Below are 72,089 nucleotides of genomic sequence, written 5' to 3'. Positions count from 1 at the left end.
ACTACTGTCCACCTGCGTCCCAAGGTCTCTTATCACACATTCGGTGTTAAGAAGACTGTTGCCTATGTGGTAGTTCATGGGTAAAGATTTTTTACCAAAGGGGATAACAATGCACTTTTTGGTATTGAGCTTGAGGCCATGGCTCTGACACCAGGCATATGTCTCAGTGAGGCCCCTCTATAGGATGTCCACATCATTTGGGGACTCGACTATAGCTCCTAGTTTGCAGTCATCTGTGAACTTCATTAGCCACAGGCCTTCTGTGTTAGCCTGTACTTCAGAGAAGTAGATACCAAACAGGAGAGGTCCCAGGACTGAACCTTGTGATACTTCACTTGTCGCTGGTTTGACATCAGATTTGTAGTCTGCAACTTTTACAGTGTGGGTTCTGTCAGTGAACCAGTTGGCAACCCATCTTGTGACGTAGGGATTTATACCTAGTTTAGTGAGTTTAGCTATAATTCTGGAATGGGGCTGGTGTCGAAAGCCTTGGTGAGGTCAAGATAGGTTGTGTGAACCACCTTATATGGGTACACATCATAGTGTGCTTACAGTGTTAGCCATGATGCATTATTGCTATTATTAATTCTGAGTGAATGTGTTCTCACACGCTGTATCCTGTTTCTGTTCTAGGCATCTGTGTGTCACCAGGATGTAGCCCTGCAGTAAGACCAAGGGGTATGGCAGTGTGGTAACATCAACCATGTCTTAGGTAGGGTACAGCTGTATCTTCATGGATTTCCCAGGTCTGTAACACAGTACTTGCATATGCCTCACAGATTATAGGGCTGAGGATTGTACATAGGTATATGTTGATTTACAACATCTGTTGTAGAATGGAGAATGTTACGTGTTGTGGTTTGGACACACCTCCTATTGCTAATAACAACAGCGACACGGGATATTCATCAACCAAACACACTGAGATTACTATTCACACACACACACACACACACACACACACACACACACACACACACACACACACACACACACACACACACACACACACACGCCAGTACTGAGATCCATAGGTTCATTGCTTCATAGGTGTGTAGTAGGTGAATGGGCCTGAAGGTTCTACAAGGCCAGCCCAAGGGAATACCCTGGCATCAGGCCACATGACAATAGTTCCCAGTGCGGCTCATCACATGCATGTGATTTATATTCCATAACATGGGCAGTGTCTGGGTTGTGAACCTGTCCCACAAGCATGTCCTTTGAAGTGTGGAAGTGTGCTTGAGGTCTCTGGGGCATGTTGTGTGGACAGATTGGTATCTTCAGATGTTGCATTTCTGACTTAATTTGGTGAGACATAGCTGTGTAACTGAGGTAGTGATTGCACCTACATAGACAGTATGATATGGGGATTCATTGGAGTTATTGGAGTCTGTCCATACAGGGCATGTGTATAACACATGGTATTCCCTTTGTGGGGTATGTTTGCAGACTCTACAGTTGTTGCAGGTGTACAATGGGGTACATGGTAAAAGGGCCACTATACACATTTATTGGACTACTGAGGGGAGGGTACAGGGTGAACATGTCCTTTTACTTGCTGGCTAACACACACTTAGGAGATACTGAGGGGAGGGTATAAGGTGACCATGTCCTTTTACTTGCTGGATAACACACAGGAGATGAAACACAAAGTATTTTCTGATGTCAGTGGCACTGTTGTGGTCAACAGACAGCTGACTATCAACCTTTTTTCCGCATTCTGTTATAACAATGTCACTGTTCAGTGGACTACCACCAATATATTACTTCATGTGAGCCATGGTGGTCCCAAAGGTAGTGGCGGCACATCTTTTGGCATTGAGGTAATGTCCAGGGTTCTGACAACAGTCACAGGTGTCAGAGTGGCCTTTGTGCATGATGTCAACATCCCATGGATTGGGAATGCTACCACCCTCCTTACTGCTGTATGCAAACATTTTCAGCCAGGGTGCCTTTGTGTTCTCCTGCACCTCAGAAGGGCAGATCCCAAACATGAGAGGACATGAGTCTATACCCTGTGTGATGCCAGTCATGTCTGGTCAATGGTTTGACATGGAGTCCACTGCAATAACACTGTGGGTACTATCTGTGAGGCAGTTTGCAAGAGAACTACTGATATAGTGGTTGATGCCTAGCCAAGTGTGTTTGTGTATGATTCTTGGGTGGAGACTGGTCTCTGAGTATTAGAAGGGTTGCCTATATTGTTAACTATTCCATACTGTCACATAGTCGTTGCTCATGGCACTACACATTTAGCGCTGTAGATTGTCTACACCGACCTCTACAGTGTTTGACAACTGTTGGCCTTGTAACGTGGACACTGGGACATATATTAGGCCATCAATATAATAATTCAACAAATCCTGCCCCTCCAATGGATCCTCTTATTATACAATCACACCAACCCCCACACAGAATACTGATGATAAACAGACACACACACACAAACACACACACACACACACACACACACACACACACACACACACACACACACACACACACACATACCAATACTGAGTTTTGAACCCCTACCTATCTACGTATAGCTACTATAGTGTTACGCATTTATCACGCATGTCACAGAGCTTATAGGATAGATATTGTCCCAAGGTACATCTAAGGTGAGGGACATCAGCAGCCCTTGTAAATAATGGCACTGGGTGATAAGATTTCATAAAATACTTTACCCTACACACACATTTGCCAGGAGTGTGTTTTGAACCTTTATCTAGCTACGAATTCAGACCTTTATGTTATGCATTTACCACATGCACCACTGAGGTTACATGGTTTAGGGTTGTCAACAGGTACTTTTAAGGTGAATGATATCTGCAGGACTGCTAAAGTAGGACACTGAGAAGTGTACTGGGTGTAAATGGGGCCAAAATCGTTAAGGTACAAACACACACACACACACACACACACACACACACACACACACACACACACACACACACACACACACACACACACACACACACACACACTTGCCAGGAATGAGATTCAAACCCCTATCTATGTAATTATTGCTATGACATTGTTATGCATTTATCACATGGACCACAGAGCTTATAGGTAGAACAGCATCCAAACATACCTCTGAGGTGAGTGACATCAGCAGCTCTTGTAAAGTATTTAAATGTACTGGCGGTGTATGGACAAAAAAATACTTCAACCTACAGGTATACACACACACACACACACACACACACACACACACACACACAAACAATTTATAGTTGCTGGAACTGTGCTTAGAACTCCTACTTAAGTAGTGCTTTGCACTACAGTATCACACAGTTACTGTGAACGCCACAGACCTTATATGGAGAAAAACTGCCAAAGGTATTTTTGAAGGTGAGTAACATCAGCAGCAGTGCTAATGGAGGGGTAAGGGAAGTGTAGTGAGTGTGAATAGCCTCAAAATCACATCTCTACACTCTCTCACACAAACACACATATTTTTACAGATGCCAAGACAAGGATTAGAACACCTACCTAACTAATTTGCTACACTACACTTTGACACAGCTATCATAAGCACCATGGATATTCTATGTCAAAGAGTTGTCCAAAGGTATCTTTGAAGGTGAGTGACTTCAGCAGCAGTGCTAAAGGACGGGTAAGGTAAGTGTAGTGAGTGTGAATGGCCTCAAAGACACCCACAATCTCACACAAACACACACATATTCACAGTTGCCAGGACCAGAATTATAACTCCTACCTAACTAGTTTGCTACACTATATTTCGCAGCTTATAGGGCTGTGAGCTGGCCAAAGAGTTATTTCAAGATGACTGACATCAGCAGGAGTGCTAAAGTAGGGCAATAGGAAGTGTAATGAGTGTGAATGGTCTGAAATTCATTCATCTAGAAACACACACACACACACACACACACACACACACACACACACACACACACACACACACACACACACACACCTTTACATTTGATAGGACTGAGATTACAAATGCTACATAAATACTTATTTGTACTATAGTGTTACACAGTTATCACAGGCACCACTGAGACAATAGGGCTAAGGGCTAACAAAAGGAATTTCTACAGTGAATGACATCAGCACATCATGTGGTATAGGCCAATGGGATGTGTACTCTGTGGGAAAGGCCTTGTAATGGGATTCTTTCTGTCACTGTCTTTCTCTTCCCCACGTCTCTGTGTGTGCATGTTTGATATATTATGTTGGCCTTAGATATGTGTGAGTATTCTTATCCAATGTGTGTGCACAGACATCTGCGAATAACAGATATCTATAGTCCACTGTGTTGTCAGACATAGGCTTCATTTCTCTAAGTGTAGGAGCATGCCAAGTATGACCTTCTATACTGAGTGTGTGAATGCATTCCAGGGAGGGTTGTACTCCAGTCTAGGGATTTGTGCACTACAGCTACACCTAGCAACCTGTTTCTGCAGGATATCTGTAGATAGGTTGCCAATATGGAGACACAATGGGTGCAACATGTGGGGGATACTGTAACTATTGCTGTCTGTGCTGCTTGTGTAACAAGGCTGGCTGCAGCATAGATTTTCTGACATATGTATTGTTTTACACTGTGATGTATCCATGTCATCAACTACTGGCAGATATCATTCTCTGCTCATAGTTATTTACTAGGAAAATACAAGATGAATGAAGCTGAGACCAATATTCTGAGGCATAGACTACACATTCTGGCACACTCCTGCCACTGTGGAGGGGTAGCTACAGACAATAGACTGCTGGTTCTGTTTAAATGGTCCAGGCACCTTGGTAGTATGCTGGCTGGGGATCCTCATCTTGTGCTTTTCTCAACTTAACAGAATGGCCATATCCTGCTGGGGCCATACCTTTCACCTGTACAGATACACCCAAGTTATCCAGAGCCAGGACTCGTATATCTGGTCAGTTTACATTCACATTGTGGTTTACAAGCAGTTTTTTGGCTAGTCATTCATGGGTTTGCAATCAGGGGGTAGTATGGCCAGACATTAGACTTTCAGACTTCAAGCACTCCATGACACCCATGCTGCTACACCACCCTCTGTTATTTTCTCCTCTTCCTAACATTATGAAAGCAATATTTCAGAGGTATCCCTATGGTTGGATATTTATCCCAGTAGTATTTATGGCCTGGTCCACAGTTCTTGCAGTAGGACATGAGGAGATATGCTACTGGCATTTGTCAGCATGGCCTCACATTTGTTTTCTGTTTACTGTGTTAGGTTGTTAGTTAGGACCCTCTGACATTCCGTATATTGGCACTATGTGATAGGCATGGGCCTTTGCCAGAGGACTGTAGGCCATTTGAGAGTACTGTAGGCCATCTGTAGCAGGCCAGTGCATTCTGTCACTCATACATTCCCAGGCTGCAAGCCAGTGGATTACCCTAGGGTGGCAGTGGTAAGTGGATGAGGTGCTCCTGTCAATCCTTCCTGTTCATACTGATCCACGAGTCTGAATGTGGGCAGGTTGCTGCTTACAGCTAGGGACACACCTCCATGGGACACCTATTCAGCATGCAGCATCATGTATGTATTCCCATAAGGAGATGGGGTTATGCTGTACTCATTCCCTACAGCAAGGATATAACCTGTGATAAACCTGTGGCTGATGGTGGGGTGAGCTGAGTGCATGTGCGATATGGGAGCTACTGGTACCTGACTCACAGATATACCTGGGACATTCCCCTTATGCTGCCTTGTGTGTGGACATAGGCAGCCTGTCATTACCTTATAACTGTGCATTTTGTGGTCTGCCAGTGATTGGCCAGAATACCAGTATTCCATACTAGAGGGACAACTAATGTGATGCTAACCTCTATGTGTAATTCCAAAGTTGTGTGCAGTTGACAGTTATTTTATATGCACTCCATGTAGGGTACTTCTCCCTGTGTACTGTTTCTATGTATGGGCCCCCATTCATGGCGTGCCCAACATTCCGCTGGTGACAGATATTGACATCTAGACAGTGAGTATGTACAACTGCTGACATGGGTGTAGCTGAGAAGCAGTGTGGTTGGCACTGCAGTTATTGGAACATGGTCCTGTCAACCACAGTACTGTATCTAGGCAACTGAGACACAACCATCCAGGCCTACATGCTGACTGCTTCCTGGCAATATTAAACACATAGCAAATTTACCACACTGACCCCTCTATATTATACACATGCAACAATCTATAATGTAGATTGGGACAGCTCTGGCAATCTGTGCTCCAGTGATATTACTCCAGAAACTTACATGTTACTGCATTTCCACATGGGATTGTGTGTGGGGGAGTGCACACCAGAAGACGTTAAACATTTCCAATGACTGTACTGGTATTTCAGTTACTCTGTTGGCTTCCATTTCATATTGTATTGTGAGCGATCATGCAGAAAGGGAGCATATCAATAAAGTACACATGTTAGATTTTAATGGCATAAATTTCAGTTTCAGACTTCTTACCCATCAGAACTAGAATGCAACTGCCAAACCTGTTGTAGTATGTCTGTGTAGGTCTGGATGGGGGATATTCACCATTGCCATCATTTGGAGGCCTTAACCCAGCCTTTTTTATGGTCAACTACACCTATCTTGCTGGGTGAGGCTGGTGGTGGGTATGTGAACCTCACTGACATCCATGTGTGTGACCCATGGACACCCACAGTTATATGGGCCACCACATGTACTGCAGTGGGAGTTGTCACCTTGTATAGTACTGCCTAGTATGTTGACACCAGTATTTGTTATGGATTTCCTGCTGTCCCATATAGCTGTCAGCTGTCTGCTGCTATCCCATTCAGCCACCAAATTCCATTGCATCCATACCATACTTACAACAATCAGAACATACTACTCCATTCATTAATTGACAGTGAGCTTGACTTACCTTGTGGCTGTGCCAGTTTTGAGGATGTTGCTGGAGGGCTGACTACGTCAGATGCACGTAGTACACTCCCTATACATGGTTAAGCACAGGTAGTGTCATGTTTGGCATCCATTTTACTGTATGTTCGAGTCGGAGAGCACTATCAGTCCCTGGGTCCCTACAGTGTCACTGTATGTGCTGTGCATTGCTTCTTTGCCAAGGACAAGGTATACTGGGCACACCTCCATTTGCCTACAGGGGCAGGCTCAGGAAGTTCCTCTGAGTCCCTCTGTGCCTGTGGTGGCCTTGGCAATGGTGGGGGACTGTGTGACCTCTCCCCATGCTGTTCCTGCTGCCACTGTTTCCACAGGATCACATTGTGTAGCATGACACATACTATGAACATTTGTCCACATGTAGCTGGGGAGTACTGCAAGGCTCCACCAGCTATGACAAGGCAATGGAACTGTGACTTGAGCATCTCAAACACTCACTCTACAATGATCCTGGTTTATGCATGTGCCTCATTGTGCTGTTCTTGCTCGTGTGTGTGTGCATTTCTGATGGGTGTCATCAGCCGTGGCTCCAGTGCATAGCCAACATCCCCCACTAGATGGCCATATGGGATGTCCCCCCCGGCAAACCCCTAATACAGCTGTGAGGATTACCAGATGTGGGAGTCATGATAGCTTCCAGGACTGCCAGCATACACTTGCATGATAATGCCCTGGGCATTGCGCACAACCTGGCAGTTGATGGAGGGGGAGTCCTTGCAGTTTATGTAGACCCAACCCTGCTCACCAGGTGGTGCTTTGATGCAGATGTGTGTGCAGTCTATAGAACCAACAACCTCAGGGTATTCTGCTATATGGTGGAAGAGATGCATACTTCTGGTCAAAGCCTCACGGGTGTTGGGAAAATATATGTGCTCATTGGCATGTGGTGTTATGGCATTCAGAAACTGGTGGAGTACTCTGGATGCTGACACCTGTGAAACCCCCATGATATCACCAGTTAACCTTTGGAAGGTATCTGTGGCTAGTATTCTTAAGCTTACACATATCTTGGTATCCACTGGGATAGGTTCCCCTCTGTTAGTTCTGTGTGTGAGGCATGGCCGGCACAGCTCGATGATTTGCTGTAGAATGTCCCTGCCCACCCTATAGCGCTCTAATATCTCCAGCTCATGTAGGCTCTGATAGGTTACCCTGGGTCTGTACACTCCTCTCCTCCTCCTCACTGTGGGTCGGTTTCTTCCTCACCACCCTCAGCCTCTGGCACATATTGATAGAGTAAAGCACCAGCAGCCTCTAACATTTTTATTTAGTTTTGCCAGTTAAAAATCCCCCATCTGTGTACACCGGTGGTGTAAAGTTTGTGAGAAAAACAGTCTGAAAGATGTTTGCATAGTTTATAATGCTGTTCTGGGCTGTTGCCTGTGTAATTAGCCGATTCTGATACCTTCCACCTGCCAGCTATGCTATTTCTCCTTGATTGCTTTCCTACTGTTATTTCCCCTTACCAGTTTCCTCCTAGTTTAAGGCCAGAGGTGCGCCGTGCTTTCCCAGTGCTCAAATGTAAACACTGCTGCTGTTTCCTATTTTTTTTTTTTTTTTAGTTTAAAACCTGGTGCGTGCTGCGCACACCTGTTTAAGTAATGTAAACAGTGCTAACACATCCCCTTCCTTAGCTGTGCTTAGCTAAGGGTAAACACAGGCCACTGAGCTTCAATGTGCTTACAGCAGGCATTGCACATACCCTTTTCCGGTTAGTTGCGCCTCCTGTCTACATGATCTTGTTCTAGTACCTACACGGTTAGGTGCAGTGTATAGACTTAGAATATTTTGTGATTCAGTAACATTCCCCTCATTTGCATACCCCAGCATGTAGTTCATTAGTTACTGCACTAAAACAAACCCTTTCCCCTTGACAACCAGTACTCCCTGGTATTGTTTACATTCTAAATGCCATAGACTATAGTGGCAAAATGCAGATTTACCTCTAAATTGAGTTTTCCCATTTTGTTTTTATTTCCAGCACGATCGTGTTTGCGCACTGCTGCCCTATGCTTAAACGGCCGAGATCAGCCAAAAAAAAGGTTTAATTTAAAAAAAAGAAACAGTTTTTCATGCCAATGGCTTTATATTTGGTCATTGGCTTGATTAATGAACATAATACATGCTTTTTCATGAGTTGTCATGCTTCTGTTTTGTCATTTGCAGAAATGTATTTGGTTATTAACCGAATACAGTTCTACACTGACACTCTTCTAACATGGAGTCCGGGCAACTTGGTGAATCACTAAATCACCTCATTTCCATGGTTTTCACCAGCAAATGAGGTGATTTGCATGCTGCACTAGAACAGTGTAGGGCCGCTCGTGCAAGTGAAAATGGCACTATCCTGAATCGCTCGGTGACCATTTTCCATGCAGGAGTGGCTACACTGCACAGAAATAAACAGATTCTTGAATCCCAGAGTCTTTTTTTCCTTTAATTGTTTCTTTAATTGTTTCCTGTATACAGCCCCTTCTGCTTCTCTTAATCCATCACTAATTTTTCTCTTTCTTTGTATATCTTTTTGTAATTTCTTTATATACGCTCATATTTCTTTGCTTCACTCTTTCTACAATCTTATATGTACACACACATATATATATATATATATATATATATATATATATATATATATATATATATATATATATATATATATATATATTAATTTTCCTTCTTATATTACTTCTCTAGTGTCCTTTATTCTATCCCAAACAGTTATGCGATCAGAAAATTCAGCCATTTCTACCACACCTATTTTTTCATATCCTTTGAATACACAACATAATCTATTGCAGTTTGAAAAGTCCCTCTTTTATATTTCCATTCTCTATTTTTTTTATTTTCAGTTCTTCGTCTCTCATAACTTATCTTATTACTTTAATATTTTGTGTTGTTTTCTCCTCTCCTTTCTCAGGTTGCATTTAGAATTTCACACCATGATAACAACACATTTCATAAGCCAACATTTTCAAGTTCCTCGAACATCTTTTTCCTATCATATTAGTGTATGAATAACTGACAGTTATCCTGACATAACTTTCTCTTTTCCTTATATCACATATCACTAGTCTTATTATATCAAAAAAGACAGAAATGGCAGAAGAGCACAGAAAAACAATTCAGGAAGCCACATGTCAAAATAGCGTATAAAAGTTTTAATATCCGCTTTCGTCACAACTTCATCAGAATACACCGAAAATAAAAACACACACAGTTTAAATACACCAATCAATTAACACTAATAACATTAAGATTAAATTAAATAATGTTAATTAACCACTAAATAAAGACATTAAATCTAATTCTTTAGAAATAATTAATTTACGGTGTTTTAAAAAACACTTCAAATTAATAGATTCATTCAATCCTGGAAAAATGTCTGATTTCAATCTAACTTGCCAAATAGTCTCTTGCTGTTCAATATAATTCTTAAAATCCCCAGCCCTCTTATCCGATTTACATATCTCCAAAACAGAAAATAAAAATTTTTTAAAAACTAAACACTTTGTAGAATGCCTGTATAAGGCATTATTAAGATCTTTAGTTTTAATAGCATACAAATGTTCTTTGATACGAGTGCCTAAGCTTCTCGTAGTCATCCCCACGTAAAAAGAGGGGCAGGTAGAACACATACTGACATATACAACACCGCAGGTATTACAATCAACAAATTCAGAAACTTCTATAATTCTATCTGAGGTTGTGATGTTAATACAAGGACCTTCAGAAAATGAAGCGACAAATGTTGCAGTGCTGACAACGAAACATACCCTTCTTTCTCCTAATAACTAAGGTATCATTTTTAACATGATGTTCTAAAATACTTTTTAACGTGTTATTTTTACGGAACACAAATTTTGGTCCAGTGCCTAAAACTTGAAAAATGTCACGGTTGTCTTGAATGACCTTCCAATTGTTTTCAATAATACCTTTAATTTTGTAAATATCACTACTTATATCAAGAGAACAAAAATTGTAGCCACTAATGTCATTTTTCATACAAACTTTGGGAATGTAGTGATTGTTACAAAACCCATTTATAATGGGAGGAAAATGAGTGAAACGCTTATTGTACACTTCATTACCAATGTTAAATAAATCATTTTCATCATATCCTCTGTTTAAAAATAGGGAAACAATAAAATGAAATTCATGTATTAAATCATCCTCCTTGGAAGTCATCCGACTGGCTCTAATGAATTGCCTTCTGGGGATGTTTTTTATAACATGTTTAGGATGACTACTACATTTGTGTAAATATCCGTTGGTAAAAGTCTCCTTTCTATGAATTTTACTTTGAAATTTTTGATCCACAGGATCCTACCAAATCTTGATGTCCAAGAAATTGGCAGATAGGCCAACATCACCTAAGGTAAACTTAAGATAGGGAGAAACAAGATTAGCATCACTAATAAAAGCCTGAACTGTATCAAAATTCCCTTCAATAATAAAAAACAAATCATCAATAAATCTACAAAAAAGAATAATGTTAAACCTTTTTTCTAAAATGGGAATGAATTCTAGTTCCCACCAAGCCATAACTAAATTGGCAAAGGCGGGAGTGGTTAATTAACATTATTTAATTTAATCTTAATGTTATTAGTGTTAATTGATTGGTGTATTTAAACTGTGTGTGTTTTTATTTTTGGTGTATTCTGATGAAGTCGTGACGAAAGCGGATATTAAAACTTTTATACGCTATTTTGACCTGTGGCTTCCTGAATTGTTTTTCTGTGCTCTTCTGCCATTTCTGTCTTTTTTGGTTTTTTGGTTCGTTTGGCGTCCTTATTTGGTTTTTAGTTCCTTTGCCTTGCCATGGCAGAAGTTGCTGATGATACATTGTTAAATTTGTCAATAAATCCTACTCCGACATCTGGAACAGACAAAATTAACGGCTTACTTATTTCAACGTTACTTGACATTCAGAATTCGTTGAAATTCCTAGTGACGAAAGCCAGTAGTTCGACCACCTCTGTTCAAGCATCCAGCCCAGTCGGGGCATGTGAAGAACTACCAACTGTGATTAACTTGGAAAGTCCAACCCAATCTAACACTCGACATGCTGCTAAGAAAGGTGTTTCTATGCATTTCCATGGTTCTGACAATGCCAGTTGCGTCCTTTTGCTTAACCGGCAGAACAATCCTTTCAACACGGCTCAACGGAGCACTTTGGATTACAATCTTGGCCGATTGAACGACCAACGTGAACTTCTGTTAAAGCTTCTTAAGAGGTACAAGTCTTTAGACCTAGAGAATTGCTACTTTATTAAGTGTATAGAACTTGGTGTTGTCCCTAAGGGCTTACACTTTTTTAAGGGCCCTAATGGTGTCAACTTGGGACATCCTATGTTCGATTCTTTAGTCACTTTTTTTAACGAAGCTGGGCTTCGTTTTTTACAGTTATTGATTGATAACAACACTGACAAAATGAATCTTATTATGGGTGACATTAAAGATATCGAAATTTCAATCAAACGGCAAATTTCAGGTGAGGCTTTAAATGCCTTATATTCTTTCTTAAGCAAAGAACTATTTCAACATTCAAAGGACGTTACGAGCAGGAAGCAGTCTAAACTTGACAGGGATATTCTTTCCTATCAAAACAAGTCTGCTTACAATCATTACGCTCCTAATCAACGTAATAATGTTCAATATGGGCAAGGCGCTGATTTTGTTAAAAAACGCAGTCACTTTGGTACTGCTTCCAATGCTCAGTTTGGTAATTCCACCACTCCGACTGTTATTAACATGTCCGAAAAAGATCACCCTGATTATGATGCGGCTTTTCCGCCTTTAGCACCTCCTTCTTCTTCATTTGTGGACATTTTACATGACCAACCTTTAGATAAACATCTTGCTATTAGTGAAGATGATGATGTTGGTGCTGATAATCCGATTGATTGCTTGGGCGTAAATAAAGGCAACAAAAGAAAACTTCCATCTACTTCCGTTGAGCCTTGTGTTAATAAAAGAAATCATCTTAGTAACAATATAAAGAGTTCAGTTTTGACTAGGAGTCGGACTTTTTTGGGCTCGAATTCGTCGGGGGACGAAGCCTAACTGGACATTTAGACAGTTTTGGTATTATTAATCTGTCTAAACATTTGTTTACTGATGCAGAATTAGCAGTTTTAAAATATGGTCTCAATTTTATCCCCAGCCGTAGGGCAAATTACACTAAAACTATCATTGATATTAAGAAATTTACCAGAAGATTAAATTTGTCCTATTTAATGCATGATTTATCTGAGGGCAGTAATGTTATTAATAAACCCTCCTGTTATGTTCCCAGTCTTCACCATACTATTAAAATCTATGAGGATTTATGTATTAAAGAAATTGATCATTTGTTTAAAACTAATGATTATGTTTGTGACAATTTGTCTTTCCAAGAAAGGAAGGCCCTAAGGAATTTAAAAGCCCTTACAGGGCAACTTAGATTTATGAAGAGCGATAAAGGCTCGAACATTGTTATTATGGATCAGCAACGGTACATTTTTGATATGCAAAAGATGTTAAACAACTTTAATGAATATGAACCTATTCATTTATTTGACATTTTGAAATGTTTTCGAGCAGTACATTCACATCTTTATGATGCGCTCATGTCTGGTGAAATTAGTCTTAGTTTATATAATTTCTGTCTTGTGGAACACCCTAAAATAGGTGTTATTTTCGGAATTCCGAAAACTCACAAAGACTTATCTAATCCACCCTTACGTCCTATAGTTTCTTCTCCACATTCTGTTACCGAAGGGATTTCTCTCATTATTGATGCCACCTTGGGACCTTTATTGAATGACAATTTGTCCTTTATTAGGGACTCCTGGCACTTTTTAGAAAAAATGAAAGTTTTTTCTGATAAACAACTATTTGATCCTAATAAACATATTATCTTCACCATGGATGTCATTTCATTGTACACATGTATCCCCCATGAAGAGGGTGTCGACTCAGTTCGTAATTATTTAGTTAAAAATAATTTATTTAATAATTCCATCATTTCTGTTCTTTGTAGATTTTTGGATATTGTGTTAGAAAATAATTTTTTCTTGTTTAACAATTCTTATTATAAGCAAAAACGTGGTGTTGCTATGGGGTCTCCAGCAGCTCCCGCCTATGCCAATTTAGTTATGGCTTGGTGGGAACTAGAATTCATTCCCATTTTAGAAAAAAGGTTTAACATTATTCTTTTTTGTAGATTTATTGATGATTTGTTTTTTATTATTGAAGGGAATTTTGATACAGTTCAGGCTTTTATTAGTGATGCTAATCTTGTTTCTCCCTATCTTAAGTTCACCTTAGGTGATGTTGGCCTATCTGCCAATTTTTTGGACATCAAGATTTGGTGGGATCCTGTAGATCAAAAATTTCAAAGCAAAATTCATAGAAAGGAGACTTTTACCAACGGATATTTACATAAATGTAGTAGTCATCCTAAACATGTTATAAAAAACATCCCCAGAGGGCAATTCATTAGAGCCAGCCGGATGACCTCTAAGGAGGATGATTTAATACATGAATTTCATTTTATTGTTTCCCTATTTTTAAACAGAGGATATGATGAAAATAGTTTATTTAACATTGATAATGAAGTGTGCAATAAGCATTTCACTCATTTTCCTCTCATTATAAATGGGTTTTGTAATAATCACTACATTCCCAAAGTTTGTATGAAAAATGACATTAGTGGCTACAATTTTTGTTCTCTTGATATAAGTAGTGATATTTATAAAATTAAAGGTATTATTGAAAACAATTGGAAGGTCATTCAAGGCAACCGTGACATTTTTCAAGTTTTAGGCACTGGACCAAAATTTGTGTTCCATAAAAATAACACGTTAAAAAGTATTTTAGAACATCATGTTAGAAATGATACCTTAGTTATTAGGAGAAAGAAGGGTATGTTTCGTTGTCAGCACTGCAACATTTGTCGCTTCATTTCTGAAGGTCCTTGTATTAACATCACAACCTCAGATAGAATTATAGAAGTTTCTGAATTTGTTGATTGTAATACCTGCGGTGTTGTATATGTCAGTATGTGTTCTACCTGCCCCTCTTTTTACGTGGGGATGACTACGAGAAGCTTAGGCACTCGTATCAAAGAACATTTGTATGCTATTAAAACTAAAGATCTTAATAATGCCTTATATAGGCATTCTACAAAGTGTTTAGTTTTTAAAAAAATTTTATTTTCTGTTTTGGAGATATGCAAATCGGATAAGAGGGCTGGGGATTTTAAGAATTATATTGAACAGCGAGAGACTATTTGGCAAGTTAGATTGAAATCAGACATTTTTCCAGGATTAAACAAATCTATTAATTTGAAGTGTTTTTTAAAACACCGTAAATTAATTATTTCTAAAGAATTAGATTTAATGTCTTTATTTAGTGGTTAATTAACATTATTTAATTTAATCTTAATGTTATTAGTGTTAATTGATTGGTGTATTTAAACTGTGTGTGTTTTTATTTTCGGTGTATTCTGATGAAGTTGTGACGAAAGCGGATATTAAAACTTTTATACGCTATTTTGACCTGTGGCTTCCTGAATTGTTTTTCTGTGCTCTTCTGCCATTTCTGTCTTTTTTGTTTTTTTTGGTTCGTTTGGCGTCCTTATTTAGTCTTATTATATCACATATCACTAGTCTTAAGGTACTACTACCGTCACATTTGTTATCTCTATCTCTTGATTTTTAAGAAGTATTCACTTTCCTGAACACACATCACTGCCCACTAACCAGACAACCTCTTTTACCCCATATTTCCTCAATTCCTTTCCTTTCTAATTCCTTCATGCATCTTGTATCTAGCAACTATATATAACTTCCATACTTATTTTATTACACCATTCAGTGACTACCACACTTTGTATTTAGTTGAATGCTATTTATATTTAATGCCATTTCTGAATCATACTTTTCCTTTTATGCATCTTTATTTGTATTTTTTTGTTTTCTTTTCCACACCCTCCTTCTAATTGTTTTATCAACTTCTCCTAATTCTCCTCTTATCACAAATTTTTCCTTTTACCTTCTTCACTTCCTAGTGCTGCATATCCGTTTTATTCTTGTACTGGAATGCTTTCTCTTTGTAAAATATTTCCTACCTCATTCCTGTTATTCATATCTTTATTAGCTAAATTTTCTTCTTCAGTTATCTCCCCCATAATATTTTCTCTACCAACATCTTTAGTTTCATTATCAGATTGTCTTTCTTCAGGATTAGTCTCTTTTACTTCTAAACAGTCAAACCAAAATGTCCAAATTCATTGCATTGTCTATATTTAGGCCCATAATTGTTTTTGTGGTATATCCCCGTTTCCCACAGTGATCACAACTTTTTATTACAGTCTTGCACTCTCATCCTCACAAGAAAACATGCTTTAGGTTAATCCCAATACCTGACTGTTTCCCATTTTCCTTTCACAATTATAATGTTTGAAATTTGCTGGCTTTTCTCTCATGCACATTTAGTGTCACTGATAGCTCTCCCCATCCAAGTATTTCTTTCGTCATACTTTTGTAACCTCTTACACCTTATTACAGACAGAAAAAATGTTTACCTCAAGCATCTCTATGTCTAATATTCTGAACTGCATATTTACTTTCTACCTTAACTGCAGTCCTATGTTCTGGAAAATATACTTATTCCATTGTGCCACTAATCTCTTTTTCTCTCCTTCATTCATGAAGTTCTCATTTAAAGTTTCCAAAGTAACCTTGCAAAACTATTTCCTCCTAAGTGTATTAATGTTCTTATATCCTGCACTTTAACAGCAAAGATAAAATAATACTGTCCATAACTTCATACATGTTCACAGTGTCACTGTTCTTAGCTCTGATTTTTACCACTGGTCTTCTTTCCTGGATTTTATTATTGCATAAGTTCTTGTCTTTTTTTATCTTCAATCTAAGTATCCTTCTTACTTTTGTTTACCATTTCTACATAGGGAAATGTTTTCTTACTGCTTACAGCACCACTTTGCAAGGGCTTGCATTTATAATTGGCTATTACACTGGTCAAGCATAACCTCAAGCTTTGTTAATCCAGCTCCTATAGCACACCAAGTTACTTCCTCATCAGCATTTGGTTCATCTCGATTCATCATCTCCATCAAAACCAAAGTTTCCAGACCTCCTTCCTCTAACTCTGTAACAACATTCTCTTCTTTTACAAAATCTGCTTATTATAATTCACTATTCTGCAAAACTCTCATTTCAGCCTGTTGTCTTTGTTCCACCTCTTCTTAGAAAATTTTGACGGTGAGGCGTGGCCAAGGATGAACACAGGATAGCAGCAGATTTCTTCAGCTCCACCAATTTCATTACACTGACAGGAATTAATTACTTAAAAAAATAATTTTTGAAGTAATTTTCTTTCTAAATACGTTTGTTTTATATAGTTCTTGAACTATATCTAAAAAAGAAAGGAAATCTTAACAATATTCCTGTCAGAAATCACTGTGGAAATTTTCCTGTCAGTTTATCAGTCTGAAATGAGTTCCAGTAAGACAAATTCTCAAGACTCCAGCTTCAAGAAAGAACTTCAGTCTCTGATAATTATAATCCAGCAACTTACTGATAAAATGGATAAAATGGATACTAAAATAGACACCTTCATAGAAAAAACTACAAAACAAATAGACCTGTTACATACAGACCTGCAACAACAGAAGAACCAGATGACAGGCATAGAAGAAGCTGTGAATGACATGGAAAATAGAATCCAAGAAGAGGAAATCAACATTGAGTTTCTGCTGAAACAAAATACACATTTACAAACAAAGCTGGATGACCTGGAAAATAGATCTAGGCAATAACATTAGGATTTCTGGACTGCCAGAAAATATTGAAGGTAACAATATTACTTCTTTTTAACAACTTGGCTCCTAAAACTTTAGACTTACCAGAAGCTTTCTCTTTTGCTATCGAATGAGCACTTAGTTCTTTACCTTATACTAACTCTAACAAAAATATCCTAGATCAGTTATAGTTAGATTTCTATCATCTTTGATAAAGAGATGGTTCTTAAAGCTGCATGGGCTAAAGCTCCTGTTAAGATTAATGAGACAACTGTGCGTTTTGACAATGACTATTCTTCCATGGTAATAGCTAAAAGAAAAGTTTTTCTGCCACTAATAAGGGAGCTTAAAAAAGCACAGTTTAAAACATACCTTCTGTTTCCTGCCAAGCTTAAAATCTTCCTTCCTGATGGTCCTAAGGTTTTCGATGATTTAGACTCTGCTTTACTGTTTGTCAAAGAAAAATGGATTTTGGATAAAATAGAAGAAATGGAATGGGCTAGTTCTTCATTAAAGAGATTGGCAACAGAAGCTTCGTGGAAGACTTCAGAGAAGAAGAAGAGACTAAAAAACAAACGATTTGTTATATGTTTTTTTTCTCTCTCATCATTTTAGTTCATTATTAATCTTTTTGAATATAGTTCCTGCATTTCCAGAAAGCCACAAATATTTTGGAAAAGATTTAATCAAAGTTATTCTCTATGTGCAAAGAAATGTTTTGTTTCATAACCAGTCAAAATACCTGAAGATTTAATGGCAAGCTGTGATTCAATTTGTTTCTCTTTCTGAAAAGAAGTAAGGTTAGTAATTTGATACATTTTTTTTATCTTTACCTTTTTCTTCTCCTTTTATTATTTTCTTTGTTTAAACAATGACATTCTATTTAGATTATGTAGTGGGTAAAGGGTGGGGAGGGCAGGGAGAGAACAGTAATGAAAATATCATTAATAGAATAATAACATATTTATTCCTTGTAAAAGTTTTATAAGTTCTTCAAATGCTATTTCTAATTATACTTTCTTGATTATACTGCTTATGCCTGTTTGTAAATAATCTGTTATGCTTTAACTAATAATAATCAGAACTAAATAAGAGTAAATAATATGTTTTATTTTAACTCTATTAATATAAACAGTAAGTAACATTCCATTGTATATACTTCTTACAGCTTTCTCTTACATTTTTATTTCTGCCTCACTCCCTTTTATTTTCTACTCTCTTTTCTTTTCTTTATTAATATATAGAAATGCTTTTGATTGTGTGGGCACAGTGAATAATAGGATTTGTATGAAAATTGAGTTGGGAGAAGAATGTTGAGTTTTATTGCTTGTTGGTAATTTTGGGCTTAATTTCACTTACATAGAGGCTGTAATGATCTGTGGAATACATTGTGAAGGTTTTGTCATGTTTAGATGCATTTACACTGCTAAATGAATGTTTGTCACTAGTTTTAATAAGTTTCCCACCAAAATGTTAAGAGAGACAATCTGAGATGTGGGCTGTCTCATGCACAGTGTTCATGAGTTACTTCAGAAGCTTCAGCTCACAGAATTCTCACAGAGAAACTGAAAGCAGTTAGTATAACCTTTGACATAGTTATCACACTGACACACCACAGATTCAGGAAAATACTCTATTCATAAAATATGTCAGTTATAATGTTTTGTTTCATAACCAGTCAAAATATCTGAAGATTTAATGGCAAGCTGTGATTCAATTTGTTTCTCTTTCTGAAAAGAAGTTAGAGGCTGTAATGGTCTGTGGAATACATTGTGAAGGTTTTGTCATGTTTACATGCATTTACACTACTAAATGAATGTTTGTCACTAGTCTTTAATAAGTTTCCGCCAAAATGTTAAGAGAGACAATCTGAGATGTGGGCTGTCTCATGCACAGTGTCCATGAACTACTTCAAAAGCTTCAACTCACAGAATTCTCACAGAGAAACTGAAAGCAGTTAGTATAACCTTTGACATAGTTATCACACTGACACACCACAGATTCAGGAAAAATACTCTATTCATAAAATATGCCAGTTATAATGAGTCTAAATGATGTAGTTTCTTGTAGTAAGTACATGTCTTATTTTAGAAGGCATAGAAAATGAAACATTTATTTAAATGTTTTTGAAAATCTACTTAACAGCAGCATAATAATCTGTGTTAAAAATTTGTGTTCCAAACATATACTTTACTATAACTCATTTAATTCATCTGATTGACAAGCATAAATAATCTTATAACTCTATTCTGGAAGAAATGTCATGTGATATATTTTAAAGCAGTAGGTTAGCATGATTGTAAAATCTGGTCACTAAAATGTGTTTGCTGTGCATTATTTTGTATAAAGCAGACAGATTTATTCTAGGGACAGCAAGTAGGATAGTGCTCAACAAAGACACAACTCAGTGAGATCATATATATATATATATGTGTGTGTGTGTGTGTGTGTGTGTGTGTGTGTGTGTGTGTGTGTGTGTGTGTGTGTGTATGTGTGTGTGTGTGTGTAAGTGTGATGGCTTTTTTAATATAATAATGCAAGTGTTTCTGAGAATCTGCATAACTATCCAATATGATTTATAATAATTTCTATGAACACAATATTTTACTCTATTGACAAAATGAATGTTTGCCACAAGTTTTAATAAGTTTCCGCCAAAATGTTCAAGGAGACAATCTGGGATGTGGGCTGTCTCATGCACAGTGTCCATGAACTACTTCAAAAGCTTCAACTCACAGAATTCTCACAGAGAAACTGAAAGCAGTTAGTATAACCTCTGACCTAGTTATCATACTGACACACCACAGATTCAGGAAAAATACTCTATTCATAAAATGTCAGTTATAATGAGTTTAAATGATGTAGTTTCTTGTAGTAAGTAAATGTCTTATTTTAGAAGGCATAGAAAATGAAACATTTATTTAAATGTTTTTGAAAATCTACTTAACAGCAGCATAATAATCTGTGTTAAAAACTTCTGTTCCAAACATATACTTTATTATAATTCATTTAATTCATCTGATTGACAAGCATAAACAATTTTATAATTCTATTCTGGAAGAAATGTCATGTGATATATTTTAAAGCAGTAGGTTAGCATGATTGTAAAATCTGGTCACTAAAATGTGTTTGCTGTGCATTATTTTGTATAAAGCAGACAGAACACAACTCAGTGAGATCAGATATATATATGTGTGTGTGTGTGTGTGTGTGTGTGTGTGTGTGTGTGTGTGTATGTGTATGTATGTGTATGTGTGTGTGTGTAAGTGTGATGGCTTTTTTTTTATATAATAATGCAAGTGTTTCTGAGAATCTGCATAACTATCCAATATGATTTATAATAATTTCTATGAATACAATATTTTACTCTATTGACAATAATGAGTTTAAGTAAATAAAGCAGACAGATTTATTCTAGGGACAGCAAGTAGGATAGTGCTCAACAAGGACACAACTCAGTGAGATCATATATATATATATATATATATATATATATATATGTGTGTGTGTGTGTGTGTGTGTGTGTGTATGTGTATGTGTATGTGTGTGTGTATGTATGTGTGTATGTGTGTGATGGCTTTTTTTTTTTTAATAATGCAAGTGTTTCTGAGAATTCGCATAACTATGCAATATGATTTATAATAATTTTTATGAATACAATATTTTACTCTATTGACAATAATGAGTTTAAGTAAATGCTCATATACAAACAATTCAAGATTTTTTTTTTTTGGAAGCTGTTAATAGTATTCACATGACAGAAAATAGATGCATCTTAATATATGTAATGTCTGAATCATATTAGCCAAAGTTTTGATTTAAATGAATGTTAGAACCTAATTTTCTCCTCTTGATTTCTAACATCAAGATTATTTGAATGCTATTTGAATACAAGTGTTATATATTACATAGATCTATATAGTAGTATGAACAGTTTAAAAAAAAAAGTTTATTTTAGTTTATATGATGCTGTTTTACCAAATGTGTAGTTTTGTCTTGATAGATAATTGAATTGAAAACTGTTAACCTCAGTTAAATATAACTAGTATTAAATTGATAAGGTGGTAGCTGGGGTACTGCTGCTTAGGGTAGGGGTTAACTTGAGTAGTAAATACTACTCTAAGTTGGAGTTTTCAACTCCAGGCTGGATGCAAGGTTTAATCCTTACATTATTTTCACTTGTTCATTGTTATATGTATATAGTTTTGACATCCACAATATATTTTGTACACTCATTGTCACTACAAACAAAATTGAATCCTATACAAAATCCCATAAGAGATTTAATAAATACAGCTATATTTAAAGGTACACCTAAAAGAGGAGATGTAACATTATTTATCTTGTTATTTGTTATTTCGATCATAAGATTCTTGAGTTTTAAAAATGCCAAATGACATCTTTAAAAGGAATTTCTTTAAACATTAATGGATTGAATAATCCGTGTAAAAGGGCAAGCCTAATAAGATACATTAATTTACACAAGGCCAATCTAGTCTTCCTGCAAGAAACCCATCTCTTGAAAAAGATATTGATAAACTAGCCACTAATAAGTATACAGTATTGGTTAGTTCAGAGCACACTCAGAAAAAAGAGGAGTGGCTATTTTATGGAATAAAAGTATGCCCATTCCTAAAACCATTAAGTCTTTTCAGGATGACAAAGGAATGTTTTGTATGGTTACAATACAAATTAATGGGAAGACTTACACTTTAATTAATGTATATTGGATACCTGGAATTGGTATTAATACAGTGAAACATCATATTGATAAGATCATATCATTCTCTATAGGGATATTATTTTAGCTGGTGATTTTAATTGTATACTACATGAAAGTGATACTACCACTATAAGGAAAAGAAGAATCACATCTAATGCAAAACATTTAAATGATTTTGCTAATTCTTATCATTTGAATGATATTAATAATCAGATAGATTCAAAATCATTACCATACACCTTTTTTCTAACAGATACAAAACTTATTCAAAAATAGATAGGGTCTTTATTTCTAACCAGATGGTAACAGATTTAATTAATTCCAAAATCATTTCATGTCCTATATCTGATCATAACTCAATTGTTTTGAATTCATGATAAAAATACTCATAATGTTCAGATCAAAAGGATACCAGCATACTTAACTCAGCTAAAAGACTATAAAGAATATATACTTTCAGAAGTACAACATTTTCTAGACATAAATAATACTCCTGAAGTCTCCATTGTCTATGTTTGGGATGCCTTCAAATCATATCTATATGGACAAAGTATCAGATGGTATAATAATAAAAGGAAATCTTGGGATAAGGAATTGTTAGACATTCAAAGTAAATTAGACTCTTATAAACATAATAATAAAGAAAATATTATGGACAAGAAAGTTATTGAAGAAATAAACAAACTAAATGAGAAATACAAAGAAATTTTAACTCATAAAGTTAAAATAACTTTAGAGAAATACAAGTTTTTGTCTTATTCAATAAGCCCCAAATACTTACATAGACTTAAAAATAAAACACAAAGATTGAATAAACAAAACCATATCAAAGAAATCTTTTCTCTAAGGAAAAAGAAGAATGTTTCTAGTATACTAGAAATACTGGATGAATTTAGAAATCACTTTCACAAGATTAACCATAACAACATTAACATGGAACCTAAAGATAAAATAAAGGAGTTTATAACCACAAACATGAATAAAAGCAATAAACAACAGATTAAACTATTGGACAAGAGTATTTCATATACAGAAGTTATTACACAAATAAATAAGCTTAAATCAAACAAAGCACCGGGTAATGATGGTATTATACCAGAGATATATAAAATCCTTTCTAAAGCTACATATTCATTAATACATAAGGTTTTTATTTTGGCCCAAACTGAGTTAATAACCCCCCCATCTTGGCAATATACATTTATTTCACCAATTTTAAAACCTAATAAAGATCCAACTAGATGTTCTTCATATCGACCCATCTCATTACTTAATGTTGATTATAAAATGTTTATGAGTATTTTTGCTGATAGATTGAAGACAATCATCCCGGCATTATAGATATAGATCAGGCGGGCTTCATTGTAAATAGAAATACTTTTGATAATATAAGAAGAACTTTAACATTAATTGATTTTGCAAATAGGAAAAAGAAAGATTTAACACTTATTAGTCTTGATATAGGTTCAGCATTTGATTCAGTCAGTTGGGACTATCTGTTTACCTTACTGAAATGCACAAACTTCTCCGATGCATTTGTAAATTTAATTGAGCATTTATACAAAGGAACGCTGGCTTATATTAAGGTAGGAACATATGTTTCACAAAACATACCCATTCTTAAAGGTACAAAGCAAGGATGTCCACTTTCTCCACTATTATTCGCTTTAGTAATGGAGCCTTGGGCTAATTTGATTAGAAACAGTACTGACATAGAGGGTTTTGAAATAGACGAAAATACAACATCAAAAATTCAACTTTTGCAGATGATGTTCTAATTACATCAGCAGGATCTAATTCTTCTATGCAGTCTTTATTTGATAAAATGATGAATTTTAAAAGTATTTCTGGTTTAATATTCAATGAAGAAAAAACTAAAATACTACCTATATATACACGAAAAAATATTCTCATTAGTGATTTTACTAAATATGTACCCAATTCAGGTCAGATAACTTATTTAGGTATAATACTATCTAAAGATATTAAATCTATTATATATAATAACTATAATACCTGTTTTCTTAATATACAAAATCTTTTTAATACCTTGAATAATATGTTTTTTACTATGGAGGAGAGACTTACAATTATTAAAATGATAATATTCCCCAAGATTTTATACTTAATACAATCAATAATACTTTCACCTACAAAAATAATTATCAAGAAACTGAATACACTAATGTTAAATTTCTTATGGGCACCTAATAGACCTAGGATTGCATTAAAGAAACCTACTAATAGCTGGTCTCAAGGGGGTATTTCTTTTCCAGACTTTAATTTATATATTATCTCTTCTATTATAAAAGTTATTACTTTATTAATAGATCAGTCATATATCATAAAATGGAAAGATTATTGGGAGCTAATTAGTATGCACTTCATGAAAATCTCCTTAACACATAAAAATATGATTGTAAATAACTCCATGTTGTGGTTGCTAAAGGAATTTTGTACTTCACCTATTACACCTAAACATATGGTTTGTTACCCATTAAATATTATTATTAGTTATCGTAACTTTATATTCATGCACCCTAAGTATAGGGAATGGAATTTTATTGTATTCCCTATAATGTATACTCAGGGTATGCTTATGTCATCTACTTCTGAAGGAGCTCATTTAGCTATAGATAATGATCTAAAGTACTGGTATCAGCTGGTATTTGATAATAAAGTTAAAAATCTAGATTTCTTAAAACAAGAATTTGATCTAAGAGAAACTTGCTGGTTAGAGGTTCAGATCTTTAGACAACATCTCATTGATAAAATAGATCTAATGTCTATAACAGTTAAAGAATCTATTCCAAAACTGATTGATTACTTGATATTAAATTTACAGCATAAAGTTTCTGATAAAGGTAAACTTTCATATATACATAAAATTATCAGACAAGAAACTTTTTACAGTGTAGATTCATACTGGAATTATTTCACCTCTATTAATGGGGACCCACCAACTCAACAAGATAAACAATATATATTGGAATCTGCTTATAGAACTACATCTTCCATTGTCTGGAGACTTTATACATGGAAATTTTTACATAGATCTTTTATACACCTTTGATGATGAATAAAATAAATAATAAAGATAATCTATGTAAGAGATGTAATGTAGAAATTAATGCTGACTGGGCTCATATGTTTTATGACTGTATGAAGTTGAAAGAATACTGGAAGTCAATTAATGAATTTTTGCAGGCTCTTTTACAGATAATTTCATTATTTCTAAGTCTCTTATATTATTCAACACACCTGTACCTCAATGTGTTAAAAGATTAAGCTTCCCTTGTTATGGTCTATCCTAGCAGTGGCCAGGAAAATAATAACTAGAAATTGGATTTCAGATACACCTCCTTCGTTCAATGAATTTAAAAATGTTATGAATATAATGTGCCATATGGAAATAAGCACAATTAGAATGAGAACAACTAGAAAAACATCATATTATATTGTATGGGATAATTTACAAAATTTGTTAAAAAAATTCTAATTTCAATAGCACGGTATTTTAGTTTAATTAATTGATCTGATTGTAGTGGATGTCTTTGTAAATACTTTAGTTGTTTTGTTGAATATTATAATAATACCTATTTTTAATTACTTGTATAAAATTGTTATGATATTTCTCTTATATGTTAAAACAATAAACCTGTTTTGAAAAAAAAAAGAAAATTTTGACTTTGTCAGCAGCTCTCCACTACCACCTAGTGGACAAAAAGAGTACGAGTTGCTCTAGTAATCCATTGTAATTCCAAACCCAGTTTTACATTGTTTACACTTTGATATTCACAACACTTACAGTTCTGCATTAGTATTTACACTTTCCATATTTTCAAATTCCCACCATCTTCACATTAACAAAATTCACTTATTGTTTACCTTTTATACTTCCCTCTATCCCCATACTTTCTTCTATACCATTTTATTTCAGCCAACACATCTTCATTTTCTCTTTTCTTATTCAATAATCCACATCTTTTTTCATTGTACCCATATTACAACAAAGATTATTTTGTTCAGTTTGTCAGTTTCTCATTTCCTTCCTTTCTCATACATTCCATACAGTATCATATTCATATTTTATATTTCCAAATCTTTCCCATTTATACTTATGTTAAAACTTTTTCCAAAACGTGCAATTCTTTTTAAATTACAAAAAAAAAATAATAAGATTCAGTTGTTTCTTATTCATTACAGTCATTGCATCTCTGTTGTTCTATTACTTTACATTTCATTTTACCTTTTATTGCTAATTTATCCCACAAAGTTATCCACAGAAACTCCTCTGCCACATAAAACATCTCAAAACATTTCCTTCTATTTTTACAGCATTCTTTACCCCTTCCTTTAATTTTTGCCACGGATATATCAAATAACATTTTTCCGTGATGATAGTACTGCATTCCTTTCAACTTCCATCAGTTTCATTACATGTTATCTCCCATAACATAACATTTTTTCATATCCTTTCCCTTCTACCGTTCCTTGATTACTATGCCTTTTCTTTCCTTTTTGTTTTTCCATATTGCTTCATATTTCACATATACATTTTTTTGCTATCATTTTTGCCTGTTGTTTTTTAACATTCTTTATTACCTAAAACAAATGCATGGCTGCTAAATACAAAATTTGTTTTTAATTCAAAGCTCATCCTTCTTTTTTATTATATATCCCCCCTCTTTTAACACTGAAACATAACTCTAAACAGTTCTTTCTCCATCTTAGCTGGACACAAGTACAACCACCACCACCAAAGTATGCTATTTTTCCCAATACATAGGTATTTAACATACATACCCTTTGTCTTAAGTAATAAATGCTACTTTTATGCCAAATAAATAACTTTTTAATTTCTTGCATTATTTTTCTCCATTTTCCTATTCCACTTTCATATTCTCCAGATTTCTTTCCCAATATACCTCTTTATTTTTTCTGGTATAAACTATGCCACACATTTTCTTAATTTCACCAAACCACTTACTCTTCAATATGTTTAACTGTAATCCATTTTTTTAAGTTTCAAGCATTACCACAATCTCACTCAGCCAAACCATTTCTTCTACATATGACAAACAGGTAATATACTTCCCTTTCCCAACTCCCAGCTTTCATCTGGCATACAGTAGTTTTTCCCGTTTATATTATTACTTTCATTACCAATACAAAAAGACATATGCACATGGGTGTCCTTGTCTGTCTCCTCTATTAATACATTTTCTTCCAATCCATCCATATGCCTCTAATATCAACTTACCCTGGTAAATGTCTTTGCTACAACATGTTAATAATCTTTCCTCCTTGTGTTCTTTCGTAAGTTCATATGTTCTTACTAGGCTAATGACCACTAGGGCATTCACAAGCCTAACCACTTACCCCAAACACATTTGGATCCAGAGTATCATGAGTGTCTATACAGGGGCCATGTTAGTAGGGAGGTAACCAAGGAACTTATGGGGGGTATTAGTATAATCCAGACTTGGGGTAAATTTATGATTTACCATCAAATTGATGAGATTTCATTTGATTAGGATCAGGGTCAACTCTGTTTTACATAGATGGGAAGCCAATTCCACAGCACTGAGATATTTTGGGGCACATATCTTTCTCTTCAGCATGTTCTGTTTATGACACAAGTAAAGTTCAGGTCTTTGGATCTAGTGTTTCTGGTGGTGATTGTTTTGCACATGTACAGCAGATACATCAGCGATGGGTCTTTGAAATACCTGTAAACCAGGCAAAGATCCTCACTCAGTGGCCTATAGGGGACTGAAAACAGAGACGGAGCCTTTAGGTGATCAGTGTTGTACAGAGTATTCATGCCCTGAATTCTCCTGGTGCGAAACCTTTGCGGGCATTCCAGCTATTACAAATGCCTAGTTAGATACATGGTTTATCTTCAAAATGTTGAATGCTAAATGGTTGAAAATGAATTGGTTGAATGCACTATATTGAATGATCAAAATGTTGAAATAAAATTAGTCTAAGCTCACAATGTCGAAATTATCGAATTTGCCCACGTCTGCACTGTAGTGCGATATCGGAGTGGGGGGTACAGCTCCCCCATGGGGGGGGGGTGCAGGGGGCGTAGCCCCCCAGCAAAATAGTAAAAGTGATCTCATTGCTTTTTCAATTAAACGATTTTAGACATTTTGATAATTCAATGTTTTGAGTTTAGATGTTATTTTTCAACCAAATGAACATTAGACATTATGGCATTCGACATTTTGAAGGTAAACCTAGGTAGATGCCAAAGGAGGCATTGTACTCAATGATAGGTCTGATAAGGGCCAAGTAGAATGGTACTATATCTTCCTAAGACCTGGATACCATATCATTACCTATAAATTGTGTAACAGAGAAGAGTTTTCTTTTTATCTTAGCTACATGTTGATCAAGACAAGATTGCTGTCAACATATGTTCCCAGACGTCTCACTACTGGGTCAGCTGTTTTGAGTATTTTATCAATAGAGTAATTAACACAGGTTGATAGTTTCCGGAACAGCATTATAATGCATTTTTTGGCATTGTGTTTTAGGCCATGGCTTTGGCACCAGCCATTTGTCTATGTTAAACCCTCTTGCAAGAAAGTGGTGTCTGGGGGGAATCTATAATAACTCCTTATTTACAGTCAGCTGTGAATTTGGTGAGCTTAAGGCTTTAAAGTTGACTTGACTTACAAGGCATAGATGTTGAATAGGATTAGGCCTAGCACAGTACCTAGGGGTACTCCACTGGTGATTAGTCTCTTGGTGGTGGTAGTGGTCTCATTGAGCCTGACTTCTTGAGTCTTCTCTGTGAGCCAGTTGGCAATGCAGTGAGTTATGTAGTTATGCTTAGCCCAGAGACCTTGTCAACAATGCCTCAGCAGGGTACTGCATTGAATGCCTTGGTCAGGTCAATATACACATTTTGCACTGTTTTAACCCTAATCCATTGCTTTGGTGAACCTCTCAAATAAGTACCAGTTTAAGTAGGCACAACCTTCTCTTGACAAAGCCAAATTGGAATTGGTCCAGTGTCATTGCCAATGTCCTTGTTTATCATTCCCATGATAATTCATTTCATGGTTTTACATATTAGGCATGTTAGACCGATGGGTCTATAGTTCCCTAGGTCAATGATGGTGTACTGTTGCAGAGAGGAATGACTATTGTGGTCATCCATCCACTTGGAATGTAGGCTGTTTCAAGACTGTAGTTGAAGTGTGCCTTGAGTGGTCCTGATAGGTCATGTTTTAGACTGGTCAGATGGCAACCAGGGATGTTGTGGGGACACAGAGGTGATGCTCTTTGCTTTAGTGAGTGCTGCCAGCAACTGATCCTTGATAAGAATTTAGGGCAGTATGTTGTAGGTAACTTCATCTGGAGGAGCTGGGGTGGGGGTGAAGTTTGAGCTGAATTTATCAGCCAGTTGATTTGTTATGTCTCCTTAATCAGTGAAGGTGATACAATTCACCAGCAGTTTAGCACACTACTGTGTGTTACCTTTAAGGTTCTGGACTTAGCTGAAGAAGGACTTGGATTATCCTTAGCCTGTGAGGATATCCTGATCTTGCAGTTGGCCTTGTTAGACCTAATTAGACTTCTTGTTTAGTTGTATAAGGGAGAACTTGTTTTTAAAGGAGTTGCTCACCCTGATTTTGGTTATGAGGTTTTCTTTTACTATACACCCTGTTTAGTGCAATTCCGACAGTTTTATGTTTAGTGTTTGTTTTGGGTTTACGTCTGGTAGGTATGGCAGTTTCTATGCAGCCATTCACATGTCTGTATGGGGACTCTGTGAATAATTCTGGTCTCAGAGCTCAGGGATCCTTAATTTGACAAACTGTCATTTAATAGGATGTAGTTTGCCTTAAAATAGTTCCTAACTGTTACTGGTTTAGCTGGGTTTTCTGAGTTGATAGTTGATTTTTTTTTTACTTCAAAGGAGATGCATTGTGATCTGACTTCACTAGTGAAGATGTGACATTGGGGGTGGGGGGGAGTGCAACATTCTCTCATTACCAGATCCAGTATGTTTGATCTTGTGGTTGGAGGATGCACCATCTGTTCTAGGATATTAGTGTTAATAAAGTCCAGAAAGCTTAGTACCTCTGAGTTTGAGGCAGTGTAAGTTTCCCAGTATTTAGAGGGTAGTTAAAGTCACCCATGAATAGGGTTTTTGGTTGGATGGTGAGTGCCTCTAGCAGGTTTAGTTAAGAGTTGGGAGACTCTAGGGGCATAGATGGTGACCTGTAGCAAGTCATAATATGGTGACCTTATCTATGGTATCTTGCACATGGATGAGCTCTATGGTATCACCCTGTGTAACCAAACTCCACCTTTAGCACCACTCTGTGCCATTACTGGTTTGAGTGTGTGGAAAGAACTGTAGCCTTGCACTGCTGGAGTACTTTATATGGCTTTAAACCAAGTCTTAGTCACAGCACAGATGTCTACATTCTCCTGAGTGAGGAAGACTAGAAGGGGTGGAGCATTTTTATTTAGGCTCCTAGCATTGAGCAGTAATACCTTAAGGTTGCCTGGAGACTTTTTCACTATGTTGTTGTCTTTTTGCCATTGTCTAATAAAGGCTCTGTGGGGGTGGATAAAGTTTTAGGTCAGTATCAGAAAGTCTGTGGGGGACAGGTGCAGCACATCTTTGGCAAAGCAATGTGATCTCTTCACCATGACCTCCCATGTTAACAGATATTGGATTCCTCTGAATTTACACTAGAAATTAAGCCAAATTATTGAAATCAATCATTTTATGGTCATCCTGTGGCATCATCCTTGGTGAACATAGAATGCCATTTGATGCAAGGCTCTTACCTGCCTATGACACATATTCTGAGAGATCCATTATGTCTCTTTTATATAGTCTAGTAAGGTACATCTCAGCGTAGTTACACCCACATGGACTATGCTAGAATCCTATTGTTACCTGGGGTGCAGTGATATGAGTATATGCGTGATATTGCAGAACCTGGCTCCAGGCAGACAATTGACCATTATCTTCTCCTTGTCTAATGGAGAGTGGGGCATCTGTAGGTCACAATGGAATCCCCAATGATAAGAATATTAGCTATATGCTTGCCTTATGGAGTTTGCTGTTGGGAGTCCATTGGATGTAGGCTTGTGTGAGATGTTTGGTGTTTCTTTTGCTGTGTGTTTTAGTGATTACTGAAGAGCAATGTTGGTCTTTGGCAGCTTTTCAGGTCTTTGAGATTTGGGAAGGATTCTTTTAAGTTCCTCAGTATAAGACAATCTGTTTGCGATGAATGTAGTGTGGGTACTTGACAACTTTTTGTATGTAATATTTTTGCTCTCAAGGATGTCGTGCATTCACATCTCGCACATACTGTGTTGTTTTCTTTAATGATTAGTCATCTGAGAACAGGAAACAATTGCTACATTGCCTTAGGATGCCTAAATCTACCAAGCTGGTCACAGAAACATTAGGAAATTGCAGATCCACATTGTCCAGTCCTGCAATAGGGTTTTAACAGGGGTCTCCAAAGATAGTTTTTGGGGTTAAGGGCAAAGTTTTACACAGTGATAGGATACGGTAGTGCTATTCTATCACAAACTAATTTCTGGGGTTAAAAGCAAGATATTGGATACTGATAGGATATGGTAGCACTATTGAATTTGCAAACTAGCGACTCTAAGCTTAATTCAATGCAATGCCGCACTGTATAACAGGTTTTAGACCTAAGCTTAACTTTATAGGGAAATGTTACTGTCTAGGCATTTCCTACTATACAGAATATTGCTAACTGCCACTGCATGGTCAGCAACTCACCTGATTCATATTTGCCACTTCTTTTACCATTAGTGACATTTCATCTGTCTTCCTTTTATACCAAAATACCAATACCCTATAATTTTTGTTCAACACTTTCTAAGTCCTTTTTTAATGACCTCTGATTTGTGTATATATCTTTTTTTTTCATCTTTTTTCAGTATAAACTTAACAACAACACTACACATCTCCTTATTTTATTCATTTCTCCAACCTCTCATTCAATATCTTAAAAACAGATACTCTTTTTCAATGCCCTCCATTCTTTTATAATATCCATAACTTAATCCATCCATCCCTGTGATTTGTCCCTTCTCTCCATTATGGTTTTTCCAGTTCTTCCACTTTATTCTTCTAAAGTTTCAAAAAAATTCTAGATATCCTTTTCATCTTCCATTTTCTCCTTCTTTTTTTCCAGAAATTCTACTTACAGATTTTTAACAACCTCTATAATTTCTTCCTGTTTATATTTTGTAGTACTTTCATTTAATATTGCACCCATCTTTCCATTTCTTGTTTTAATGTTTCCCTAAAATGGGCTAAACTTCTTTTTTCCTTTTAGAAAAGAATTTTGTATTCACATCATTGTCTTGACCTTTTCTGCTTTAGTTTCTCATATTCATTCTTACCACCTTTTTTCATTCTATTTTCAACCTTTAAAATTATTTTTATACTTTTCCTCATACATTACTCATTGATATGATTTTCATAATATACTCTCATTATATGTTCTTTCCATAATTTTCTATTATCTTCTTTCATTTTGTTCTTTTTCTAACCTTACTAGTTAAACTAAATATTTATTTTCATTCCTCCATCACTCTATCTAATATTGTAGCTCATTTTACTCAGTGATTTGAAAATGTAAGAATTTCTACCATATCACTTCCTTGATATCTTTTGAATGAGTTACATAATCTATTTGAGTTCTAAAAATTTCTCTTCCACATGTCAAATCCCTATTTTTCCATATTACGTCCATCAACATTTTAACTTTTTTATCCCCTTAATATATTTTATTTTCCCATTTCCTTCCTTATGTTACAAGTAACATCTCTGAAAAAATATTTTGATCTTACTTGCTTACTGCTTGCTGCTTCTTGCTGTGGGATGGATTTGCAGTGTTCTTAAGACACTCAGTCTTGCTGGCTGGATTCTGCTAAAATTCAAAGTCTAGTTATATTTGCATTCACAGTCTGTTGCATACAGAAACTTGCAGAATATACACTGATGAGAGAATATACTTTGCAGCACTTGTCTTTAAGAGCAGTAACCAATAACTTTTATAATAAATAAAACTGGACAAACGTTGCAGCTTAAAAGTACTGTTCCAACTTTACTTTTCATATAGTACAGATGATGTGAGAGATATAACATTTACCTTGGGACTTGTGTCCCTACCAAACCTCTAAAATAACTGGATTTATACAGCTCTTTATATACAGTTTTAGTCATGCATAAACATATTTTGGAGAATTGCTTATCCTGTAGAAACAATACTAAACTTCCTTGTTTAACAATGTCTTGTAAGAGACCAGCTTTTCTGACAGTGTGAATATCCTGTAACAGTGTCCTGATGTCCATGTAGAAAAACATATTTTTGAGGAAACACATTGTCCTGTATTCTATTTGAATCTGTGTATAGAAACATATGTTCTTATGTCAATGCTGATAAGCATATCCTGTTTTTTATGAAGAAAAACATATTTTTGAGAAAACACATGGTCAGAAATCAGCTTTTCTGACAGTGTGAACAACCTGTATTTTATTTGGATCTTTGCATAAAAAAAACATCTGTTCTTGTGTCATATCCTGTTTTTCCATGCAGAATAACATGTCATTGTTCTTTAAAAGCAGATTTTGCATTTTTGTTCTTGCATACATCCTGTTTGAGTCTGTAAGGGAAAAATGTCCATTCTTTAAAAGCAGATTTTGTATTTTTGCTCTTGCATACATCCTGTTTTGAGTCTGTAAGGGAAAAATGTCCATTCAGCAGATTCCTTTTCCAAGCCATGGTCATTTAGTATGACTGCTGATTAGATATTACTAGACTCTGTTTCTGCATTTAAGCAAGCCTTTTCTTTCAGTATATTTACAACATAATTAATTTCAGACTGATATTCATAAAATCTAACAATTCCCTCTGTTTTTAAACATACTCAAAACATTTTATATAGAAAACACAAGAAACAAACCTTTAGTTTGATACAACAAATCAAAATGCAATTTTACATAGTTAATACAATGATATTAAAGTATTACTACCAAAACTGAATGTATTTAACAACTTTTTCTTTTGCAGACCATTCTGTGAAAATATTTTATCAGTTATGAGCTGTGTCTGCTTTAGTTTAACTTGATCAATTTATTCTTTTGCATTCACAGAATTTAATTTATGACTTAGAATTGTTTCATTAACTCTTTGCAACTGTTGAATTAACTATAAGAGACAGTAACCATGTGCTACTGCAAGCATTTATACACTGCTGAAAACACACAATTTCAATGTCATTTTAACCATAACATTGTGGTCGTGTCTTTGAACTGCCCATTAACATCTTGATAAAGTACTGAACTGGGCTTAGATAATAAATATTTGAAAGCAATTATTTTACAACTTGACAAATTACTTTTGAACTTATTATGATGTATCCTGTACAGTATGTATTTACACAGACTGTTTGCTATTTATGCATTTCAATCTAGTAGGTACCCTGGACCCATTGTTTTCTTTAAATATGGTTTTTCACACATATTTATTACTAGACATTAATCTCATTTGTACTGAATTCTTCTGCATTTGTACATACAAAGACTATAAAGTACATTTAGTTTAATCTTACAAATTTAATAACATTAATATTAAGCAAAATCTTGGAAAATGTTTGTCTCTTTAGAAATATCTAGTGGAACTGATACCATATCCATATGTCCTGTTATTTTAAACTACATACTCAGCAATTAAAAATATTCATGCTTTTTTATACCAACATTGTTTTGCCAAAAACATATTGAAATAGTGACCATTCTTGCTATTAGAAACATTTATGCATTTTTGCATATCTTTATTCTCTCTTGTATAGCTTTAATAAAGCAATTTTAAATCATCTCTTGTTTAACCATTATGATAGCTATTAACAACTTGTAAAATATCTTATCCTGTCAGGTTTAATCCAGTTTACCAGTATTTCTAATACACTAATACCTGTTTTTCCCTCCCCATAAAAGAGTATTGTCAAGAAGGAATGAGATATTTTTTCCTCTAGCTTTATTTTAGACCCTTATTATTTATTTTATGTAGCTTTATTTCAGACCCTTGTTGTTTATTTTTTCTGCAGCTTTATTTCAGACCCTTGCTGTTTATTTTTTCTATAGCTTTATTTCAGACCCTTGTTGTTTATTTTTCCTGTAGCTTTATTTCAGACCCTTGTGCAGTGCTGCTTATACAGTCAGTGTAAAACTGAGAAAGTACTCCTCCCCCTGTAGTACTTCAGCACTGTTTTCCTGCCCTATGCTGTAAGAATAGAATGTATGTCAGCCTAACACTATGGTTATACATTTATTTTATTAAATTATGGACTTTTGTCTGATTTGATAATTTTTTATAAAGCTTTTGCTGTTTACTACCACTAGTAGGCATTTACACCCTCCTGCACAATTGATTTGAACTGTATATATACTATAGCCCATTTGCTGGCTGTACTTGATACAACTGAGTTTTTTTTGTCCTTTTAACATTTACTTGCAAACAGATTATCAGTGACATCTATGCACAATTGTGGCATTTTATGACAATTACTAAATAGTGTTGCCTGTAAACATTTTAACAATTATGTTTTAATAACAATGATGCTTTAGAAAAACTCAAGCTACTTGTCTGGCAATCAGTCTTGTTGTTTATCTTATCTTTCCAGCATTTCCTGTAACTATTCATCCAGTCTAGGAAGGTCTGAGCTCACATTTCATACTCTGTAAACTATACTTAATTCTTTTAGCATTTTTCCTTTAATGTGATTGTGATTTGCATAACTATGCATTTATACAACATAAATAGACATCATTTTACAATTACCTTACATGGATTTCAGTATTTTTTTTTTAATTTAGTTAACTATTTAACTGTCCTGCCATTAATTTTACAAAAACTGTTTGACTAATATCATCTGTGATTTTCTTTTTAAAATTCAGAACTTTAACTGTTTGGTGTTACTATATAATTATAAACAAATTGTAAAAAACAAAATAGATATTAGTTTAACCAACACATTTATATTTATATTATTTATATTTGCTGTTGTCTGACTGTTATTCTTGTGTATTGTAACAGATGTACTCTAAATGAAAAGAACACACATGCATGTCTGTCTTGTATATGTATATCTTTATACAAGTATGTCATGTCTTGTGACTTTAAATTTTTACTCTTATTAACTATTTTTATTTAATTTTATACACTAGAACAATTTTGTTTACCTTTTGACTATGCTAATAATGGCATTCATATGCTTTACTTTACTGTAGTACTGATAGATGTATTGCTTTAACTGAATGAAAGTAAAACATTTAAGAATGATTTGTCCAGACATCAGATCCTACCATCCTACCATGTATGTTTCACCATTTTCAAAACATAAACATATTATAAAATATATTTCTTTTGCACAGATTAACTGTGTATGCAGGAAGTTCCCAGTCTTTGTCAGTTCAGCTAATTTATTTCATTTATCCTGCAACTGCTGTTGAATTTCCAGTAATGTTACATGGTCTTTCTGACATTCTTTAGTAAGCTGTTCTGCTGAATTTGAAACTCCTATGCACTTTTGAAAAGATGTGTGTATAACTTGTCTAAGCTTCCTGAACTCATTGTGTCTGTCGTTTAGAAGTTTACTACATTCTTTTGTAACAAAATGTACTAGGGGTTCTATCAGTAACTGATTTGACTCACATGTGGTGACAGGACATAACTGTTGAACATCAGAATGTAATGGAAACACTTTACCCTTAGTTAATTCTTCAGATCTGTCTTTACAGTCTATTTTTTTCGCAATATGATGCAATATTATTTTATGACATAATACACAATATGCAGTTTTTGTTGAAGCACACAATAAACATTTGTCATATTTCACATGGTTTTCTTTGAGATACCAGCCAAACATTGTAATACATTTGCATAATGCCTTGCTATCAACCAGCCCTAATAAGGTTTTACATTTACTAATGTGCTGTGTATACCAACATAGCAATTTACTAAAGTTTGGTTTACTCCTGCATGAATTATAAATAATATCCATACTATCTAGTAATATACAACCTGTCTAGGAATACAGAAACTATATATGAATATACAAACTGTCTTAAGAATATAAAAACTCTCTTAAGAATATACAAACTGTTTTAACATCATCCACACTAAATATGTGACACAGAAAAAAGTCTTACCAGTTAGCAAGAAAACAGGTGATCAGGCTGCTATTGCAGATGGCTGGAAATTTTTCAAAGTCACTTGAGAAGCTGGGAAAGCACAACAGGCAGTGGACTGATGGGCTAGTGGATATCCCCCTTTTCTTTAGTGAATTTATGGCACTGCGAATTTCTTGAACTAGTCTCACTCCGGATTGTAGACGTCTAAAAAACTTTACTACTGAAAGCTGCATAAACTGGAATACTTCTGTTCAGAATTGACACATACGTACAAATGTTAGTTACTGCAATTTAACTGAAGTGACCCTCTGCAGGGCTTACCATCACTCCTCCTGTGGTTGAATGCAGATTGTAGTTTCAAATGCAGGCTAGCTTGCCATTGAAAAAATTATATGGAGCTAGTCACTCAGCTGCCTCGCCATTGAAAAAATATTTTGATCTTACTTGCTTACTGCTTGCTGCTTCTTGCTGTGGGATGGATTTGCAGTGTTCTTAAGACACTCAGTCTTGCTGGCTGGATTCTGCTAAAATTCAAAGTCTAGTTATATTTGCATTCACAGTCTGTTGCATACAGAAACTTGCAGAATATACACTGATGAGAGAATATACTTTGCAGCACTTGTCTTTAAGAGCAGTAACCAATAACTTTTATAATAAATAAAACTGGACAAACGTTGCAGCTTAAAAGTACTGTTCCAACTTTACTTCTCATATAGTACAGATGATGTGAGAGATATAACATTTACCTTGGGACTTGTGTCCCTACCAAACCTCTAAAATAACTGGATTTATACAGCTCTTTATATACAGTTTTTAGTCATGCATAAACATATTTTGGAGAATTGCTTATCCTGTAGAAACAATACTAAACTTCCTTGTTTAACAATGTCTTGTAAGAGACCAGCTTTTCTGACAGTGTGAATATCCTGTAACAGTGTCCTGATGTCCATGTAGAATATTCTATTTGAATCTTCTGTGTATAGAAACATATGTTCTTATGTCAATGCTGATAAGCATATCCTGTTTTTTATGAAGAAAAACATATTTTTGAGAAAACACATGGTCAGAAATCAGCTTTTCTGACAGTGTGAACAACCTGTATTTTATTTGGATCTTTGCATAAAAAAACATCTGTTCTTGTGTCATATCCTGTTTTTCCATGCAGAATAACATGTCATTGTTCTTTAAAAGCAGATTTTGCATTTTTGTTCTTGCATACATCCTGTTTGAGTCTGTAAGGGAAAAATGTCCATTCTTTAAAAGCAGATTTTGTATTTTTGCTCTTGCATACATCCTGTTTTGAGTCTGTAAGGGAAAAATGTCCATTCAGCAGATTCCTTTTCCAAGCCATGGTCATTTAGTATGACTGCTGATTAGATATTACTAGACTCTGTTTCTGCATTTAAGCAAGCCTTTTCTTTCAGCATATTTACAACATAATTAATTTCAGACTGATATTCATAAAATCTAACAATCTCCAACCACAGTTATTGATTATTTACCATTGCTTACTTATTTATATCTTCAGACGTCTTTTTCCTTTCAGACATATTTGTGTACGCATATCTCACTATTAATCGGACACATCTCACTATTAATCTGAAGTCATCCATCCCTGGTAACTATCATATTGGCAACACACCCCTTAGAGTTAACCCAGATGTCAAGGACTTAGGAAAACACATAGATAGCAATCTAGCCTTTGATCATCACATGTCTACAGTGGTGAGGAAATCATTCTGTGTTGCACAACTTATAAACATAGGTATGGCATCTAAGTCCAAGGAAGTAATTGTTCCACTGTATTCGGCATTCATCAGACCTATAATTAAGTACAATGGCCCCTTTGGTATTTACCTAACCAGGCATATTCAACAACTGGAAAGACCACAGAGGTTCCTCACTAAAAGAAAACAAGGCTGACTGGCTCAAGGCCCTATCCCTGCATTCTGTCTCCTACAGGCTTTTGAGGAGAGATCTATGCCTGGAATACAGGGCATTGACAGACCCCACTATGATGGACCTCCTGCATATCCACAAAACAAACAGTACCAGAAGTACCCATTCTAAAGACTTAAACCTTGCCTGTGATATAAATAGGAGCTGCTGGAGAAATAGGTATGTGTCCCAGAGACTATATTGTCTATGGAACAGGCTCCTCATCCATGTGAATCAGAGTTCCTGCCTAACCCAATTCAAGTGCAACTTGGACAATTGGATGGGAAACTGGAAATTCATCCTTGGTTTGGCACCCATGTCTCTAATGCAAATAGGTACCCTGTAAATGGTTTATCTCTCAGGCCCATGCTTACACTTATCAAGGGTGTCAGAACCTGTCAGAGATTCGGGATGCATGGCTAGACTTAAAAAGGCCCATGTGGTCGTTAGCTTCGTAGGTGTTTACTAGGCTAAGAACATCTTTGTCTTCTTCTCTAATCACATATTACCCCATTCCCAGGTATTATTACTAGAACATCTAATATTTTCATTTCCTCATTTATCAGAATCATTGTCCCTGAATAGGTCTCATTTCCCATCTACCTCTTTTCTTTCTTTAGTTTTAGTTTCATTTTCCTATTCTATTTCTATGCAATCAATTGCTAAATGTCCCATTCAAGCTCACACTTTTTTGCCCCATGTCCCAGTTTTCTACAAATATAGCATCTTCTTTTCACAATTATTCACAAAATGCCCCTCTTTTTCACATATAGAACATGTTTTAACTTGCCCTCAGTACACTACTAAACCTCAATTCCCTTCCAGATTTATAACACTTGGCATTTATATAACTTTATTATTTCCATTTTAAAAATAACATGACTGTTCCAACTCACAGTCCATAAACCAATATCATTATAAACTTTCACATTATCCAATACTTCTTTGCAAATGTATTTCATATGTCCTTTTAAAGATTCTTTTTCAATCTCTGTTTGAAACTGTATATGTAACTTTTTCTTTATTTCTCTGAATGCAGTCTTGATAATATAGTAATTCCATAAATTGTCATTTTTCTTTTTTCAAATGCACTAATAAAGTTCTCCATCCCTTGTACAGTCTCAAATATAATGTCACAAAGTCTCTCTATTTATAAGAATAAATCTTCTTACCTCTTGAATTGTATCACCCAAAGGCAAAACATCACTGTCTCACACTTTATACCTGTTTAATGGAGCTTCATGTTTACTTTGCAGTCTTAATGCCAGTTTTCCTTTATTTACATTTTCTGGCTCCCTTCTTTTCTTCTCCATCTGCTACCTCTTCTTCCCTTATTTTTTCCTTTATTTTTCCCCACAATGCTTCAACATTATTAGCTGATTCACTCTCAATAATAATTTCCTGTAATATATCATCCTGCAACCCTCCCAAATGGAGGATTGTAACCACACATCCACCAATTTCTCTTTTTTTAACTCAACAAAAAGGTTTTGTTGAAGCAGAACTTCTGAACCCACAATAACACCATCTCCGGAGCCTGCGTTCACGTTTTCTCCTTTACTTCCAACTTCCATGACATGAAGACATCCTCCCAGCCACCACTGCACTAGGACTAGGATGGGCACTTGTAATTGCTGGCAAAACTCATTGCAATTACTGTACTGAGCAGGCAAGTTCCCTGGTGTTCTGTCCAGATGCCCCCTAATAGTATAAATGCCATTTAGGGTCCCCCATGAAAAGAGCCTAGTGGAACTAACTAGGTCAACAAAGGACAAAATAGATAAATAAATAGTTGGTCATATATGATTTTTCTAACAATTTAGTAATCGTCAGAAATGTTGGTCAGAAACAGCCAGACATGTCTTACTGGTCTGTAGTCATTTGGGTAGGACTAGAAGTTAACCTATTGGGTGTTTGAAACTATGTGGTATTGTTCATTTTATTAGTGATTGGTTACAAGTGTAGGACAGGGGGATTGTGTATGGTGATACGGCTAGTAGTAGAAATTCATTTTTTCAATAAATTTCTTAATTGGAATATTTTGTATAATTACTTATGGAATGGGATGTCTGATGCTGGGGGCAGGAACTGCGTAGCAGTTTAGGGTAAAAGATAGAGAAGACAGGCATACCTCTCAACTGTCCAGATTTTTGCAGAATGTTTGGATTTGTGCCTAATAATTTTGGTCTATTTCTCATAAAATTATGGTTCTCTGGCAAACCACTGACAAATCATTGAGGACTAAAGTCAGAAAATAATAGCACACATTTGAGTTTCAAACTTTATAGCCTTCAGAAAATTCATGCTAATGCAAAACCTGTTACTCTATCAACTTTCTAAGTTTGTAAGAGCAAAATTTAAAAAGTGTTCCTATCTTTGTGCTTTTGTCGCCCATTATTTGTGCCTTTATCCATATTCTTGTTCTAAGAGTTTGAGAGCTATGAAAACAGGGTGAGGTTACCTTTAATTGTATTTGAAAAAGTGTTAAGTTTTGTGTCATTAATGGCTTTGGGAAAGATTTTGTTAATGCAAAAGCCCTTTACAGTTTTTCAAACTGTATTGGGTTGCCCTAATTGAATACTTTGTAAGGAAGAAGGCTTCTGCTGCATTGCTTGTTTTTTATTCTGTTATTGATATTTTGTACCTGAAAGTATCTTTATTAATCTGCATTGTTTGTATTATTTTTTCCATAAATTCCTGGCTTTATCTCTGGCCTTAGTTTTCATAATTCAGAGGTGATCCATGGTATTACTTACCTTGTCTTCTCAATTTTGTTAAGGGGAACAGTCTGTCTTGAATTGATGCAAACAAGAGTAGAGGTGGGATTGGGGTAGTTATGTAGTGTCTATTACAGCTTTTGCTTTAAAAATTTGTCAGATGATTCTGGAATGGCTCTTATTTGTTTTAAAAGTAGTTAGACGTTTACATGCTTTGAAAGAGCACAATGAGAATAGGAATGTATTTGCTGATGGAATTTGGCAGAATTTGTAGGGATCTTACTTTATTATGAATATTTGTTATTATTAAATCTAGTATAGACATTTTGCCTGAGGTAGAGGTCCACCTGGCTACTTCATTTTCTATCTATGTGAAATTATAATGATAAAAATTGAGTAATTGCCTCAAAGTGATATTTTTTTCAGTCTTGGTTGAAAGGCCTTAGGTATTATTATCTTATTATCTTTTGTTATTATTGGTTATTTTATTCTTTGTGAGCATTGATGAGGAGGTGAGTAGAAATATAACTATTAAAACTTTTGTATTGACACATAATTCACTCTGAATAAGCACCTAGCTTGGATAACAGTAATTGTTTGCAATGTCTTTCTTTATTGGTGGGGTATCTAAGTTAGAATATATTTTAACTATGGTGCTACATCATCCTCCTTTACATATCTTTGGCCTGTTGCATGTGTAAAAGTGGCAAGATTTTTAAACCAAGGTTTAGTTATTGATATTAGTTTAGGATCGCATTGCTCCATCTATGATTCAGGCGTGGACTGTTTGCTATTAATGCTTGTTATATTTGTATACTAGATGGAGGGTTTTTGTAGGATAGTACTGTTGGCTTTGGAAGATTGGTCCTTGGTTGGGCTCAACATCACTGGCTTATTATATGAGAAATCTTAATATAAGTATTGATCTGATGTTGTTAATCTTCTTCCCATTCATCACTGATGGGCTTGGAACCAAGTTGGCCTAATACCAAGCTTGCGTACACCAATACTCTTGAGCTAAGCTGCTACCCACAATGCCCTTCTCCCAGGTTACCTCGGATCTCGTTTGCCATGCAGTCATATAGCAGCGTTTCACTGAGCTCTCCAGCTAAGTGTCATACTTTTACAAATTTTGGTGTTTTTGAACCTTTTTCTGATTAAACTCATTTTCTCTACCCTATTTCTTTTACCATCGTTGGTAACGCCCTCTCCTACCCTTGTGGTATCGTTTGATATCATTGTTGGTATATTTCCTTTTTCTACTTCTTCCTATACTTCCTAGCAGTAATTTGTTTTTTTTTCTTTTTGTGTGTTGGATATGTTTGAGAAAAAAGGGACTTTGGGGTTCAAACATTGCACTTCCTGCAATGGCAAACTCCCCAACAGCGACTTACATGATGATTGTGTCTATTGTCTAGGGGTTTCCCACCTCTCTGTGAAACCTCCTTTCTAGATTTGTCTGAGTTTTAGTCAGCAGATGCTGAATGAGAGGAAAAACAAACTTTGGAAAGGCCTGTTATCTAGACCTTTCTCAGAGGCTCTTTCTGTGTCAGTGGCTCAACCCCTCCAGTGAAGGACAAAAAACATCCACATTTCAATCCCTCTTTGGCTGGTGATAAGGGCAAGTCCCACAAACACAAGGCCCACAAGTCTTCTACTGTACACAAAATTGCTTCCTCAGCTCTGAGTATTCCTGTTGCTTCTATTCCAAGCTTTGCTGCAGTTGCTTCTGTGGGCATTACCATAACTTCAACATCGGTGCCGCCTTCGGCACCGACATCTACAGCACCAGTCTTAACTACAGTAATGACTACGGCTCTGACCTTATTGTCTTCGATAGTCTCGGCACCAACTTTACCTCTCACCACACCAAATTTGGTTCCAATGATCCCCTTGGAGCCGAGAATAACTTCAACCCCAAGTGCATCTTTGGCACTGAGCCCTTTCTCAGCACGGTTAGTTCCTCTATTGCCTGTTTCCAAATTCGAGTCTTCAGTGCTGACAATTCAAACAGCATGGACCCAGTATTCCCCCTCATTAGACCCATTCTTAGGCCAGGCTTATAGCCCTTTTCTGGACTGGCCTGACTCTCCTTCCGGAGTTTCTTTAAGGTCCACCAAGGATCTGTCTGAATTTGATGTGGTACACCTGCTGGACCATCTCTTGATAGCCAGAGGGATAAACATTCCTAAGACTCATCCCACTTCAGGGTTTGGGTCTACTGCTCCCAGGACTCCCACTTATTCTCATCCCTCGGATCCATTGGCTCCAAGACCCAAAGCTCCAGCATCATTGGTGGGAACCCTTTCTTTGACACTGACAGTGACCCTCACTGAGGCTCTGAGGCCTTCCCTTTGGGTTTCAGGTTCCTTTGGAACCATCCCTTCCTCAGTCTCATGGTTGGGGGGTGGGACCCTTGGTTCTCAGCATGGTTCCATGTTTGTTATCGGTTCCATCTTCGGATCTGGGGGCAATGCCTGCCCCAATCTTGCTTGAGGTTCCATCCCCAGGAGCAGGCCTAACAGAGCGGGGTGTGACCCCAGTTCTGGATTGTCTTACTCGATTCTGGGCTCCCATTCCTCTTCATGTGGGCCTGCTTTCTGGGTGAGGGAGAGGATGCTTGCTTCTGGAAGCACTCCTCCTACATCATATCTTCCCCCTGCCCTTCTCCCTCTGAGCTACAGCTACCATGGGCCACATCTCCTGGACACAGAGCACAAGCCCCAGGAAACCTCAGTTCAGGGTAATTTCCCTTCCGAGTCTTCTTCAGACATTCCCACTGAAGAACCCCCTCAGAAGAAGGCATGTAAGAGGAAACACCTTGACTCACTGGAGGAGTCTCTCACAGAGGATATGGACTACGATGATGGGAAAGGGTCCCCATGGTCACCCCGATAATGGCTCTTTTGGAGACATCCTGGAAATATCGAAACAAATGGATGTCTGGAAGCCCTCCAATCCTTCCTCAGAAGAATCCATTTTCCTGCAGGCTTTCCGCTCTCGGCCTTCTACTAATTGGGTGACCCCACCTGCCGATGAGTTAGTCCAGCTCATCGTGCAGTGTGCGTGGAAGAACCCTGATTCTATTGAGGCCATTCCCTGGTGACCAGACAAGATTCTTTCTCCACCAGAGGAACATCCCCACTAGTCTAGGGGCTTGCCAGTAGATGCTATGGTGGTGGTGGTGGCCACGAAAATGGACCTTGCGGAGGAAAGTCCTATTGTTCACCAACCCAACAGAGAGTACTGGACTGTGGACAGACAAGGGAAGTGAGTTTTTGCTTCAGCGACCTTTGCAGTTAGGTCTCTGAGTTACTTGTCACATTTTATGAGGTTTCAAAGGGATCTGATCTCCGAACTTTCTGGAGCCCTTGCGGGTCAAGTTTCTGACAGGGCACATAACAAGGTTGCTTCTCAACTTGCTACCATTGAGTCTATCATCAGCTTGTCCATGAGGTTGCTCTCCCATGCAACCAAAGGGGCGGCTAGAGCTACGGGTGTAGGCATAAGTCATGAGATGTCATGCCTGGATGCGCATCTGTGATCACGCGGACTCCTTCAAGTCCTTCTTTTTGAATGCTCCTATTGAACCATCCACCTTGTTTGGTTCTAAAGTGAAGGACACACTGGCCAGGTGCGAACAGGATGGAAAGACCTTGTCTGCTGTTGGCCTATGTTTTTCCAAGCCTCAGTGTTCTTTTTCCAGGAACAAGAGATGTGGGAAAATATGGCACAAAAAATCTCAAGGTCCTTTTCACAACGCACGTGGTGAGGATTCCCCCAGAGGCAGAGGGGGTTCTAATGGTGGAAGACACCCCTTTAGGGGCAGAGGGGGTCCCCAAAATCAGGACCATAGGGATTCTTTGTCCGGGCGGTCTTATCAATGCTCCTGAAGTGTTCCCCAATTGCTTTCCTCTGAAAGCAGTCAGGGCTCGTTTTTCTCTGCACCAAACTGCCTAGCACTCTATTACAAACAATCGGTGGGTGCAGAGAATAATCTCCAGAGGCTATTACATCCCTCTAATATCTCACCCAAAACCTACAAAATACCTTCCCGATGTTCCACCCAATCAAAGGGAAGAAGCGGCTTTAGAGATAAGAAAGCTGTGTCAAAAAAAAAAAGAGTCATCCAACCAGTCCCCCAGACCATTAAGGATCCGTTTTTTCCTCAAAATTCTTTTTGGTGCCAAAAAAAGACCGGGGACTGGAGACCCATTTTGGATCTCAGCCATCTAAACAAATCAGTGGTTCAAACCAAATTCTGCATGGTCACTATACAATCCATTCTCCCTTTTTTACGGGAGGATGTTTGGATGTGCTCGATAGACCTCCAGGATGCATATTACCACATCAAAATGGACAAATGCACCAGAAGTCTACTTTGCTTCCAACTAGGAGCCAATTATTACCAGTTCAGAGCCCTGCCATTCAGTCTCTTGATGGCCCCCAGAGTGTTCATGAAATGCCTAGCAGTGGTAACAGATAAACAGTGGTAACAGCTCATCTGAGACTTCAGGGATCAGGGATTCCAGGTGTTTCCATATTTAGATGACTGACTCCTCTCCACCCCCACCAAGCACCTCCTGACCATAGCCCTCTGCTACACTCTCTCACTGGCAGAGTTTCTAGGCATCACAGTCCATTGGGAACAATCCAATCTTCAACCTACCCAACCACTGGAATTTATAGGGGCAGTTTTCAGTACTCGAACAAGCCTGGATTCTCATCCAGCTCACAGGCTTCAGAGGTTAAGATTGCAAGTACGAGTGATACTTTGCCAAAGAAATGTGTCATCAGAGAAGTTCTCCAGGCTCTGGGTCTATGGCTGCAACCATTCTGATTGTTCCCCTAGCAAGATTACATATGAGACTGTTACAATGGCTCCTTTTGTCTCAATGGTTCACAAATCTTCACCCCTAAACTCAGAGATCCTCATCACCAATTCCTGCAAGCAAGATCTTCTTTGGTGGATGAGGACAGATGAAAATCATTGGTGTCACCCCTTCCAGATCCCTCAACCCAAACACCACAGTGACCACAGACACTTCCCTGATAGGGTGGTGGGGGGCCACTTTCAGGAAAGACAGTCCAAGGCACATTGTCCAGCTTAGAGGCCAGCTTGCATATCAATGTTCTGTAGTTGAGATCAGTGCTGTTGGCATTGCAGGCACTACATCTGCTCCATCCATCGGGAATGATTGTGATCCAATCAGACAATATGTCAGTAGTTTGGTACATAAACAAGGAGGGACCAAATCCTACCCCGTGTCGAGAGGCCATGAGAATTTGGCACTGGGTGATAGCTTCCAACCACTTTCTTATTGCATCGCATATCCTGGGGAGCTCCAACATGATTGTGGACAGCCTGAGCAGATGCATCCTCCTTCCAAACGAGTGGTCTTTCAATCCGAATGTGATGGCAAAAATTTTCAGCCATTGGGGCCAGCCTTGCTGCGATCTTTTTGCTTCCCCTTCAAACAACAAATGCAGCAGCTTCTTTGCCTTTTTTCCCCCAGAGGGGGAGTCACCGAGAGACACTTTGACTCACAATTGGCCCACGGGTCTCCTCTATGCTTATCCTCCAATTCCTTTGATACCCCTATTTTAAAGAAAGCAATTCGGTTGAGATGCAAGGTGATCCTTATTGCCCCATTCTGGCCTCGACAAGTGTGGCTCCCCTTCCTCTGGCCTCACCTATTACAACCTCCATGGATCCTGGACACTCATCAGGACCTAAACTCTCATCCCCAAGGGTTGACTCCCCCAAATCTGACCACTCTCAAGCCGACAGCTTGGATTCTCCACTTCCATTAGTCGATAAGCAGGAAACCCTCTCCTCACCTGTTCACGATATTATTTTGGCCTTCCATAAATCATCCACCAGAAAACTCTACAGAGATAAGTGGAACAGGTTCGCTCTCTGGTCAAAAGAACAGATGGTAGACCCCTTCTTAGCTCCTGCATCTGTTATACTTCAATACCGTTCTGAGTTTTTTGACAATGAAGCATCAGCTTCTACTATTCAAGTCCACTTGGCAGCCATCTCCAATTTTCATAACGGTCTAGAAGGTGTTCCTCATCTCCACCTGCATTTGCAAGATCTTTCTCAAAGGAGTTTTCCATAGCAGACCCCCAATCAGGCAGCCTGTAGAGACATGGAATCTATCTCTGGTATTACAATCTCTCTCTTTACCCCCTTTTGAACCTGCTGCAAAATGTGACCTTAAATTTCTATCATAGAAATCCCTTTTTGGTGGTGGTCACATCAGCTAGACGGATGTCGGAATTACAAGCCTTATGCATCAAGAGTCCGTATTTAATCTTTCATTAAGAGAGAATATCTTTTTGTCCTAATCCATCTTTTCTCCACAAAGTGATTTCTGATTTCTCTGTTAACCAGTCCATTGAGGTCCCAATGTTTTTCCCAAATTATTCCAATAAAGGAGAATACGGTCTACACTTATTGTGGTAGTGTTGTCACCTCACAGTACGACGTTGTCCTGTTCGATTCTCAGCTAGAGCGTCTTCTGTGTGGAGACATGCATGAATGGGCGTACCTTCGTTGAAGGTTGTGCATCAGGGCTGGCAACTCGGCATGTAAAAATCTACTGCCAATCATTAGCGGACCGGAGTTACGCTGTGGCGACCCCTAACCGGGAAAAGCCGAAAGACACAACAACGGTCTACACTCATTGGATGTACATAGACAATTGTGTTTTTACTTGGGCAGGACTAAATCTTTTCGCAAGTCAGATCAACTTTTCATCTCTTTCTCTGGACCAAAAATGGGATGTGCTATATCAAAAGTCACTCTATCAAAATGGCTCAGAGTTTGTATTACTTTTTCATACTCACTACTTTTTCATACTCACAACCAAATGAACCTAAACCTGTTAAGATCAAAGCTCATTCAACGACAGCCATTGTAACTTCTGTTGCTTTTCAATCCAGAGCTTCTATGGATGACATTTGCACAGCAGCCATTTGGGCTAAATACCATACTTTCATCAAACATACAAATTGGACATGGTCTCCAGGGGAAGAGTGGCCTTCGTCTCAATGGTTCTCAGGAATGTTCTTCCATAAGGGCCACCCAGGTTTTCAAGTAGCTTGGAATTCTGTCCCATCAGTGATGAATGAGAAGAACATTAACAACATCAGATAAAGAAGTTATGTGTTACCATTACATTTCATCTGTGTTGTTGATCTTCTTCCATTCATCACATCCCACCCACCGTCCCCCACCAGGAACCTTTGGTGGATCTTATGAGTCCTTGTGGTGTTTCAGGATTTCTGCACTGAAATGGCCTCTGCTTTTACTTCTATATGTTGCATGCAAACCCAATCTGAGGTAACTGGGAGAAGGGCACTGTGGATAGCAGCTTAGCTTGAGAGTTTTTGGTGTACGCAAGCTTTTTATTAGGCCGACACGGTTCCGAGGGCTCAGAACCGAACCCATTAGTGATGAATGGAAAAAGATCAACAACACAGATGGAATGTTATGGTAAGACATAACTTCTTTTTATTTTTTTATACTTTGATAACCATATGTACTTAGAAGGATTTGTCCACAAGCTTGCGAGACCTGCTTTGAAAATGTTGATAATTGGTTTATCATTTATTTTGTATGTAATACTGTATAGGTTTGACCTGTGTTTGGTTGTTAAGAAGTAAAAATGCATGAAGTAGTAGCAAGATTGTGGTTAGTGCTAGTGTCTTTTGCTTGTCTTGTGGAATTTTGAGCATGCTTTGTTTTATTGTGAATTGAGGAAGTCTATGTCTTAGTTTAGCTAGTTAAAAAGGCTTAGAAGTATAATGAGTTAAAAAGCTTTGACAGTTAAATTAGTTAAACATACTTGGAAGTAGCATATACCACTTTGTGTCATGCTTTAGATGAATGTTTTAGTATTAGCATTGTGTGATTTTTATACTTTGGTATTAGGAGGGCTTACAACTAAAGTCATGTGGACATTGATTTTATATGATGCCAGTGATTTTAGATAATAGTGATATGATGATTATGCAGTTAGAGCTATGCTTGCCAGAATGGAAATTGTTTTGTGACTACAAGATTTTGTTAGGTACTTACGATTATTTTTAGAAGGGGGAAGACGTATATAAGTGGCCTATTGTGAGATGGATGGGGATTTAGGGTGGGAGATAATCAAAGTGAGCAACAAGTGAGAAACAGCAAAAGCCATTCACCTAGTATATCCAGAAATACCACCAGCCTGGGATACAGGTAAAATATTGGAATATTACAGTATTTGAATTATTTTCCCCTTTAATATTAAAAGTGTGAATATTTTATTAACTTGTGCTGTTTTTTAAGATTATCTGTGACAAAGTATGCTTTGCAAGGCTATGTGATAGCTCTGCATCTATGCTGCGGAATGCTAATATAGATGGAACATTATATAACTGGAAAATGAGCAAGGAAAGTGATGATTCATCTTTGGCCTAATAACAACAACAACACATGCAATTACATAGAGCAAATATAGTGAATCCTTGCACCAGCACAGATAAACGTTTGTCATCTAAGGTGGGAAATGCCTTGTTTGAGTGAAGCACTCTTTGCAATACTTTGAAAAGAAAACATCTTAGGCACAGTTCATGATAAATGAAGAAGCTGCTGCAGGAATGCATGAAGATGGTAAGAATGATATCCGTGGTCATCACAACTTTCTAAAGTCTCAGAAGATATCAGAGGTATCCACACAGTATTAGCATATTCATCCATCCAGTACAATATCAGAGGTATCCACACAGTATTAGCATATTCATCCATCCAGTACTTTCAAATGTAATTGCCTATCCACTCAAGATTTCAATTACAGTTGGCATCTCACACTCATTTTACAGCATGATTTAAATCCACTTCAGTCTTCCATTTGTACAGTACCTTTTACTGATGAGCCACATATTCTGTTACCAGTGTGGTTCAGTGGGTCTGCAGTCAACTATTTCCTTACTTTCTCATCTCTATCTCCTACTATCCCCCATGCATACCATCACCCACTTCTGTTTCTTCGTCATATATTAGCTAGTATATTTTCCAGTTTTTCACCCACTCTAATCTCTAGGTTCTTATAACTTCTGGTTCAATACTTCTCTACTTATTTCCCTTCCATGCCTATCTTTCCTATGTAAAAATAACAAAACAAAACAAAATAACACTGAACTCTCTCTGCACTGCTCACTTTCGTGAACAATTTCGTTGATAAACTACTAAATATCCCTGCTTTGTATCCTTAGCAAAGTTCAGACTGATAGTTAAAGAATTGTCAGGTTCTGTTTGTTCCCCCCCAAAATGAGAGAAATAAAAATTGAGAATAACTTGTCATCATACCCTCCTGCTGGCACTCAGACAAGCAGTACCAATCTGGGGTGCCCTTGAAGCAGTTGTTTTAATGCAAAGGCTGCTTTTAGTACAAGTCAGGAACTTTATTCAACTCCTCCCTTTTTCTTATTCTTTTTTCTGAGTATGTTAATACTCAGAACATGTTAATCCCATCTACTCCCTCATGACAGCTGGGTATGTGTTAGGAACTCTCTTCAGATTACTGCTACTACTTATCCTTTTTAAATATTTTATGCGCTTTGCAAAGCTTCACCCGACTGTTAATGTAAAACTCTCCATTTAGGATGAAACTTACTAAAACTCCTTCTGTTGCCCTTTCTAGTGAAAGTACATACCGCAACCTGATAGAGTCTATACTTCCATTTTAACATTTTCACACATCAAGAAGATAATAGGACACAGACTGAGTGTATGCATTGCAGTTCCCTGACTAAATCTATTTTGGGAAATAGCTGCACCAAGGTTCTGTCAATATACAGTAATACTAAGTTATAGCCACTGGGCAGATACAACTCATCACTAAGTGTAACAAATAACGGGCGATATTCGTTGTCCTGCCCTTCACTGGTGCTATTGGTATTCCATAAATAGAGGTGCTAGCTGGGTATGTAAATTGATAAGAATTAATCTCATTTGTTTATATCTTCACTAATCCTTAAATTCTTCTTACTTACTATTATGAACCATTTGCTTTCTTCTCCGTCTTTCTTTTTAATACTTAGCATATAATATAAGGTTTACTGAAGGTATCGTTCTACCTTCCTATACTTAATAAAATTCATACCAATACCTCACAGTCTACTACAAAATATACTCATGTATTTCCCCACACCTCTTTCACCAAACTCTGTTACTAGTAAGAAAAATTACCCTCGATCTTGATGGGTCTATATTACAAGACTGAAACTTCAGGTAGTCGAATACCTAAAGATCAATCTATAAATACTGAAAGCTGAAAACTGAATGGCCATGTCCGCTAATTTTTCATCAGGGAAAAAAATTTGCTTGGCCGTTATGCGAAATTTGCCCTTTTCTCCAATGTAGAGTGATCTTGGAGTTGGTATATTTAGTTGGGGGGGGTGTCGGGGTGTGTGGGGGCATAGCCCGCCCTTGATTTGGGTTTGAAAGTAGTTTTTTTCAAAAGGCCAAGCACATTCTTTCCCTGTGTGGAAGTGGCCATTCGCGTTTTTTTAGCTTTCGATTTACAGATCGCACTTTAGGTATTCGTCTACCTGAAGTTTCAATCTTGTAATACAGACCCATCTTGACAACTCTGTTCTACATAAAGTGCAAATAGATCATAGGTACAAAACCAAGCTTACCTAGTCAAAACTCTGCCTCTAACCTTATTAGGTGCTATTCACCCAAACCCTGGGCCTTGCTCAAAGTCAACCATCGCACCCCTCAGCTTCACATCAATACCTCATATACTCATATCACCCAAGGCCTACTCTCACACCATATAAATTACCAAAAACTATGTAAGAAAATCTCAAATCTGCTTGTCTGGCTAGCTAGAGAAGCATGCAGATTCATAAAGGAAAACAATACTTGTTAGAGAGAGAGAGAGAGAGAAAGGTGGAGATAGAGATAAGCTAACCACTAATGTAGTTTAGGAAGTGGGATGCTGTTCCCCAGTTTAGCTGAGTTAAATATGCAACCTTTCATTACAGCAGAATACCCATCAAGAGTTATGCTATATCTTGATAGCTGTGCTGAATGTTTTTTTCATTTGCATTCTAATCATCACTTTTTTGTACAGCATATATTCTGGTAATTCTTAAAGTCAATTTTAATATATTGGGTTAAGTCTTAAGCAGTGAAGTAGTGGTCTGTGAAATGTTATTCTAGCATGAAAGCATTTATTTTGTAGCAGAGATGTATTACATCTGAAAAGAAATGACTACATGTGTTTGCTTTATTGTTAGAAAAATATACATGTTAATTATTAATTCATCCTTCTATCTCACCCCCAACATGTTGTGTTAATGGAATCCTAGGTTTTAATTAATGCAACACATTTTCTTGCCACTAAATATCAGTTCTCGATTTGTGAACAGAATTAAGTGCAATACTACATTTAAATGAATTTGTTTTCTTTTATCCCACAGATTTAATATTCTGTACTATCGCTATGCCACTGGCATGATGTTTGCTGTTAGTGAGATAAACAGAAATCCTCACCTGCTACCGAACCATACATTGGGTTACGTGCTGTATGATTCTTGCTATGCAGAAGTGAGGGCCCTTGCAGTAACAATGAGGTTATTATCAGGGCAGACAATGGCCCCAAATTACCACTGTGGAAATAAATCATGGACCATTGCCATTATTGGAGACTCACCATCAACATCTTCTGTCATAATGGCAAGGCTACTGGGAATTTATCGTTATCCACAGGTAGGGAGTATGAAACAATAATGCTTCCAATAAACTTTTCAAAGGAGTCTGTATAAAATTGATTGAAATCTCATTTCACCAAAAGATTTTCAATAATGTTTTATAGGGGGAGCAGAAACTCTTTACTCCTCATGTTCGGTGAGGACTTTGACATCTATATCTCCTTATTCATATAACAAACTCCAAGAACACACTAATTTGAGGAGAGGAGAAATATCTCAGTAAATGAATGATTGCCATCTTATTCTGATTTTTAAGACCTCTGTAACAAATGCAAATTGTTAACACTAAAGCCTAAAGCAGATACATCTTTCTTCTCTTGCTGAAAAAAAAATAATGATGCAAAGAAGGGCTGACACAGGTCAAACACTTGCATATGTTGCCTTTATTCGTGTTTGCCCACATAAGGGTAACGGTCTTGCTTTGTCTAGCTTTTTTAGGCTACCAGTTTGAAGACATGGATTGATATCAGTTCAGTCAGCATGCTGTTTCAGTAAACAGTTTCTTGTCTGAGAGGTATGCTTATTTAAAATATCCTGTGCTTTTGTTCAATGCTCAGATGCTGTAGTCTTCTGCTTTCATTTGCTGATGAAACATAAGCAAATGTATATCAAAGGAGCTTTTTTAGGTCTTTAAGTGAGATCTCAGTATGAAAATTTACAACACTGGACCTTGTACATAGAGTTCTTTCTGAACATAAAGTCATTAATTATTGTTTCTTTATACTTCTAAGTATGACCCAGAGACTTCTAATTTCACTGATTATTGTTTCTTTATATTTCTAGGTATGACCCAGAAACTTCTAATTGCATTTAAAGCATTATGGTAGACATTTGAGTCCAGTATTGTTGTAGCTGTTATCTTATCTTCAATACATGTAATGGACTAAAATTCTATAGGGCCACTCTATAACTTTGTGGATTAGCACTGTAAACATTAATTTGTGTCTTTCGGCTTTTCCCGGTTAGGGGTCGCCACAGCGGAACTCCGGTCCGCTAATGATTGGTAGTGGATTTTTACGTACCGGGTTACCAGCCCTGACACACAACCTTCAACGAAGGCATGCCCCATTCACGTATGCCTTCACACAGAAGATGCTCTAGCTGAAAATCGAACGGGACAACGTCTTGCTATGAGGCGACAACGCTACCGTAGCACCACTGTAAACATTAATAAATGTCCAAATTCTTTTGAAATGTTTTATTATGACTATTCTTAACCTTTGCTGGTAATCTGTTCCATCTGTCAGCTATTTACTCTGTAAATCCAGCTGGATGTCTTTTGATTTTCATGACTCTTAATCAATGCCAAGAATTAATATATTTTTATTTGCTTCTAGAATCATTTTAAAAGGCCTAAAAACTAATATAAGGTCTTCACTAGTGCATTCATAGTACAGGAAAAAGGAGTTCAAGTTTTACAAATGTTTTGTGTACTCTGGATGACTGATGTTTGGAACCTTTTCTGTGGTACGACTATGTATTTTTTCCTGGCTGTAAGTTTTTATCTTATAACAGGGAGTCCATAATGGAGCACCAAACGTTAACTCTGACTGTTCAAGGCTAATGGGAAACATGATCATGATGTGTGCTGATCTGGAAGTAAAAAAAAAAAAAAAAAAAAAAAAAGAGATGTCCATTTTGCTAATAACAAAAACACAGACCTCTTGTAGTTTGGACAAATAAGAGAATGCTTAAATAGTGCACTGTTAACATTCCATTCCTTAATATCTGCAACATGCTCATAAATCCTTTCTTTAAGGGAACACTTTATTTTCCCAAAATAATATGCATCACAGGAAAGACATTTGGGCTGGATTCAATAACGCCTACACAGCTCTGTTTTGTATTCGGTAAGTGGCTCTACATGGTGTGTAGAGTCGCAAACACAGTAAACATTGTGGTATGCTAATTACTGCACAAGCAGCTGAATTGTATCCTTATCAACCAATCCAACAAGCTATAAATCAATAGTATAGCCTTAGTGCAGGTTTTGCCTGCAAATTCCAAAACTTAGAACAAAGAAAGGTCATCACAAATGGTAGACCACAGGCTGTAAATCAACACAAAATAATTTTATTAGTCCACACATATAAGCACTTTCGTTCCAATCTCAATTAGTAGGGAACTTCATCAGATACAAATTAAAAAAGTCAAAAAATTCAAATAAATAACGCTTATACGTGTGGACTAATACAACAATTTTGTGTGGATTTACAGCCTGTGGTCTGCCATTTGTGTCAACCTTTCTTTGTTCTGCATTTTTTCCTAGTTTGTTTGAAATTCCAAAACCTATTGGAATACAGCCATGGAAACTAGTCTACACAGAAAAAATGTCAGGGACAGCTGTTGCTCTTATATATGTGTATGTTCAACAGGCCGAAGTCTATCTGCTGCTGCTGCTAATAGACTTCGGCCAAGAAAGAGAATGATGTTTAGACCCCATTTAACTTTTTATTGCCTGCATAAGGTAGAAACTGTACAGCGCTAGAGGGTGGATAGAGCTATACTACTGGAACTCTGCAAACTTTGTCATTTTCAGTTGAGAGGAAGGGCAAACTGAGAGGAACTAAAACCTGTGGAAACTAAGGTATGTGTAGCACTTAGAATATTAGCTACAGGAACCTTCCAGAGACCCTCTTCAAAAGGAACCCTGATGATTGGATGGGAGATAGGAAATTCACCCCAGGGATCATGTCAGTCGACTTGCTAGACAGGGGTCCAGGGAAGTAAATACTGTGGGAAGAAATAGCCAGGGAATTGTTATGGCTAGGCTTGTATAGGCCCTAGGGCCGATAGCCTAGTACCAACCTATGAACCTATGAACCAACAGGGGATATGGTGGGGGTGTCAAAGGCATCAGCATCCAGGATCCTACATCAATTCCTGAATGCTATGTTACAACATGCCAGTGACTACATACATTTTCCCTATACACTCGAGGACAGAGCTATAAGTATGCAGGATTTCTACCCTGTAGAACTTTACCCTGAAGTCTTGAGTGCTGTAGACAGCATGCACATTGAAATCAAAGAAACACCCAGGGAATAGGGAAGGATGTACATACACAGAAAGGACTTCCACTCCATTAACTGCCAGGTCATGAATAATGCTAAGGGAATCATCCTGAATGTGTGTTGCAACCCAGGCAGTTAACATGATTTACATATCTGGTACAACTCTGAAATCTATCAGAGGTTGTCTAGGAGGGATATCTCACAATATGCTCTCACCAAGAGGCAATAGATAGCACACATGCTCACCACCTAAGGCGGTGAGACCTTCATCCTCTGCACATACATATTATGTATGTAGCATTAATGCCAGGCAATGCTCACAACCTTTACCTACCCATGTAATGGTTGTGTACTGCTAGCATCACACACAATCACCCCAAGTTAAAACACTTGTAGTTGCTGGACTTCCAAGGTATGTGCTGAACCTGAAATTGGTAAATAAATAGCTAAGAACACAAATGAATGTCATATCCTTGCATACTGTTCCTTGCTAATGTCACTAAGTAGAAGGTGGGTGATTTTTACAGCAATGACATAGATATGTAACAGCACTGACTTATGTCGATAGATGTGTTCTCTAACAACTAATAGGCCTCGTACATCAAAGATACACACAATACATAAACTTGTAAGAAAGCAGTACAATTTGCAAAAGAGCATCACAGACAGATGTATACTAAGCACTCAGTCAGCTTTGCACCCTGGCCATCAGACAAAAGAATTATTATCCCTGAATCTAAAAGATGTAAAATCAAGGATGTGACACAGCTATCATCATTTACACAGAGTGTTGTTTGGAGGGGAGGCAGAGGCCAATGGTGATACAAAAGGCGAGTGAATGTGATAAGGCAGACAGGCAGGCAGAATTTGGATAAAGTGTCAAATGGCCACTGAGACAGAATAAACTCTAAGACTTATGACTAACCTATGTAGCTATTGTGTGAGTGTCTGCAAGAACACAGGCAAGCTCTGTGCTAGCTCTATGTCCTGGTATATTGGACAGGTGTAAGCCATGCATGGTAGAGGTGACAGTTCATTGTCATCATCATCTTCAACTGTCAGAACTGGCTCTGCCAGGAGATGCACTGACATTCCCATGCCCATGGCCAGATGCAGTGCTGCTACTTGAACATGACTGATGTCTGCTGGATGAGCTCTCCTCATGAGTATACTCAGGACCATGACCTCATGGCTTAACACATCTGGGTGTGGACACTTAAATCATTGACACAGCAGTGGAAGTACTGCCACTATGACAGTGTGATTGGGCACAGCCATGTTGTCTAACATCAGATGATAATGCTGACCTACATCTACATAGATGCCACCCCCCCAGGAGACATTCCATCACAGACACTGCCAATTCCATAGTGTCATTCATTTGATCCATTGAAGCAACATGGCAGACGCAGTCATGCACATCAGCCTGTGCCACACCGACAACCCTAAGCATGTCCTCTGGGGCAATTGTGGAACATGCCTGCACCTCCATGATGGCACTAAACATATGTCAAGTGGTACATTAAAACACACCCGGATCAGGTGGAGAGTGGACGACAGGTCTCCTACAAGCACCCCTAACAACCCTCCTGCATGGGACCATGCCCACACTTTGGTTACGGCCAGAGTCAACCAGAACTGAAGTTGCAGTACCACACAACCCTGATCAAGTGTGTCGTCTTCCACCTGTCCAATATCTGAGGGCTCACCAGAATATGTATGCATACTCCTACTGGCTGTGTCTGATGGAATTACAGAGGATGGCTGAATGTCAACCTCAGTGTCAGATTCAATCTCTCCACCTTCCAACTGTGCCCCTGTTTGGCAACCATTATCATCAGAGTCTGTCAATACTCTGACATCAGGTGGTAAGAGTCCTACACTTCCACTGTCAGGATCACCTGTGATAATAAGCAACAAACACAGAAAAGAAATTAATACCTACACTTCACTTTAATATATGATAACAAACTGACACTGATGCCACCACCACAGATGGTACAGCAATACCCACTCACTCATGACACCCACCTCACACATATAGATAAATGCATATTTCTGACAAATGGTGATCAATAATCAAATAAAAATGTTTGGCTTACCATTTGCAGATGACTCCACATTTGCTATGGCTGATGGTCCTGGAAGAAGTTAAGGAAAAGGTAAGGGCACACACAATCATCACAATTCCAATAACACAGGGGGAAAGATTTTTTGCCTATATGTCCATTAACAATACCTTTATCTGAAACTTGGTTGACATGTCCACACAAAGCCCATGTGTAATGAACAAAAATGTGTTGTTAACTGTATCAGTTTATCACTATTACAGAATATTTTACTATACAAGAAAATGTTGTAAATTGACATAGGGAAGTTTGGGTCTACTTCACATCAACTAAAACCAGTCTGACTGACTTTCATTTTACCAAGACCACGTCACCTAATTTTCAAAATACTGAAAACTCATTTGACTGAATCTCATTTGACTGAATTGAGATCTTTGGAAAAGTGTAGGAGCAAACTGCATAGTAAAAAATGGGAATTGTGGGAACAATGCATACAGGGGAGGAATGAAGTTTAAAAGAAGGCAGGACTTAAATGAGTTATGTAATGTTTGACTGAAAATGATTGGTTAGATTATAAGTGATGTATAATGTTTGCACCTGGGAGTGTGTCAGTATGTTTTGTGATATGTGAAGTATAATGTTTGTTAATGTTAATTTGTTAAAACAGTTTGATTACTTTTGCATAAATGCAAATTTCCCTATGTCACAAGTGATAACGCAATAAAGGTGTTTTAAAAAAAAGGATTATTTCTCAAAGAAACATTGTCCTTATGAAAAATGAGGTAGGGTTGACTCGCCATACGAACTTGCAAATCAAATACCCTTCTTGCAAAGATCAGAGCAATCAACAGATTTGTTTTTCATGTAAAGAACCTCAAGTCAACCAGAGTAGCTGGTTCAAATGAAGCAAGTGTTAGTTTCTCTAACACAAAATAAAGATCCACTAGAGGTGTCATCAATTTACTTAGAGGCCTCTTATGCAAAACCCTTTTCAAGAACATTTTGACATATGACTGCCTTGAAAGTGGAGGATCCATGGGCAAACATGCTGAAATGGCTGATAAATTAACCTTGATAGATAAAAAAGGCCAAAGGATAGTAACTCACATAAATATTGTAAAACCAGAGAACAACAAGCACTGAGTAGGCGCTGGTTATGTTGTTGGCACAACTAGAAAATGTTTTTTTTGTTTGTTAATACATGATTTTCTAGTAGCAGGCTTTCTTGCCTCCATTAGTATCTGCTGAACATCCTCAGAAAACAGGTGCCTGAAAGGAATTAAGACCCCATCATCCAGGCAGTCAATTAAAGATGATTGATGTTGGGGTGTATTAAACACCCCTGTTCTTGTGTGAGGAGATCTATTCTGTGAGGAAGCTTGTGGTAATTGTCCATGGCCATTTCTAAAAGAAAGAGAGAGAGAGAGACACAGTTACCTGGACCAGAAAGGAGTCACCACAGTAATCTTGGGCGATTCTTTCTGAATCTTCAGAAGTATCTAGGATATTAGTGGAAAGGATTACAAGGCATACAGGAACATTCCTGTACAAAGAAAAGAAAAGAAAAGACATCTGTCTTCCAGGCCTTCTTGCATGTAGTCCTGGAACAGAATTTTGCCAGTTGATTGTTCAGAGAAGAAGCAAAGAGGTCTACTTGAGGAATTTCCCCACAGATGGATCAAATCTTGGAAGACCCCTAGATCTAGTTTCTATTTGAGGGCATCTGCCCTGGTCCTGCTCAGTTTGTCTACCATACAGTTTTGCTCTGACAGAATGTAGGATTCCTATAGAGTGAGATTGTGATTTGAAGCTATATCCCAAGCTAACATGGCTAATCTGCAAAGGGGGTATGACCTGGCTTCCACTTGCTTGTTGATGTACCACATCACTGCGGTATTGACAGCAACAACTTGTAGAGGTCCCAGGACTAAAGATGGCTCAGAGAATTGAGTGCCTGATCAGGGCAAGCATCTCCTTGATATTTATGTGCTTGTATCTATCCTTGGAACTCCACAACCCTTGCACTTTCATCTCTCTTGAGACTGCTCCCCAAGCAAAGTCTAGCGCTAGAGACTATCGAATAAACTTGTGTTGGATCCTGGTTTTGTCGTTTTACTTGGACTTGTTTTTTATTTTACTTTGGTTGTTTTTTAATATTCATCATATGTCCAGTGATCCTTCAATGAATGTGCCTAGAATATTTAGGCAAGATTCAAGTGATATGAGTCAGACTACTATGGAACAATATACCTCGCCTATGGGTGAACGAACAAATATTCGAATAAACCAAGAAGAACAGGTTGCTTTGTGGCAGAAATTTTTTCAAAAGGAACAATTAAGAAGAACTGACAATCCTTTTTCCAACATTGGTCAACGAATAGGTAATTCTTTGTCTGCTGAGATGAAAGAAATGTTTGATAAACTGGATAGACTGATGTCTAAAGAACTGGAGGTTTATTTAAATTGCCTTAGTCTATAGAGATATCTGGAACTTGATATTACACCGAGAGGCTTGCGAGCCTTTAAGAATTCCACTACCCCGTTCGATTTGCAGGATGAGACTGATAAATCATTTCATCAAAGATGGGTAGCAGTTGCCCATCGTTGCTCTATTGAATGGGTCAGTATTTTAATAGAGCGAGATAAAGTGAAACAAACTAAATTAAAGGCTGATATTTCTTCTATTTGTGAAGCATTATCTAATGCATTAGGTTCGACACGTATGGAGCAGTGCCTTAAAGATATTCAGGGCAAATTGATGGATTTTGAGAAAGAATTATTAAATACAAAAAAATATAAGTTAAATCGTGATATTAAAGACTATGCTGGGGACTCTGCCTTCTCCCGTCCAATCAACAGCAAGAGACGATGACGAGGCATCAGGTTTGCGGATCAGGAGGGTCAGAGATGTAATGGCGGCTCTAGTGCTTGTTCGGATGCCTCAACGGATTGGGAAAGTGAACCAGGAGAATCAGGCAATTTTCCAGAGTTACCAGCAGCACAGAATTCACATTTTTTACAACATACCTTTCATAGAGGGAAACGACCAGAATATGTGGACAAGGAAATATACAGGGGGAGTGATTCCGCAGTCGATAATGGACAGAGACAGATATCCAACCATCTTTTCAAAGGTACAAACGAGTTAGAAATAACTAACCCGTTTAATACATTTACTTCTGAAAAAGATGTTAATAGACTTAGTATGGACAAAATGTATATAATTAATCTTTGTGGCTTTTCTCTAGACGATGCTACTGTGTCCATACTTAATCGAGGTTTTAAATTTATTCCGAGGTCTTAAATTTATTCCGATGGTAATACCTAGATTATATGCTTTAAAAAGGGATATGTATTGCTTTATACGGAAACTACATCTAGCTTGTTTTTTTTGAAGGCAAGCAGAAGAATGATTCTTCTTTTCTTAGTGAATATAATGATTTGCAATCTGTTTCAGATGAGTCAGAAGAAAGTTATTATTCTTGTATGTCAGAAGATGAAGTTTTTGAAAATAATAATGCATATTGTCAATTAGATACATCTAAAGTTGTAGTTAAAAGTTGTTTTGTTCCACCTTTTTCACATGAGGGCATCCAGAATGGTGGATTTTGCAATTGAATCAATTTATAAGAATTTTGATGTTAATAAACATTGTATAGAATACATGCAAACCACTAACTAAATTAGAATGGCAGGCCTTGCAAAGATTAATTAAAAATCAAGAATTAATTATAAAACCAGCGGATAAGGGCAGTAAAATTGTATTGATGCATTATACCCAGTATGCCCAAATGTGTATGGAGCATTTGAATGACAGCGAAACCTATAGTAGGAGTGATATTAAAGAATATAAAGAAGCTGTTAAACAATTTAATATTTTACTTCAAAAAGGTTACTGTTTAGGATATTTTTCAAAAAATGATGTAAATAAAAAAATGTAAGACAGATAATTGTGAAATAGCAAAATTTTATTGCCTGCCAAAAATACATAAGAATATTCATCATCCTTCTGGCCGTCCGATAGTGTCAGCATGTAATTATTTTTTACATAATATGGGTATATTTTTACATAGTTTTTTATATCCATATGTTATTAAACAGGAGTCCTATATTAAGGATAGTTTTGATTTTTTTAGATCGGATATTATCTATTACATAGACTGAGGATATGTATTGGTTAACGGCAGATGTCAAAAGTCTCTATACGAGTATTAAACATAAGGATGGATTAAAAGCATTAATAAAAACTTTGGGAGATAGTCCTTTATCGTTTTATATTGTAGAATTGGTAGAATTCTGCCTTAAGAATTGCAACCTTTTGGCAACCTCAGTGTCAGATTCAATCTCTCCACCTTCCAACTGTACCCCTGTTTGGCAACCATTATCATCAGAGTCTGTCAATACTCTGACATCAGGTGGTAAGAGTCCTACACTTCCACTGTCAGGATCACCTGTGATAATAAGCAACAAACACAGAAAAGAAATTAATACCTACACTTCACTTTAATATATGATAACAAACTGACACTGATGCCACTACCACAGATGGTACAGCAATACCCACTCACTCATGACACCCACCTCACACATATAGATAAATGCATATTTCTGACAAATGGTGATCAATAATCAAATAAAAATGTTTGGCTTACCATTTGCAGATGACTCCACATTTGCTATGGCTGATGGTCCTGGAAGAAGTTAAGGAAAAGGTAAGGGCACACACAATCATCATGATTCCAATAACACAGGGGGAAAGATTTTTTGCTTATATGCCCATTAACAATACCTTTATCTGAAACTTGGTTGACATGTCCACACAAAGCCCATGTGTAATGAACAAAAATGTGTTGTTAACTGTATCAGTTTATCACTATTACAGAATATTTTACTATACAAGAAAATGTTGTAAATTGACATAGGGTAGTTTGGGTCTACTTCACATCAATTAAAACCAGTCTGACTGACTTTCATTTTACCAAGACCACATCACTTAATTTTCAAAATACTGAAAACTCATTTGACTGAATCTCATTTCACTGAATTGAGATCTTTGGAAAAGTGTAGGAGCAAACTGCATAGGAAAAAATGGGAATTGTGGGAACAATGCATACAGGGGAGGAATGAGGTTTAAAAGAAGGCAGGACTTAATGAGTTATGTAATGTTTGACTGAAAATGATTGGTTAGATTATAAGTGATGTATAATGTTTGCACCTGGGAGTGTGTCAGTATGTTTTGTGATATGTGAAGTATAATGTTTGTTAATGTTAATTTGTTAAAACAGTTTGATTACTTTTGCATAAATGCAAATTTCCCTATGTCAAAAGTGATAACTCGATAAAGGTGTTTTAAAAAAAAAGGATTATTTCTCAAAGAAACATTGTCCTTATGAAAAACGAGGTAGGGTTGACTCGCCATACGAACTTGCAAATCAGATACCCTTCTTGCAAAGATCAGAGCAAGCAACAGATCTGTTTTTCATGTAGAGAACCTCAAGTCAACCAGAGTAGCTGGTTCAAATGAAGCAAGTGTTAGTTTCTCTAACACAAAATAAAGATCCACTAGAGGTGCCATCAGTTTACTTAGAGTCCTCTTATGCAAAACCCTTTTCAAGAACATTTTGACATATGACTGCCTTGAACGTGGAGGATCCATGGGCAAACATGCTGAAATGGCTGATAAATGAACCTTGATAGATAAAATGGCCATAGGATAGTAACTCACATAAATATTGTAAAACCAGAGAACAACAAGCCCTGAGTAGGTGCTGGTTATGTTGTTGGCACAACTAGAAAATGTTTTTTTTGTTTGTTAATACATGATTTTCTAGTAGCAGGCTTTCTTGCCTCCATTAGTATCTGCTGAACGTCCTCAGAAAGAAGATGCCTGAAAGGAATTAAGACCCCATTATCCAGACAGTCAATTAAAGATGACTGATGTTGGGGTGTATTAAACATCCCTGTTCTTGTGTGAGGAGATCTATTCTGTGAGGAAGCTTGTGGTAATTGTCCATGGCCATTTCTAAAAGAAGAGAAAGAGAGAGAGACACACAGTTACCTGGACCAGAAAGGAGTCACCACAGTAATCTTGGCTGATTCTTTCTGAATCTTCAGAAGTATCTAGGATATTAGTGGAAAGGATTACAAGGCATACAGGAACATTCCTGTACAAAGAAAAGAAAAGGCATCTGTCTTCCAGGCCTTCTTGCATGGAGCCCTGGAACAGAATTTTGCCAGTTGATTGTTCAGAGAAGAAGCAAAGAGGACTACTTGAGGAATTTCCCCACAGATGGATCAAATCTTGGAAGACCCCCAGATCTAGTTTCTATTTGAGGGCATCTGCCCTGGTCCTGCTCAGTTTGTCTACCATACAGCTTTGCTCTGACAGAATGTAGAATTCCTGTAGAGTGAGATTGTGCTTTGAAGCTATATCCCAAGCTAACATGGCTAGTCTGCAAAGGAGGTATGACCTGGCTTTCCCTTGCTTGTTGATGTGCCACATCACTGCGGTATTGACTGCAACAACTTGTAGAGGTCCCAGGACTAAAGATGGCTCACAGAACTGAGTGCCTGATCAGGGCAAGCATCTCCTTGATATTTATGTACTTGTATCTGTCCTTGGAACCCCACAACCCTTGCACTTTCATCTCTCTTGAGACTGCTCCCCAAGCAAAGTCTGAAGCATCTGTGGTGACTTACTTACTACTTTGGAGCAGGGAGGGAAAAAGGGAGACCTTGATTTAAGGATATCTGGTGGCTCCACAGAATGATTTCTGTTCTGACAAACTCCAGTACTTTGATCTGAAACGATAAGGCATTGATGGTGGGGGCCAAAGCGATTTCAGTTACCACTGAATCTTTCTTATGTGGAGTCTTGCCAGGGGGCATCATGAGAATCACAGATGCCATGAGACCCAAAATCCTGAGGTATTCCCTTGCAGTGACTGAAGTCTGAGTGGAAAAGCTTAGAAATAGATCTAAATAAAGATCTACTTTTTCATGTGGCAGAAAAGCTATTTGAACTGAGATGTTTACCTGATATACCAGGAACACAATCCTGTATGAGAGAGTCAAGAAAGACTTTTGAATGTTCTTCTGGAATCCCAAGTTGCGTAAGAGATCTTTAACCAAAAAGAGAGATTCCTGACATTTTGAAAGACTTTGCAAAGATAAGCAAGTCATCTAAAGATGGAAAAATGTGGATATCCTGCAGTCTGAAATGAATAATAACTGGAGCTAGACACTTTATGACCACTCTTGTTTCAGTGGATAGTCCAATGGGTTAGAAAGAGAACTCAGCATGTGATCAAGACACACAAAACCTTAACAAACTCCAGACATCTGCAATAATAGGAATGTGATGATAAGCATCTACTGTTACCAAGAAACTGGAAAGTGGAAGAAGAGACAACATGTGAGGTAACATCGTTTTGAATTTGGGCACTATCACAAACAAGTTTAAAGAGAGGTGCAGAACTGGTTTCCAAGCATTTTCTTTCTTTGGGACTAGAAATATCCTTGAATAAAATTGCTTCCCTACCAGGGAAGGATGTACAGGTTTTACACTGCTTAGGACAGCATGTGATGAAGAAAAGGTGGAAACTAAACAGACTGATCTGCAGGATGAGGAATGACCCCTGGAAAGGAGGAATTACCTCCCACTACCATCTGTAACCCTGACAAATGACTTTCATAACTGATTTGTCTGAAATGATCTGTTGCCAAAGAGAAAAATATAGATTCAGACATTGTGGAAGAGAAAGCGGGCAAGGGTGGGAGTGTATCATAAGGTCTGTAGTCATTCAGATGTGTTGGAGTGTCCCTGTTTTTGGGAGGTTTGTGACTTCTTTTTGGAACATCCTTTTGACTTCTCCTTAAACGCCTGTTTACCTTAATTCTGTTGAGACTGTTTATTCTGTTTTATGCTGAATTTGGATGGGGAGAAAGAAAATCCCTTGAAAAATTTGGAAAAAGAGGACTGAATTCCCTGGATCAGCTTGCCCTTTTCATCACACTATCTGATCACCCATGCAGCACAGGAGCCAAGCAATAAATCTCTGTTATAGGGAGAATTTAAAACCTCATTTTTAACTTCATCTGGAAGGTTCTGAGAATGCACCCAAGCAAACCTTAAAACCGCACCACTGACCATAGCCCTGGAAGAAGCATCAACAGAGTCATACACACACTGCAAACAATGAGTAGTCGGCTATACAGTAGAAGAAACAAAGTTATTTAAAGCAGATTTTTCTTCACAAGAGAAAGCTGTAGATAAAACATTCCTCATGCTTTCACAATATGTCAAAATAAACTTTAAAAAACAAAGTCAATATCGTACGGCAACCGCAGATAAAGATGACTGCAAATTGAAGTTAAAAACTTAATTTATTATAGTCCACATTTAAAATTGAGCACTTTTGTCCTCTCAAAGCAGGACTTTATCAGAATTAAATATTTCACTAAATTAACCATGTATTTATAGTGAATCACCATACTGGCTGATTAAACAAGTTAACAAAGTTAAAGGCACACTGCCCGAATTCCATCCCGTTCATTTCTGCATTCTAGTATCAGCATATATTTAAAAATCATCAGCATGAAATAAAAACATTCATTAAAAATCACTACTACTAGGATATAATAACATATGACCATGACAATGTAAAATTCTGAAATTCAAAGTTGCAAAAGTACACACTTTATTCCAATACCTATCAATAATTTTCTATCCTTACTAGAAAGAGTAATACTGGAATTAATTAAGTGCTTAGCAGCAGAAGAGTCAACCAAGGCTATAACTGCTGAGTCAGATTTGGCAATAGTGTATAAAAATGTAAAAGACTGAGGAGCTTTATACATCATATCTGCCTTTCTAGGGACAGCTGGAAAACTGCAGGCAGTAAGCCACACACCGTCTAAAGCAGACAGGATGGGAGGAATGGATGTAGGTTCTGGAAAATCCTTCTGTAGCAACTCATAGTATTTCCTGAGGGACTGAGAGACCTCAATGTTCTCCCACTGAAAACACTGGGCCATTCTAGCAATAGTCTCAGAGAAAGAGAAACCCCCACAGGGAGAATCAGAAAGAGAACTCTCCTCTGAGTCTGAATCAGAAATCTGAGGACAAAAGTCTGGATCTGTCTCTGCATCCTACTGTTCAGATTTAGAATCTTGAATCTCTTCAGGAAAGGAGACGTCCCTCTTTATTTTACCAGACACCACTCTATAAGAAGAGCCAGTAGCCTGAATTAAACCCTCAACCAATCCCAGTAAACTACTCCTATTCAAAGAAACTTGAGGAGGAGTAGATACATGCTTGGTTTTCTGTTTCTTTTTGACAGGAAAAATAGTGCCAACCATGTTACTAACGGCACCTGCAGCTTCTCCAGGGATGGGCACAGCATTCTGACACAACAGAGAAAACTTCCCTGTTCCTTCTCACAGAATGGCAAGAGTGGTTCATTCTTGCCTATTAAGGAGACCCCGGCAGCTGCAGAGGACGTGGCTAGCCCCTTGTCCATACTGGCTGTAAATGTTACATCAGAGGAATCCAAGGTAAAAGATGAGTGGTCTGAAGTATAACAAATGACCACAACAGTGTCACCCACTTGCAGCTGCGGGAAATTGCTAGCTTGTTTTGGTGGCAAAAGCTGTTTGCTTAACTTTTTCTTTTTGTGGCTGGAATGACAGACCATGAGAGTGACAATATGTTTTATGGTCAAGCTGAAAATGGTGCCTATATCCCGGGGAAAATAAACAACAATACCAGTGAAACTACCAGTCCACTAAAATTACCTTTTTTAAACAGTAAAAACACAGCAAAAAGTACTTGAGTTTATCAGTTAGACAGTACTGTGTTTAAACTGACAGAAACAAGTGCTCAGTTTAAAAGTATGTTACAGTCTCAACGCAATGTGTTAAAATACAACACTCATAGCTTTAAAATAACTTTCCTGAAGAAGAAAGTAATAATTAACATCTGTAAAAAATATGAAAATGGAAGGTTTTTTTCCACAAAGGGAACTTATCTGCCCAATTAAGGAAAGCCAGGCTTATTTTCGATCCTCAAAAGCCTCAAGGGAGCATACTGTTTGGCAGCAGTAAAGCTCTGAAGGCCTTAATGCCTAAACTTGTCCTTTAATCAGCTCAGCTCAAGCTGCTTGACGGTTTGGCTGTGTGGAAGATGTACTGAAGCTTTGGAAGCTGTCTGGCTGTTATATCCTTGGCAGGATATAGCCCATATAGCTAAGACTACTGCAGCAGTGATCAATATGAAGACATCAATATTTTCAAGAGACAGAGACTCCTGACTCCCCCACAAGGGGTACTGCATCCCTCATACCCTAATGCTGTGATGGCTATGCATAGAAGTTATTTGGTTGAAAATGTCATTTCATCTATCCACAAATAATTGAAAAATTAACTGAAAACACATTTCATCTGAAACACATTTAGTTGAATCACATTTACAGAAAACAATATAAGGCTATAGGCAATCATTGCTGGTGTGGTTTAGAATCATAGAAACTACTTGTTAATCTAGTCTAAAATAATATCTTTATCTTGCAAATGGCTACCCTCTAGAACATGGGTGTTTAATCTTTTGGCTTGCTGGGGCTGCATTGAGCGAACAGAAATTGTCTTGGGGCCACATATAAAATATATCATGTAGTCAACTCTTTCCCTGCTGTGGGCGACCAAAGTTGACCTCCTGGCTGTACTGTAGGTGCATTCGAACAATGAATAAATGTAATAAATGCCTAATATTTGGCTTAAAATTCTAATTCTAATTCTTAATCTAGCAGTTAACTCTTAACATCTTAGTTAATGTTTTTTTTTACAAACAGGTACGGAACCCTTCCATTTATAAGTGATCATACCTCTTGATTTTGCTGTTTTTTTTAAGATGTTTTATGGCACATAGGGAAGAAGCTCTGACTGAAACACAGACAGCCTAGGTAGTTTATCATCCCAGGTGCTGGAGGAGCGAATGATGTGGGAAGAGGAATGATGAGATAAAAGGATGTTCACTTTTTGGAGGGAGGATGGAGCAGAATGTGAGAACATGTTCAAGGGCACACCCAGGACACAAGACCTGGTGGTGACACTATAGCTGTGATAACAGTGATCAATCAAGTTGCTAGTTGGCTGGGCGTAATACAGGGCATATCATTATATGAGGAGGTGGCTCCCCATGTCATCCCTGTGCAACCACCATGTGATGTATGGCATACAAGTATACCGGGGGTGAGTAGGGACACAAAGAAAAAACTCAGCTGGACAATTATTGCACCTGTGCATGCCCTGTCCACTGCTTGAACTTAGATGTTACTAGACCCTTGGGCTGACAAAGCTTCTCATTTGGAGGGAGGCACTCATTGTGGAGGGGACAAATCCAAGGTAAGCTTCCAACAATGTGGACATCATTAAGTAAGTCAGAGGTACGGGAAATGCTGGGAATCTAAAGTCCAGCTGTAGATGCCCAAAAAGTATCTAGATATAACACAGATTTTTCATATTGCCATTCTTTGCAATCATGATGTCTACTCTAAAATACAGATTTGTTAGATAGTATGAAGACCAGAGTGATCAGTAAAACTCAAAAGAGCTGCATTGGGATTTATTTGTCTGAACATAGTAAAGGGTATCAGTGCCATTATCACAAGAATATGACGTGGAATCAATGATCTTTAAACCTCCAAGTACTGCTTTCTGTTTGGCCATTTCTACTTCTTGTACATATATGGCTATATTTCCAAAAACTTGGCTATAGTCCCAGGAAATATTCAAGCCATGATACTGGAATAATTCCCTGTAATAAAACTCAAGTGCATCTTGAATTTTAATTAGAAAATGAAATTAAATGACAATTTTTATACTACAGTATTCTCTTCTGTACAAAAATGCATCTTCTTTTCAGGCCAAAAGTTACAGCCACACAAGGTATTTATGTCATTGGTAAGATTTTTTTTAACTGAATGTTTTACAGAGGTAGTCTGTCAATATCTTATAAACATACCAGCCTAGATGTGATGCTGTCTACAAATGTTAATATCCCCGCATCACTCTTCCTGGTATCATTATAAAAGTATCAGGACAAACAAAAGAATATTCCAGCTTTAAACAGCCCACTGTATAAGAATACTGTAACAGAATCTAGAAAAAGAGGCTGCATATTCTCAAATATGTAAATGTCTTCTAAACAAGTAAAATAACCGTATGCTATACATTTAAAATGACAGTAAAAGTCATATAGTCTGAGGAACAGCTATTATTTTAGATATAATTTCAGAAGACAACCTAATGACAGGATTCTGAAATGTACTTAGTTGTCTGCCTGAAAATTATGAAATGAATATGAAAAAAACAGTAACCAATGTGTATTTAGTAATATTAGTGGTACCTAGTCATACAGGATCACATTTCTGACTCTCTTGAAATGTTTTAACAAATTTCAAGAAAAACATGCCTGAACTCTCACTCCAGAATGTACTTTCTGTTGGTGATTTCAAATACAAAGACACATACACAATTGTATCTTCATGTAGTGTGGATCACTGCTTCAGTCTAAATTTCGAAGGAAGAGCAAGCATACATCCACCAACATAAAACTTCTATGAGAAAAATAAGCATGATTTTTATTTCTGAAGCAATATCATCATAAAATAGATATATTCTGATGTACTGCATTCCTCTGAGCAAAAGTCATACCACCAACCCTAATGTAAACTCTTTATAATGCAGCAACTGGACTTTAACTAAGCATGCCAAATAATCCATACATCAATCCCTTTGATTTATTAACAACATTTTCAGGGAATTATAACATGATGTTCTGACAAAAAATAACAGCCTTCTACACTTAGACTTAGTTAGCTGATTGCCACCCATTTGTTCCCCACTCTTTGTGAGCTCGGAGGAGATA

This window comes from Protopterus annectens, chromosome 10.part0 (assembly GCF_019279795.1).
Source record: "Protopterus annectens isolate FY-2018-M chromosome 10.part0, PAN1.0, whole genome shotgun sequence".
Classification (NCBI taxonomy): domain Eukaryota; kingdom Metazoa; phylum Chordata; order Ceratodontiformes; family Protopteridae; genus Protopterus; species Protopterus annectens.
This window is presented reverse-complemented; position numbering follows the sequence as displayed.